General features: G+C 33.2%; 1 protein-coding gene across 1 annotated transcript; it reads left to right on the top strand.

Moving 5' to 3' along the window:
• Nucleotides 1-47,182: 47,182 nt before the first annotated feature.
• Nucleotides 47,183-72,046, top strand: LOC134250369 (uncharacterized; the record flags this gene model as incomplete). Its single annotated transcript, XM_062732723.1, has 5 exons — nucleotides 47,183-47,256; nucleotides 48,081-48,119; nucleotides 48,578-48,652; nucleotides 48,742-48,829; nucleotides 71,810-72,046. Coding segments are annotated over exons 1-5 (490 nt in total), but the record flags the coding sequence as incomplete, so codon positions are not given.
• Between the last annotated feature and the right edge of the window lie 43 nt (nucleotides 72,047-72,089).

Here is a 72,089-nt window from a genome sequence, read left to right as displayed (position 1 = left end):
CATTCTTTGACGTGCATATTCAAGATGATGTTGAGGACAGATACATTTTTCTTTTAATTTCATGAACCTTAGTTGCCGTTTTCGTGCAAGGGTAGAGTTGTGGTAAATCCGTAGTAAAAAATTATTGGATCTGTGAAATTCTTTTCTGCTTTTGGGCTTACCAGAGGCAAACTGAGTAAAGGTTCAACAAACAAGGGTATTTTATCAGATCTTTGAACCTCTGTTGGGCTTAATTGAACCATTTTGGTACAGGGTCCTGTACCCTTTTAATTGAGAATTTTTCAGTGAATAGTAGAAAAACTTATGTGGTCATGATAATGTAACTTATAATTGTATGAGAATCAGTTACCACAAAAACATATATATATATATACGGGATTGCTATTCCATAATTGATAACAACATTGACGGAACATGCTGTATGCAGTAGAAACAGACAGAAATATTTATGGAGGATTGTTGGAAATATTAATAAGGTGATATAAAGTAATTTCTTATATTTTTAACTTATTTTTTCATTTGAGAGCCAAGGAACCATGTTTTGTTTGATTAATAGATTCTATTGCAGTCTTACATGTATATGTTCTGTTCTCTACTATCCACGGTTGAGCTTTGTTTTTCAAAAGTGTTTTGTTCGTTCGATTTTCATGCAAAAAACGCTTGGGATCAAATGTTGATCATTTAAAAACTTGATCCAAAAACACTATAATACTGTCTTCCATCCATTCTTGCAGAAACTGTTACTCAGATAAGCCATGGGCTAAAGTTTGTTTTTATTATCAAAGATTGTCAGGGAATAAATTTTCTTTGGTTGTCTGGTTTAATTAAGTTTAAAGGTACTTGGACACAGATTTGAAGTTAATATTTTCTCATTTTTTCTGTATAATATCACGAATTATATATTTTAAAAGCATTTCACACAAAAATTAATTAAAATTCTTATTTCGTTTAAAAGTTATTAAAACTTTAAATTTTTTGGCGGGTTTGATTGACACATCCTTGCACTTTCACAAATTTTAACTGTATTCTTAATCCTTAGGAAAAGTGGCAATTTTGATGTGTTTTAATGAGAAATATTAAAACTTTTATCATAAAAATAATTTTATTCAGAGCAGAAATGTTAGAAAGCAAAACACCTTCACAAGTATCGTCACTCCGAACTAAGAGATGCGTGCAGAGTTTAGCAAATCGAGCACACTCGTATTATGTACACAGTTTTTGTAAACAGGGCTCGAGTTCTGTTATTGTTTGTATTTAGAATTTACCGGGTGCGTTCAATCGTCACAGTCTGCTTACCACAACTGCACGGACTGACAATATATTGTGTGTATGTTTTGCTTTCCAACGTGTATACTCTGAATTTTTTGGATTATAGCATTAATATTTTTCATTTATACAAAACGAGATTGCCACTTTTCCTAAGGATTAAGAATAAAATTAAATTTGTGAGAGTGCAACGATATGTCAATCAAACCCGCCGAAAAATTTGAAATTTCAATATCTTTTAAACGAAATAAGATTTTTAATTAATTTTTGTGTGAAATGCTATTAAAATATATAAGTCGTAATATTATAGAAAAAATAATAACTTCAAATCTGTGTCCAAGTACCTTTAAGAGAAGAGAACAGCCGGTAGTTATTGCAATACAAAAATCCGTAAAATGTATGCTAATCAAAATTCCTTTTCACTTTTCTTGAAACAGGTGAAACAAATGCAGGAAAGACCACTCTTATAAACAGAATAATTGGAAGAAATTTACTCGTATCAGATCATTTATCTAATACTGGGCGAGTATGTCGTGTACGCAACTCTGAGAAGAAAGGCATTCGTCTTTACACAAGAAATAACCATTTGATAAAAGAAATGGAAATTGAAAAGTCTAAGGATCTTAAAGATACCCTAAAGAAATTCTCCGAGAAGAGAGAAACTGATGTCTCTGCAGATATACACTATGTTGATGTTCTGTATCCAGTGGAAGTTCTTAAGGCAAGTTAAACAGCAAATAGTCAACCATTTATTTCATTTTCACACAGATTTGAAAATGCAAAAAGTTGTAGCCTATAAAAGATGGGACGACATACCGATATTTCTTGCCGAGATATTGTTACGATACATACCTTGATATATCGGCACGAAAACGATTTATCAAAAAGAATTAAATGAAAGTAGTTTTTTCAACGAATCGTAGAAATGATATTGAAACCACAGATACTGATGTCTCTGCAGGACAGGAACACCCCCCCCCCCCCCCAATAACAGTCTACGCGAAAGTTTAAAATTTTTACAGGACAAAATGTCTGGTAAAAATAAAATTTTTACCAGACCAAACAAATTTTTACCAGACCAACTTTTTTTTCCTATAAATCCATACATCATTATGATATTGAGAATGAGAGGGTGGGTGGGATGGGGTTAATTCTCACTGTGAAATTTAACCATAAACAAATTCAGAGTGAAATAGGCAAGTTAAGTATTTATATTTTTCCTTTGTAAAAGGTATCTATTTATACAATTGCATGCATTTTTTCTTCATATTTGATTTATACAACATACACAATATCTAAGACTTTCTTAAATTTAATATTCAATTTCAATGCATATTTATTGTTCCTTAAACAATTCATTATGGTTACTCAAGTTCAATGATCATTTAAAAATAATTTCCCAATCGAATCTACGTATGAGCTATCTAAATATTTTCCAAACCAAATCTACGTATGAGCTATCTAAAGATCTCTAATCTTTGACAGAGGAAATTCGAACTAGAATTAAAACGATCATGACAGGGTTGTAATACATAAAAATTAATCAGGTACTACTGCTAAATTGGTCAAATAAAGGATATTTGTGGGGAATTTGACCATGTATTTCTCTTAATTTAGATTTATTTGGCCTTATTTTTCATCGGACATTTGGTCCTGTAAACTGAATTTTTTTTACCGACCCGACCTAAATTTTACCGGTAAAAACTGACGGTCCGGTGACTTTCGCATAGACTGCAATAATCAACCCCGGGGCTTTTTTTACATTTGTTTCACAAATTATATTTATTACACTTATTCATCATGATACAGTAGAAAAAAATCATAAAAATCTCGAAATAAAACCTCCACAAAAAATATCCTACTATACATTATAAGAGAGAAATGTTGCCACTCCGGTTTGTTTACGTTGTACCCCCTTCAGTCTTTCTGTGTTTAGAAACGTATTTATTTTATTATACCCCGCGCTTGAAAAGTGGGAGGGTATATAGTAATCAGGATTTCCGTCCGTCGGTCTGTTACGCTTCATCTCTTATCCGCAACTCCTCTTTTACTTCTGAATGAAATTTAATGAAACTTTCACAGAATCTTTATTACATATTGCCATTGTGCACCTCCTATTTTACTTTTTTATTCGACACGTATTTTAGGTTTCCCATAGCAAAACATGGACATTGCAATTATATGTTTACCTATGACGTCACATATAGAAGCTTCTGGATAACATTTGATAGGACGAGTTATTCCTCTTATCACATTACCGTAAAACAATATATAGCAACACATGGACATTATGGGAGACAGGGGGTATCATTTAGTGAGTCATTGCTCACAGTACCTCTATTTTCAACCTAAAATCTCGATTCACACTGTCTCTACTGTACATATGTATCTGTCTTTGTCCATGCTATTGGATTGACTCTGCATCTCGTAAGAATCCCACAATTTCTCAATGTACATTGATACTCTGATAAGAGAGATTACTCTTATTGACACAAATGTCTATTATTCCTTTATAAATTTGTCACGTTTGCGTGCCCTTTTTTGTCAAATTTTGCCCCGCAAGCCATGCTATAATTGTTTGTTTTTTAATCAGCATATACATTTCCTTTGGAAAATCATAAAAGTTAAAGAAAAATTTCATATGAGTGAGCAGAGGGTTTATGAACCTTAAATAGCATTCCAGTCAGAACGTTGAAATTTCCGAAGGTAATCGCAACGGAACTGCATAGAGAATGTATTACCTATTATGATTACACCCGAGAAAGATTATTATGTCAGGCATAAACTCTCTCGGACGGTATCCTAATAAGTGAAACATTTTCTATGCACTTCAGTTTGTATATATATATATATATTTATGCATATTGTGCAATAATCGGAAAATTTAAACTATATTTAATAAAGATAATGTATTATAATTAATTTAAATAATAATTTTAAATAATTTAATTCTGGTTGAAACCCTGTATTTGATTGGGATAAAAAATTTACTTTATCGTATAAAATGGGTCGCCTACGTCAGAATGACTTTTGTCAAAAACGTATCAATCCGCCTGACGTTACATTCAAATTTTGAACAAATTGAAGTCATATTGTTAGAACAATCATCTGTTTTTCTTGCATCAAATGAATGAAAATTAAATTATAAGCAATGCAATTCATTCCTTGAAAATAAGTTGCAAGCTTCAAACCTACGCGCTTGGGACCGTCTAATATCTAACATTACGCACAGTTTTCAACTTAAAATGTAACCATTACAGAATACCAAGAGGGCAAATCTGAACTACGAGGGAGTAGATTCTTTAATTTTGCTTGTAAGACTTTATCCATCCTCACAATTTTAATGGTTCACAGTTTAAAACTGCATTTATATTTATTAAATATAGTTTAAATTTTCAAATTATTGCACAATATGTATAAGTCGCCGTATTATTAAAGATAGGAGACATAAAAAAATTGTACATTATTTTTAAACAGTATTTAAAAACTTGTAGAAACTGGTTCAATCGAATAATTCTGATGCTGAAAGCTCCGAAATGCTTGCTACTTATAAGATATATTACATTAGAAGTTCAATAAAGAAAATGCCAAAATGAAGATAAAGGAGGATGAATTATTGCCCTTGTGAACATTTTTTAAAGATTGAATAATTGATAATATAAAGAAAATACACATTTTAAAAATTCTTTTGAACAATATTTATCGTTTCACCTATTGAAAATCATTCGTTCAAAAGATATTGTTCTATTGGGTTTACATTTAAATTGATGGGTTTTTAGCTCACCTGAGCCGAAGGCTCAAGTGAGCTTTTCTGATCACATTTTGTCCGTCGTCCGTCTGTCTGTCTGTCTGTCTGTCCGTCCGTCTGAAAACTTTACACATTTTCGACTTCTTCTCAAGAACCACTGGGCCAATTTTGACCAAACTTGGTACAAAGCATTCTTGGGTGAAGGGAAATTTAAATTGTTAAAATGAAGGGCCAAGTCCCCTCACAAGGGGAGATAATCAAGAAAATACAAAAATAGGGTGGGGTCATTAAAAAATCTTCTTCTCAAGAACCACTGGGCCAGAAAGGCTGAAAGTTATGTGGAAGCATCCTGGGGTAGTGTATATTCTAAATTGTTAAAATCATGACCCCCGGGGATAGGGCGGGGCCACAATGGGGAATCAAAGTTTTACATAGAAATATATTGGAAAAATCTTTAAAAATCTTCTCAAGAACCACTGGGCCAGAAAAGCTGAAAGTTATGTGGAAGCATCCTGGGGTAGTGTAGATTCTAATTTGTTAAAATCAAGACCCCCGGGGGTTGGGCGGGGCCACAGTGGGGAATCGAAGTTTTACATAGAAAGATGTAGGAAAAATCTTAAAATATCTTCTACTCAAGAACCACTAGGCCAGAAAAGCTGAAACTTATGTGAAAGCATCCTGGGGTAGTGTAGATTCTAAATTGTTAAAATCATGACCCCCGGGGGTCGGGCGGGGCCACAATGGGGAATAAAAGTTTTACATAGAAATATATGGGAAAAATCTTTGAAAATCTTCTATTCAAGAACCACTGAGCCAGAAAAGCTGAAACCTATGTGGAAACATCCTGGAGTAGTGTATATTCTAAATTATTCAAATCATGACCCCCGGGGGTTGGGCGGGGTCACAATGGAGAATGAAAGTTTTACACAGTAATAAAAATTGAAAAAATCTTTGAAAGTCTTCTTCTCAAGAACCACTGGGCCAGAAAAGCTGAAAGTTATGTGAAAGCATCCTGGGGTAGTGTAGATTCTAAATTGTTAAAATCATGACCCCCAGGGATAGGGCGGGACCACAATGGGGAATCAAAGTCTTACATAGAAATATATATGAAAAATCTTTAAAAATCTTCTTCTCAAGAACCACTGGGCCAGAAAAGCTGAAAGTTATGTGGAAGCATCCTGGGGTAGTGTAGATTCTAAATTGTTCTAGTCATGACCCCTGGGGTAGGGCGGGGTCACAATGGGGAATCAAAGTTTTACAATGTTGAATCAAAGCATCCTATGGTAATGTAGATTTCAAATTGTTTAAATTATGATCATTTGGGTAGGATGGGGTCACAATATGTATTAGGGGAAATCTGGTAAAGAACGGAATGATCAAAGCTTCTCAGGTGAGCGATGTGGCCAATGGGCCTCTTGTTTTTAAAAAAAAAAAACCACGACATCACATGAGGATGGGATACCTTAATATTCTTAACGAATAACCCTGATACAGTGTAGATTTGGTTTATTCCAACACATTTATAATACGTAATTGATTTTGATGAATGTTTAGTACACAATATTGATAAAGTTCAAGCATTAATTTCATAACCAATTTGATTTGATATAAAATATTTATGTGAAACAAATACGAGGGTTGTCCCATAAAATCGTGGACAAAGCGTTTTTCTCTAAAAGTAATGGGCGCACTAAGCTGAAATTTTCAGTAAATGTTTATTCATCTTATTTAAGTGAATCATAATGTTTTTGATAATATATATTCAAAAATAAAGATTTTATTCTGCTTGAATGTGCACAAGGTACGGTCCTACGGCGCACGGTAAAAATAGCAAGGTTATATTAGAGAAGACATAAGAATTAATTCGTAAGAAAAGTTTTCAATACATAAGATTAGGATAAAAATTATCCTAATTCCATTCCTTAATCAATTCTGTCGTCTTTTTAAAAATTTCAAGGCATTTGGTTAATTTTTGGCAGTTTCCCGAGCATTTAAAATGGGAAAGTAATAAACACAATACACGAAAAATGGCGACTTTTTATGACGTTACGGCGCACCGGAAAGCAGTTCAGATAGATTAGGATGTTTTAATGACGCCTTAAGAGACTTTAAATGAATACAGAAGAAAGAAAATATGAAAAATATCACCAGATCTTTAGTATATAAATGAAATGAAAGTTTTCTTAGTGAAGTCTTCGTGATCGAGTCCCCAGATAGTACAAAACATATGGACAGACTGCCATTTGTTATAGCAAAGGACACTGTCACTGTCGACCGTCGATGTGAGATTCTCTTTTAGTTGAATGATGGTGAGAATACTGTCTGTAACTTGCTAATAAATATTCAGAAGATCGCATGAGCGTGCTTTATTGGTTTCTTAACTGGTTATAGATACTCACATATGTAAATCAATAAAATTTCTAAATTTAAGTGGGGCTTATCCAACTTTAAGTTTAGCAAAGATGAAACGTGACGCTGTTTTAGACACTTTGACGTTATCATCCGTGCGCCGTAGGGCGATACAGTACATAACATAAAATATCACAATCTGTTAACCTATGCATATATCTATTTGAAATTTGCTATGTATATTCATAATTTATCTACTAAAAAATGGTGAAAATTTCAGAACGCAGTGATGATTATTTTTCAAACTAGACAACTTGTCCACGATTTTACGGGACAACCCTCGTACAAATCTCATTTTTCTATTATTATCATATTAAATTGCATAAATATCGAGATACGTATCGTATCGCAAGGTCAAAGTATGGTCCCATACCTATTATTGTTTTTTTTTTTTTCATTCAAATCCTTGAAATTAATACCTTCTACTTTGAGGCCTAAAGATTGAACCTATAATTGTGTTTCCTTCTCAATATTAACTAGGATATAAAAAAGTTTAAAATATATATGTTTATACTTGTATAGTTAATGGTTAAAAGCATTCCAATGTAAACATACATCGTAGGGAGACGTTATGATTGTGGACACACCAGGCATGAACGAAGAAGAAAAAATCAAATCTATGTTGGAAGAATATCTACCAAATGCTCTATCTTTCATATTTGTACTGAATGTTGCAAATGATGGCGGAGTTCAGTGTGATCGGGTAAGGAGTAATACATGCTTCATGATCATACCTTTATTGAAAGACACAAAATTAATTGGCTTGTTAGAAGGCTTTAAAACTTAAAAGTGACTTTGAAAAATAATTCTCGAAGCAGTAAGGACCAAGGGATAATTGCAAGCGGGATATGATGATTCAGCAATGATAAATATTGATTGCTAGATAATGACTTGTTTATAAAAATGCCTTTGAAATTAAAGTTAACAGTAATAAAATTATGCTTTAAAAGCAATGCTTCATAAAATGTGCATTGCTGTGGAATTATCATTGCTTATGAGGTACCAATGTTCGACGTAGAAGAACGTAAATTGATACAAATTATAAAATTGACTAGAAAAAATATTAAGCATTGCAAAGTAATTTCACAAAAAGGAGTAAAATTTAAAATTCAAAGAAGGAAAATATATATGAAACATTTTAATTGAATACTTTCCTAAGTTTCTTGTGCATTTTTCATCTATACTTTAATTTTCAATGATTAGATGTCTAAAACTATCCAAAATAAATAATTAATGATTATTGAAATTGTATTGAGATAAAGGATTGAAAAATATGATCTTCAAATTATTTAAGTCAATTAAGCATGCAAAAAATATTTAAAATCATTATTGCATTACGGAATAGATGGTTAATGTTGGTTGTTTTAAAATATAAGTATCCCTAATCGTTCGACGTGTAATTTCTTTAAAAAAATAATTGCATGTATACCAAACGGACTAACTTGTTTTCTTGACGCCATCTTTGTTTATTAATCCAAAATTAGCGACGGTGTCATATGATGTATCAATTTAGATAGAAGAATAACTTTCCTGGCCGGAAATATAATTATTATCTGACAACTTCATAATGCAGTTTTGTTATGCCATTAAATGCCATTAGACATGCAGACATGCTTTGATCAAAACAGCGCGTTTTACTTGGATAAACAAGGTGTGTTTGTGAAACACTGATGTCCCCGTATGGCAACATAGTGAAGATTTAACTTTTTTTATATGCATATTTAATATTTTGGTTTGCAAATCAGAGTATTCTCACTGGAAATACAATTGTGAAAAATATGACAGTAGGTCAAGATTAAAGTTTTTTCATTGGTGCGGAAATCTCCAAGGTCAAGGTAATTGGAATCCAATGAAAGGTCTGGCCACAAAGAATTTATATATTACGTATGGAAGCCGTAGCTCTATTCTTTCAAAAGTTATGGCCAAGGCTACCCATTTTTAAAAGTAAGTGTAATTCCAAGGTCAAAGTTTTTGATATCCAATGAAGGGTCTTCTCAAATATACATATTTAAAGTATGACAGCACTAGCCCTTAGCGTTCAAAAGTTATGGCCAAGATTAAAGTTATTTCCTAAGTAAGGAAATCTTAAAGGTCAATGTCAAAAGATCAAGGTTAAAGGTATCTTATGAAAGGTTTTGCGATGAAGAATACATACATGAAACATAAAAGCCCTAGCTTTACATATAATCCTTCAAAAGTTATGGTAAAGGTTACCAATTTTGAAAAGCACGTAAAACTCCAAGGTCCAATTTGGTGGTACCAAAAGAAAGGTTCTGTCAGAAGGATTAAATGTGTAAAGTATGAATGCACTAGCCCTAACCATTTTTAAGTTGTGGTCAAGGTTTGATTTTTAAAAGTAGGTCAAACTCCAAGGTCAAGGTCAAAGTCCTTAGTATATAATGAAAGGTTTTTTCACAAGGATTACATATTTGAAGTATGAAAGCACTAGTCCTTACTGGTCAAAAGTTATGGTCACGGTTAGAGTTTTTTCATAAGTATGGAAATCTTCAAGGTCAAGGTAAAGGTCAAAGTTGTTGGTATCCAATGAAAGGTCTTTACACGAAGAATATATATATGAAGTATAGAACTCCTGTTATCTACTGTTCAAAAAAATATGGCCAAAATAAAAGTTTGGAATTTTTGTGTAAAAGTGGGTCAAACTCCTAAGTCAAGGTCTAAAGGTCAAATTTGGTGGTACCCAAAGAAAGTTCTTTTCACAAGGAATACATATGTGAAATTTTATGGTTATAGCTCCGTTAAATCAAAAGTTATAGGAAAAGTTTAAGTTTTGCGGAAAAACAGACATACAGAGAGACAGACAGACGGACGGACGGACACAACAAAAACTATATGCTATATATAAACTATGTACTATATATAAATTGTACAATCTATCACTTCTATTAGAAGCCTTTAACTCTATTAGTATCATAAGAACCAAAATGCATCAACTGACAAAGTTTGATAATATTTAGCCACTTAAGACTGAAGATCTTATAATATAATTATAAAATACCATAAGTAGGTCACAGTGACCTACCTTTTGATTGAAATTTTCTGAGGACTCAAGATACATTAATTGACAAAGACTGATGATTCTAATAAAATAAGTACCTGAGATATTCAAAAGTAGGTCACCATGACCTACTTTTTGGTCGACATTCTACGAAAACGCAGGATGCATCATCTTACAAAGTTTGACGATTCTAAGCCAATAAGTACCATGCAGAGATAATTAAATGGTTTCAGCATTGAAAGGCCGATATTAGCCCTCAATTATTTTATATGATTTCTTTTTTTCAAACGAAATGAAAAAAAAAATGTTTATATCAAAATAAGGTTTTTTTTTTCGAGTTAAAAGTTTGCTGTGAATGAATGCATTATATGAATATCCAATAAAATATGTAAAAAAAAAAAAAAAAAAAAAAAAAAGGCTGGTTAATCTTTTTAATTTCTTTATAAAAATTATTTATGAGAATAAAACACATTATTTGTAAATATTTTTTAAACCTGTGGTTAAAACACCATAGAACTAGTCACAACTGAGGACAATATGTTTGTCAATCATTTTTTAAAAAGAAATTGAAAAGAAATTGAGAAATTTTAGAGATATTATTTTTTTTAATATTTGGACCTAACCCGATCAAAATTCAATTGATCCCGATCAAAATTAAAACAAAATGAATAAAATGCTAATTTATGATCTCTTCATGTATTTACAATGACGAAATCTATTTTATTGTCAAGTTCAATAATGTTTTAACCTTTATTACGCCTAATCAGACTAGTGTTCTTGGGGAAATGTTATTTATTTCCAATAATTGTACAATTACGGTTGGGATCGGTTTAATTTTGATCGGGATTGGTAAAAATTTTTTAAAAAAAATAATTTTTGTAAAATTTCTTTCATAAATATGATTAACGAACGTGTTCTCCCAAGTTGTGACTGGTTTTAAGAAGATTTTAACCACAAATTTAAAAAATATTTACAAATTATGTTTTATTTTCATAAATATTTTTGGCTCTACTGGTCAGAGACCAGAAGAGCTTATGCGATAGTAAGGTGTCCGTCGTCCGTCCGTGTGTCTGTGAACAATTTTTCAAAACGCTTCTCCTCCTACAGTTTTGGTCTGATTTTAATATAACTTGGCACACAAGTAGACTATACTAAGATACAAAAAATAGAGCATCGGTTTTTGATTTCGATGAAAACTGTTGCCATGGTTACTAAATAGAATTTTTTGAGAAATTCCTTTAAAACGCTACTCCTTTTACGGTTTTGGTCTGATTTTAATATAACTTGGCACACAAGTAGAATACACTAAGATACATAAAATAGTGCATCGGTTTTTGATTTCGATGAACGCTGTTGATATGGTAACTAAAAATAGAATTTTCTATGAAATATCTTTAACATGCTACTCCTTCTACAGTTTTAATCTGATTTCAATATAATTTGGCACACAGGTAGAATACGCTATGATACATAAAATAGTGCATCGGTTTTTGATTTCGATGAACGGTGTTGCCATGGTTACTAAAAATAGAATTTTCTGTGAAATTCCTTTTAAACGCTACTCCTTTTACGGTTTTGGTCTGATTTCAATATTACTTGGCACACAAGTAGACTACGCTAAGATACATAAAAGAGTGCATTGGATTTTGATTTAGATGAACGCTGTTGCCATGGTTACTAAAAATAGAATTTTCTGTGAAATTCCTCTAAAACGCTACTCCTTCTACAGTTTTAGTCTGATTTCAATATAATTTGGAACACAGGTGAACTACACTACGATACATGAAATAGTGCATCGGTTTTTTATTTTAATACAAAAAAAAATCATATAAAATAATTAAGAGTGAATGTCGGCCTTTCAATGCTGAAACCATTGTTTAAAAAGGTTCACTCAGAGATCTACAAAATAAAAAGTTGGCGTGGCATTCCTCCTTAATATAACATGACTTTCTCGCTTGAAAAATTAATTTTCAGTGCACCCGATCCTTATTCCAATATTAAATTAAAAAAAATTAAAATTGTCAAAATTCCTTTCAAAATTTTTTAAAAGGAACGAAATTCAACCTTAATTTATTACTCATCAACGTATAAGTATTTCACATACTTAAAATCAGCTCAATATCTTCAAGGGTTAAGGAAAATGGGCGGAAAACCAAAATGGGGCACACTGATAGATAAAAGGAGGTACAAATGGACAAATTAACGGACGGTCTCAGAGGAAACCTATAGTCCCCTCTCTTTTTACCAGTAGGGAACAAATAAATTCATTTTTAAATGACGCAAATTATAGCGTGAATATCTTTTAACATCATCTATAATAAATAGACAATCTGTTTCGGTGAGAAAAATTATAAATTTTTTTTTATCTTTGCTATTACGTTCAAGAACCATAAAGCCGATTGTTTTTGTCCCCCGCTTTCGCGAAAGCGAGGGGACATTAAATCTCATTCGTCTGTCTGTCTGTCCGTCAGTCGGTCAGTCTGTCAGTCTGTCCGTCACAAAAACTTTAACCTTGCCCATAACTTTTGATTTAATGGAGCTATGACTTTCATATTTCACATGTGTATTTGACAAGACCTTTCTTTGGGTACCACCAAATTTGACCTTTTGACCTTGACCTTGGAGTTTGACCCACTTTTACACAAAAATTCCAACATTTTACTTTGGCCATAACTTTTGAATAGTAGGTACTAAGACTTTCATACTTCACACATGTATTATTTGTAGCAAGACCTTTCATTGGATAACAACAACCTTGACCTTTTGACCTTGACCTTGGGGATTTACGTACTTATGAAAAAACTTTAACCTTGACCATATCTTTTGAACGGTGATGACTAAGGCATTCATACTTCACATATGTAATCCTTGTGAGAAGACCTTTCATTGGATACCAATAACTTTTTCCCTTTGACCTTGACCTTGGAGTTTTAAGAACTTTCAAAAAACTTTAACCTTGGTCACAACTTTTAAACAGTAGATACTAGGACTTTTATATTTCACATATGTATTCCTTGTTGCAAGACATTTCATGGGATACAAACAACCTTGACCTTTTGACCTTGACCTTGGAGATTTACGTACTTATGAAAAAACTTAACCCTTGACCATATTTTTTGAACGGTGAGGTCTAGGGCTTTCGTACTTCACATATGTAATCCTTTTGAGAAGACCTTTCATTCGATACCAACAACTTTTACCCTTTGACCTTGACATTGAATTTTTAACTACTATTAAAAAAAACTTTAACTTTGGTCACAACTTTTGATAGGTAGAAACTAGGACTTTTATATTTCACATATGTATTCTTTGTGGCAAGTCCTTTCATTGGATATCAACAATTTTGACCTTTTGACCTTGACCTTAAAGATTTGCGTACTTATGAAAAAAACTTTAACCTTGACCATAACTTTTGAACAGTAAGGGCTAGGGCTTTCATACTTCACATATGTAATCTTTGTGAGAAAACCTTTCATTGGATATCAACAACTTTGACCCTTTGATCTTGAACTTGGAGTTGACCTACTTTTAAAAAACATTTTACTTTGGCCATAACTTTTTAACGGTCAGGAATAGGGTTTTTATCCTTCAAAAAAAAAATCAACTTCAGTGTTACTTTCTAAATGAATGATTTATGATAGTATGTTCATATTACACACCATATGTCATAAAAAATAACATCTCACCCACAAAGACACCGAAAGCGGGGGACCACAATTCTTTGAATTTGCTTGTTTATTTGAAATTTCAACAGATTCCAAAACTCCTTGAACTTATTCAACAACACAAACAGGACATGCCTTGCTTTGATGAGCAGGAGGTGTTATTTGTGACTAACAAATGGGATACTGTAGCTATCCCCGAAATTCTGACAGATTCAGACGATGATCAGGATGAAGAGGAAATGGAAAGGATCAATGAAGCACACAGAAAGGAAGAAATGGAACGAATTTGGAAAACTGTTCTTCAGAGAATAAAAGATGTATGGCCTTTGCATGATGAGAAAAACGCATTTCAGATGTCTCTCAAAGAAAAGGTACAATACCAAGTTTTTCCAAGGAATTTACTGCATTACATTTAAACTTAGGTTTATCGATTATTTTTTCCCTGATAGGCTTTTTAAGTATTTTCACATGTTAGAAAGTGATTAATCATTTTAAGGCCGGTATACACGATGAGATTTGTAGTATAATACAAGTATTATAATACTTTTGTATTATAATACTTTCTTGTACACACGCTAATACATATCTTATAAGATTGTAAATAAACTATTATTCCCACGTGTTTTCTCATGCCATATTTCTCTGTCTGTCAAAATAATAAAAATGATAATAATAAGCTCTGCTTCTAGCATCTTTTTTGTGGTAGCTACAGCTTGATATATTCCATAAGTCCTCTTCCCCTTTCCATAATACCACGAAATATTCAATATCTTCACTCGAAAAGTCGGTCATTATTATTATTTACCATGTGCTTTATTTAGTAATGATACAGTAAAATTTGTCTAATCTGGACTCTCAGTACTCCGGATTTTTGTCCATTCCGGCTATAAATTTTAGTCCCTTGCACTTCTTTAACAAATTCATTAGAAAAAATTCTGCGTAGTCCGGATACTGTCTATTCTGTATTCCAAACGGCCATACTGGTCCCAACTGCTCATAATTAACGGTAATTATTTCCTCTAATCCGGCCACACCTGCGTTACTTCAAAGCAATTAACACCTTTTGTGGTGGATTTGATCATCTGTTTACATTAGCAGTGCCATGAGACGAACTCAGTGAAATGCGGCGGTGACACAGTCCGGTTGAAAAAAAAAAATATTACCAGCATATGATTGAATTACAATTAAAAAAAATTAATTTCGTTTTAACTCCTTTTACCACATTTTAACATAAATACAAAAAATAATTATGTACGCGATTTACAAATCAATATTTAAATCGGGATCGAAAATCGAACGCAAATTCAAAATGGCGCCATAACACTGTGGGGGAAGACGTAATTTTTTTTACATAAAAATTAAAAGATCAATCTGATACTTAGCACATCGTGAATAATTGTGTATTTCTGTTTTTACATTGAATGAGCTCTTTGACAAGCGAAACCTGGTCCGCTTGATATATAGTAGGCCTATATTATGCGTGCCTGTAGATTTTGATTTAGGAAACATTTCACCCGACTTTCAAACTTCGCTAACAAACGAGACAATACACAATACAGTAAGTCATAAGAGACTATAATTTTATAATTTCTAGACTCCGAAAGTCAAACATTGATTGATTTCATCATTTAATTATATTTTATATCATGTATAATGATGAACTTGTAAATAAACAGCGAAATTTTCAAAATTAATATTTTCCTGCATTTTTCCTGCACTCCGGATTCTGTCTAAACCGGCCAAATTTTATGGAACCGGCGGTAGCCGGTTTGGACAAATTATACTGTATAAATAGGATGACCGACAATGTGAGTAGATTTGATTGGTTGAAAGTGAAAGGTGAGTTAAGACTTGTATTAGGAAATAGAGCATTGCTCTATTCTTAACACAGTTTTATAAGATTCGAAAAATCTTATGGTACACTGTATTAAGAGTGTATACACAGTAAGATTTTGTATTATAATACAAATCTTATAATACAAATCTTACCGTGTATACCGGCCTTAAGACTTGTATTAAGAAATAGAGCATTGCCCTATTCTTAATACAGTTTTAAGGCCGGTATACACGGTAAGATTTGTACTATAAGATTTGTTTCATAATACACAGTCTTACTGTGTATACACTCTTAATACAGTGTATCATACGATTTTTCGAATCTTGTAAAACTGTATTATGAATTGAGCAATGCTCTTAACTTACCTATCACTTTCAACCAATGAAATGTAATGACACTAGGGGTTATCCTATTTTTATCATTACTAATTAAAGCACATAGTAAATAATAATGGTCGACTTTACAAGTAAAGACACCGAAAAACTCGTGGCTGAATGAAAAGGGGAAAAGGACTGATAGGGAATATATCAAGCTGTGCATAGTACTATGATAGACATTGCTACCAGAGCCTCATCCTCCATTTTTAATACTTTGACAGAGCGAGAAATATGGCGGGGGAAAAACACTGGAATACGTAAATTATTTACAATCTTATAAGATATGTATTAGCGTGAGTACAGGAAAGTATTATAATACTTGCATTATACTACAAATTTCATCGTGTATACCGGCCTTAACACTCATAAAAAATTAAAATGACACATTAATATATATTATTGCATTAAAATTTGAAAATACAAGTGCATTTATACAATATTTCTACACAAAAAATGAACGTATTTATTTCACAACTAGATTAATTTTGACTGTTATACCAAAGCGTTCGGTAATAATCACACGTGTTTTTTTTTTAAAAATTTTTTAACAAGAATCGAGTTATTAAAAAGTTGTATTAAACATTATACAGTCAACGGCGTGGCGCAGTGGTTGGAGCGTCTGCTCTAAAGTCGCGAAGTATGGATTAGATCCTTACGTTGCAGGTTCGAATCTCTTTTGGGATGTGGAGACCGGTCCTTCGGATAAAACCGTATAAACATTATAAAAACTCGTATGTGAAGAAAATATTGCAAAGAACTTAATTAAAATAATACTTTTTATTTAAATTCCATGTATCGTCCTTCTTATAACGACTTTATCAGATATATTTAATTATTCGTTTTTAGCACATGCCATGAGAATGAATAGAATGCAACTTTCAGTGCAAGAAAAAGATCAGAGGCATTCCGAATAAATCGTTCATCTTGCGTTCACCGTTCACTTTACGCTCCGTTCGCCTTCTGCGTTCGCTCACCGTCAAATTGCGTTCAACCGTCACACACTGTGTATTCACCATTCCCTCTGCGTTCTTTCACCGTTTTTTCAACTTACAATGTACCTTTCAAGTGAGATAGTAGAATGTTTCAGTGTCTGTATGAGTATTGTATCTTTTTTTTCCCATAGAAACAAAACGAAGAGTATATGCGATTCCTACAAAAACTTGGTGAAATGGTAGAGAGGAACGAGAACAAAAGAATGAAGGAACACTTAGGGTAAATAAATAAAATGCATTTTTATGTCGCCTGCAGAGCAGAGTGACACTTAGAGATCACTTTGTTTGTTGTCTGCCCGTCTACAAAATGGGACTCTGGACTGTCTGAATATAAGACAAGTTAAAAGGAGTCAATAGTACAGCAAACCAGGCTGAACTTTGTGAAGAGAACTGGTACAGTTTTATCTTAATTGTGCCTTAATTTTTTTTTCACGAAGTTTTAAAACTGGCTAAAATATAAGTTAAGTTAATGACTGTGATAGATCAGTTAAGAATATGGCATAAGGAGTCCAGGAATACTCATTGATTTGATGCATTTCTCTATTTTAAACAAACATGCCTCAAAATGACCTATTTCAAGGGTAATTTCTTTCAGAAAAAAATATCCACATTCGTCGCTTACTTTAATATTTGGATACAGAGTATGTTGTGCAACATTCAATAACATATCTGAAAATCTTTGTGGACAATGCCCATGGATAATATCTAAAGGAAAGTTAGTGTTCTCTACAACTTATTAAGAAAATAAGAAAATGCACGTATTAATGTCATAATTAGCTTTTAGAAATGCATGTGAGAAAAATAATTTTGTATGACTTTTCTGCAAGGAATTTCAATGATTCAGAAAGTATGAGTTTTCATTTTATACTTCAGTTTCATATTTAAGAAAATCACAAGGCAATGATTGTATTGAAACCATACCTTGTTCTTTTCCATTTGCAAAAGTTATTTCACTTTTACATGAACAGACAAATGTTCTGTTTGCCAGCATTATTGTGTTTTTTTGTAAAATGCACATTTTTTTTCTTATCCCGCTTCAGATAAATTTGTAGATTGCTGATTGGATAAAGGCTGATCACATGACGCCCTGAAATTTTCCGTGTTACGTTGCCGTCAAGGAGTAATATGAAAATCGCTTACGCGATTACGTTCGAAGCGTTGCTTTTGGAAATAAAAATGGCGGCTCAGAAACGGTTTACATGTACGTAGGAAGTTAAATAAAATTTCTTGTTACCGTAACGATTTTTTATGTTGATTGTTATTAATTTAAACTTAATATTTTCATACTATGCACAAATATTTTTTTATATTGAAAAAGATCTTCAGCGGGATAAATTCGTAACACAGTCAGTTAGTGACCTAATACGGATTCATACAAGGTGTGAAATGGAAATCCGTATTGGGACTCGGCTTCGCCTCGCCAAATACGGATTTCCATTTCACACCTGGTATGAATCCGTATTAGGTCACTAACTTACTGTGTAACTAATAATATTGTCAAGAAAATATGCAAATAATTTTCTTAACTTTCAAAAGGAAACTATTTAAACGTCTTTTGACAATTTCTAACCATATTTTTTTCGGAAAAGTATAGGGCAACAACGAAAACATAAAAACACACAAATAAATTTTATTTATACTTCCACGTAAAGTTGGTTATTGTAAACAACACCTTATACTGGGTGACATTATGATCTTGTATAGACCCTTATAAACGTAAACGTCTTTAATTATAAAAACTTTTTGTTTTGAAAACTATAAGTGACAACCCACTAAAATCAATGTACCCTTTTAGAATGGTTAGTATTAAAACGACCAAATGTAACAAATGGCGATTCCCCCCACAGGCCTTAAGATCGCTTAGAAAAAAAATTGAGGTGTTGAAAAAAAAAAATAAAGGTATGGAACTCTTTTCGCCTCTTTTCATAAGGTACCAACTTTCGCCAATAAAATTCTTTTAAATCAAATGCTTACAATTTTACTTCTTATCCATATCTATTCATATATAAACAAATTTCATTACTACCAAATTCCATTCCGTAATTCCTTATACTTCTCAAGATATTCTGAAATCAATTCCAAAATTGACCTTAATTTTCTTACTCAACATGAGCTTGGGCCTTCGGAGGGCTACACTAATTTTTAAGCGAGAACGACGGGACAAATTTTCCCCGGAGTTTATTCTAAGCTCAATGAATATTTTCTCATTCGCATTCGAGCTTTACATGGATGTTCTCTAATTTGATCATATGATCTTACTTAGTCACAAACAACGGTCTAATTGTTTTGAAAATGGAACGGTATATAATGCATTCCGGGAATAAATCGTTCGACCATAGCTTCTTTTACATTCATAATCAACATGGCGGTGTTGTTGATGCAGACGTTTTCAAGTTAATTTTTCGCGAAAGGAATTAATACGGACTTTAACCTTACAATTCGGAGTAAGAAATCAACTTTAAAATGTTGAAAGGTCTTGCAAATACTATGCAACTCTTCGCTGCACTTCAAACACCGTCTGTTTACATGTGAATGGCTAGGGGCCCAAGCTAATGTCGAGTAAAAGAAAGTAGGTCATTTTGAGATTGATTTCAGAATATCTCGAGAAATATAAGGAATTTCGGAATGAGCTTTGGTAGAAATGAAGAATGTTTATCTATGAATACATTTAAATAGAAAGTAGAATTTTAGAGCATGTGAATAAAAAATATTTTATAAGCGCAATTTGCTACCCGGTGTAAGAGTTCAGTACCTTTATTTTTTTTTTTTACAATTTTGTTTTTCAAGCGATCCAAAAGCCTGTGATTCCCCCATAAATAAGTAATATTGGAATCCAAGCAGTATGCACATCTCTGATTTGCATTTGTCATTATATAATGTGGATATTTATGTTCCCCAAACGAAGTTGGGGAACATATTGTTTTTACTCTGTTTCTTACTATTATTATTATTTTTCTTCTTGGGAAAATTTTGTCCGCGAATGATCTTGTAAAGTACACATCCGATTAAGGGGAAACATTTTTAGGATAAGTAGGCATGTTATGTAGATTTGCGGAACGAAGGTTATTTTGCGCGCACGTGCTTGCAAGAGCGCGCACGTGCACCACGTGAAATGACCAATGTACATAAAATTGCTGTAACTTTTACAAGTTTTGATGTAATGCTTTAATATTTAGAATATATAGACATATTATAAATGTTATTAAGATGTCATTGTCAACATGCCATTTTGCGCGTGAAATGACCAATATATTGGATATAGCCGTAACTTTACTATTTTTTGATGAAATCTTTTGAAATTTATTATGTAAGGATATATTAGTAGTGTAGACAAGATGACATAGTCAAAATAGCAAGTTCTCATGTGCATGCACGTGCGCTTCGCTCTGATTGGCTGAAACTAAAGTCTCTATATCTTTCTTGTTTTTCAACGAAATCCTATAAAAGTTTAAACATAGCCATACATTAAAATATCCTGTACATGATGTATAGCAATTATCATGAAAACACGTGCATGCACGTGTGCTGCAATCCAATTGGCTTAAACTTTAAATAGCTATAACTCCCTTCGTTTTCAACCAAACAGGATGGAATTTGGAACATAGATAGATATGATGAACTTCTACAAGAAGGTATGGTCACCATGCACATGGATACACGTTCGTGTACGTGCGCTGTAATCTGATTGGTTGAAACTTTTAACAGCTATATTTCCCTTGGTTTTCAACCAAACGGGGTGGGATTCAGAACATAGATAGATAGATGTAAAGGACTTCTACAAGAAGATATGGTCACCATGCTCTTGTATGCACGTGCGTGCACATGAAATGAGATAAATCAAAAATACACTTGAATGAGCGCATTTTTTAATACTTTTGCATTAAATACTTTAATATTTAGTATATAAAAAATATATAGATTTTGTAGACAAGATGATATGGTCATTACGCATAGCATTCACATACGCACGCATGCAATGCTAAAATTTGAATGAAATTGGCGTTGTTAAAGTCTCAAATGCATAGATTTTGTCCTATTTAATGAAGCTTACAGGGAATATGGCACCAAAAGGGAGTTTGGGAGCGTTTGGGGAACATCTGTAACGGTCCCCGTTACAATTAGCACTAGTTCACTAGGTTATGTACTTTCAACGTAGTGTTTATAACTCTTCATGTGTAACGCATTTTTGCTATTTTTTTGAATAACAATTACATGTATCATTCCAATAACAGCGTGTCACTTTGCTTGATCAAGCGTGGTAGTTTCTTATGTTGATATCATATTACTCATCGATTGGATGTTTGATTTCAATGAAAGCAATACTACTTAGCATATGAAAAACAGACCCCGGCCGGAATTAAAAATATCTTTGTTTCCTCTAAGCCGAACCTGAATTCTCAAGTTGGTCGGTAGGTAGGTAAACAATTTTTTCTGACAGCAGCTTTGAAAATACATTCTAAAATTTAATGGAAAATTATCTATATAATAAGAAAAGGAAAAAAAAAGCAATTTGTGAACAAGATGCTTATTATCATACATACGCCGTTTAATAACAAAATTCATGATGTATTCACAACTGTTATTCAGTTGAAACTTAAAATTACTAAATATCTCACGCCAGAGTACATTTATATAAATCAAATAAAAAAGGACAAGATTTACAAATAAGTAAAGACCGGACATCCTAGTATATTTTTTCAAACCTTCCATCAGCCTCCAGTGCTATATAAATGCTATATACAATGTCATAGTCACAGAGTTTGACCTATATTTAAAGGCATGAAGAAAAAAAAAATTTGGGCGCCATTTTGTTTCCAACAAATGGTTTAAAATCAAGTCGGCCGTTCTGATAAAAACTGATTTTGATGAAAGTGTATTTCATAAGAATTGGTTAACAATAAAAAAAAGTTAAATCATCTTATTCAAAAAACCTTTTCAGTCGGCGCGATTTAATTGGTTCGGTCGCGTCAGGGGAAACAAAGTTTTTTTTTTTTTTTTATTTTGGCCCCAGTAATATCAATAATACAGACCAATCGTATTTAATGACTGTTAACGAGAATGCTGTTAACAATAATCACATGTGGACAGGCAAAGCAAGTTTTTATCTTTATACGCATAATGATGGAATTGATCACTATATACAATATAATGTAAATGTAATATTTTCTAAGTATAGTCTTACTTATTTCATGCTTTAGATATTCTCATACGTATCAAAATTAACCCAATTCGGTCAAATCACCGAATGTATTTGGGGAACGAAAATAGGCTTTGACTGACCATGTGTTGTCGGTGACTACAAATGCCGCGCTAGAAAAAAAATTCAATACGATTCGTCAGTGTTATCGGGTGTTGTCGGATTCTGTGTTTCATATGCAAAGTAGTATTGATTTCATTGAAATCAAACATCCAATCGACGAATGATATGGTAATCATTTTGTGCAACCTTTATCACGGTTGGAATGATAGTATTTTTGTGTGATGTAAAATAAACATTTCTCGTATATTTTAGGCCCCGCCCCCTTTATGCAGCCTAAACAATCCCGCGGACTAGTGTACTCTCCACGAATTCCTATACTTGCACTGCGTGCATAAATTTTTTAACTACTAGGCAATGAGAACATAGATAATCAGAGATCACAGAGCTTACCTCAACGAATGCTTTCTTTGTAAGTAACGACAAAGTCCAACATTTAACTTATAATTTACATGTAGCAGTGTGCATCCCTAGATACAGCATATACCGGTATGTATTTTGGTCAGATAGGGCTTACAGTTACTTGAAAAATGAATTATCTAAAGACGTAAAAACTTCAAACTAACTCAGATAAGTAAGTCAAATCAAGCATATAGAGTAACTTTGAAAGTATTCATCCCCTGATGTATTATCCGCATGTTTTGTTCAGATGTTTCAGACAGGCTTTATAGTTTTTCTGGTAATGGACCTGCTCTAAAAACATTGAACTGGTTTATTCATTTGGAAAATGTAGGTCATATCCAACACTTGAAGCAACTTTAGCAGTGTGCATCCCTTGATGACTCATCCATGCAAAATTGGTTTAGATAGGAATTAAAGAATCTTGATTACAGACCTGCTCCCAAAACTTGAATCTTTAGGTCAAATGCTGCATCAAAAGCAACCCTGGTATTGCGCATCAATAAATGTATCGTTAGTGCAACGATCATATTTACCACAGGGCATAAAATTACGCAAAGGAAAACTTGCCGAAAGAACGTTAACGTGGATGCTTATCAAGAATATGTAGGTCAAAATCAACCATTTGCAAACCTGTGAAAGTGCATCTTTAGATGTATCATCCCTTCAACTTTGGTCAATATCTTACGAAAATGAGATCTGTTCTAAATACTTTTACCTAGCGACTAATCTAAAAATGATGATCAGATCCAGCATATACGAAGAAGGTGAAGTAGTTCGCATCCTTAGATAAACCGTACAATACAGTTACAATTACTTGCAAATGATACCTAATCGACAAACCTTATCCCGGTCATCCATCTGGAGAATGTAGGTCAGATCCTGCATTCAAAGTAAACCTGAAAGTACATTCAAAGACTATCATCCATGCAGATATGTTAACAGATTAAAAACCTTTAACCAAGTCACGCATTCTGAAAAGCAAGTTTAGTAATGTGCTTCATTATATTATCACTCATGCAAGTTTTATCAAAGTAGGGTTTACATTTATATTATTTGGAAATGAGACATGCTTCAAAAACTGTATCCTGCTTCGAAAATATTCACCCCGAACTGCATGAGTTGTAACCTTCACTTGTACATATGCATCTTCCATATATTTGTAAAAATATAAGGCAAAGATGCACTTTAAAAGAAAACCTGCTCCAAGTCTTGAACCCTGGGGCACCGACACAGAGTGTATTACATGTACCTAAGCACCCCTTTCCAAATTCGTTGAGGTGAGCTAGAAAAGAAGATTACCGCGGGTTATTTTTATTTTAATCTTTAATTAAATAATAAAATACTTTCTTTTGGAGTACATGAATTAATGTCGCACCTATTCGGGTTATGTATTTTTTTCTGCAATTGCTGCGACATCAATTCCCAAACTAACTAACAAAGAAAGCATTTTATTGTTTTATTTACATCTGTATCAAAAATCATTCAAAGAAATGAAATTTGTTCAATATTGTTTTTATGATGAATATGTCATTGTATGTAAAACTGATGGAACAGCCATTGTTCAAAGAAAACTACACACGTGGCTTGCTCAGTGTTGTGTATGCACTGATTAATGGCAATGGTCTTCATAAGAAATACAGGAAAAAATATTCAGTGGATGTTAATATGATACTATAACAGGCACTTCAATTGCCCCGTGGGGATCCGGGTTAGAATAGGTCCTCAGTACCCCCTTGCTTGTCGTAAAAGGCGACTAAATGTGGTGGTTCTTTGGATGAGACCGTATAAACCGAGGCCCCGTGTCATAGCAGGTGTGGCACGATAAAGATCCCTCCCTGCTCAAAGGCCATAAGTGCCGAGCGTAGGCCTAAATTTGCAGCCCTTCACCGGCAATGGTGACGTCTCCATATCAGTGAAATATTCTGGAGAGGGACGTTAAACAGTGTACAATCAATCAATCAATTTTCCAATTAAAAAGAATCTCTGTAAATGCTTAACTAATCTTTTTTATAAAAACCATCGGGTAAATTGGATGAAGAAATAACTATCTCCATAAATTAAACATTTCAGTTTCCTGATTGAATTTACACATAATGCAGAAAGAGGAATAAAGGCCAGACTGAGAATCTTTGACCTTTCTGATGAGGAATACCAAGAAAAAATATCCCTGATGGAACAAAAAATATCGGGAATGGAACGAGAATGTAAACAGGTTAGATATTTACTTGTTAATCATCATACTATCATCAAATTAAAAATAGCGAAAAGCCCATATCTTCCAGATAAGGAAAAAATAATTGAGGGCGTTGGATATTAATTTGGGTGTGTATTTTCAAAAGTTATCCCAGTACCTCTTCAGAGTTTGCCATGAAGCTATTTATTTGAAGAAAAATTATTGATATTGTAAGATCAAGTTCAGGAATTCATACAATACATACAATGAATCGAAATGATAAGCTTAGATCTCTTCGAGCTTTTACAAAAAAGACGAAGATGAAATCTCTTGACACCTTTTAAATTCAAGGTCATTCTTCTTTTTGCAGTTAACCGTAACAGTTGCACAGATAATTGAGCTGTCGCTCGGCACTCTAAACTGAAAGTTCTGGTTTCCGAATGAGACCATAAAAATCGAGACTTTGTCATGATACTGTAGGTGTTGGTATGATCAAGATACATGTACCTCACTGATAAATCGCCCTGAATGCCGAGTACATGTATAAGTAGTCCTTCAAATTCTGGAATGGGACGCTAAGCAAATTTAGTGACTTGATCTTTCTTCCCTTGCCATGTTTGTCTTAACCCATTTTTTTGAGTTCTTGCAATAAAATTTAAAGACTGTGAAAAGTGTAACTACCCTACATCACCTTGCACGAATCACACAGTCATCTTCTCTTACAGTTTACACGAAAGTTGCACTGCTTACACAAAATCCTACACGGTTTATACCAACCGCTTTGCACGAAAGACTACGGTTTACACGAAACACATTGTACACAATTCTCACAGGCCAAGGTTTCCATATGGTATTTTAATTCGGAATTCCTGACATTATTGGGAATCGCAATCTTTCACAACATGTATAGGTTTAAACTCGCTATACCAGTACTCACTCAAGTATATTAATGAGCACCAATCAATGTCCTTTCAATATTCATAGAGCTGCTAAAAGATTTAGTAATACGATATGGAAGAAGAAAATTAACATCTACAGAATTGTTTCAAATATATTACATTTTTTCCATAAACTGAAGACTCGGAAATAACAGTTTAAAAATATGAAATTGACAATTTCATACTTTTAAACTGTTATTTCCGAGTATTGTAAATGTTCAAATTTGTTACTGTCCTCATTAATTGATTTTAAAAATTCATCACCTATTTTTCTTCATTAAAATTGGTTAGAGCCTCTGCTGTAGAGTCGCGAAGTAAAGAGACAATCATTACGACGCGGGTTCGAATCCCACTGCGGAACATGGAGACCGGTCCGTCGGATGAGTCCGTATAAACTGAGGTCCCGTGTCGCAGTAGTGCTGGCACGAAAAAGATCCCTCCTTGCTCAATGGCCCCCAGTGCCGTGTATAGGACAAAATTAGCAGCTCTCTGCCGGCAAGTGGTGGCGTCTTCATATGAGTGAAAAATTCTCGAGAGGGACGTTGAATAATATATAATAAATCAATCTTCATTAAAATTGATTCTAAGAGACTCAATATGCATTAGAATATTTAAAATTATAATGTATTAATGTAAACCGTGTAAATTACACCACAATATATATGCAAATCAAATTTTTAACTATTTTTATCAGTGTCTTCATTTCGGAAGAAAAATATAAATGTCCGTTACAGTTATGTAAAATGAATTTGGGCGCTATTGATGTTATGAGAAATAAGTTCATCACTAGGTTTAATAAGTTATGCCACTATAGTTGATGCATTTTATGTATCATTGTTGCCTGTTTCTCTCTCTATGTTTCTTATGAACAATGGTTTATGAATATGCATTGCTAAAGTTTATCTAAAATAGGTTAAATCCTTAATGTCCGTTACCGTTATTTTGTATTCAATAATAGTCTTTTATGAGAAATGTGTTAAATGTCCATGAAAATAAAAATAAACCAGTAATTATTGCTAATACCAAAAGAAAAATTACCTATTTCATTCTTACATTTACACAAAAAGATTAATGGTAAAAATGTTCGTTATTCATATGTTCGTAATACATCCAAACAACAAAGGCTTAAAAAATCTAAATGAAGTCGGGTTTGATATTCTATTTATGCTGTTCTCCAAAGTGTATGAGGTGCCATTTTTTAAAGTCCGTACCGACAACAAACCATCGGGGCTTGACACAGACCATAGGCCTTTCAACTGCCGCTAGGGGTCGGTGTTATGAACGATAACTCACTGCTGAAACTTGTGTAGAGCAGGCTAGGGGTATCTAACTGTTTACACGCAAGGCAGTTTTAGCATTTCCCGTGTTTCTTTGCTCTCAGTAGAATCCAGTGGTTTTATAATTTAGCACCAATGTTAAACTTATTTACTGTATATTTGCGGACACCGGTTTACTGCATAGAATTAAAATTTTTAATTAAAATAAAAAGTTAAATCTACCCTCCTTCTCAGTTCTAACCTATTAAAAAATTTTATACTCGGTCGTTCCCCTTCGTGCTTAGTAGCACAAATAAGATGATCAATTGTTGCATTTACTTGTAAAAATATATATATTTACACAGGAAGCGAAAAAGCGCGAATACAAAAAAACAAGACATTAAATTTTCTTCTTCATAATAATCGTCAAAGAGAGTTAAAACTATTGAATATAGTCTGTTCCCCATTCATTTGACCCTGTTATTTCAGGTAGAGTGAAGGCATTCTCTTTCTCATGGTCAAAACTTTTTGTGTACAAAACAATGTAAGGAACCCTTTTGTATATATAACAATACCAATGCTGAAGCAGCCTATATGTCATTCCTATAAACGATAACTCATAAATCGGCACTAAGTTGGTCATTTTTCACACCTGAGTTACCTGTCCTTAAACACAACATCGGAAAAGTCAATTATAAATGATTAAACTTTTTAATGATGTAATTAAAAGTATGCATAAGTTATTATCTTTTTTGATAATTTCATATACCTATAAATCTATCTATACAATGTTTTTTCCTATATGTGCAACTTGAAAAATTAGTTGAAAGGCCTACAGATCATCGGACTTTGGAGCCTTACATACTAGTATATGTACCAATTTCTTGATTGCCATTCTTCTTATACAATTAAATTGAATATAAAATCTCTCACATAGTGCCAGTGTACATGCCTTTTTGATTTCGATTGGATAAATTGAATATGATTCACAGAGCAAAGCAAGGACACTGCCGAATGTGGGGACACGTGAAGGTTCGCAATTCCTCTTTTACAGATTTGTTATTTAGTGTTATTGAACACCTCCTTTACCATTTTGACCACAAATATCGAGGGTTCTTAAAGCAAAACAAGGATACAAGGACTTTGCAATTTAACTTGGTAGAGGGGGTACCAATTACTTTTTTACTAAACACTAAGAAACCCTCAATGAATTACGACAGAAATACTGCCAATAAAATAAACTTTACCGGTATACTCATTTTGGTGTAAGGGGTATAATTTAGTAAGCTCTAGCTCTTTGATCTTAGGACCCCTGTTTTTCTTCGGCAATAGACATAATAACTCAAAATTTAATTTGTAAAATTCTGTATTTTTAGATCGAAGAGAACCTCAAACGAGATTTGAAAGGTAAACTATCCATGTTAAGTAAAGATCTTGCGGATGAAATGAAAACTGGTACTTGGAAGGAACAGGCTTTAAATCCGTCGGACAAGAAGCCTATAAAGGAAATCCGATTTAGAGATTTAGCGACGGAAATCCCCGACCGAATACAAGAAATGATTAAAAAATGGATCACAGATGGTGAGTGTCGAAAACAAATTGAGGACACTGAGACAAAAATGGTTAAAGAATTTACGGAGATGCAGAAAAGACTTATTAATATTGAAGAAGACCTAATGGGCGAGAACATAGACACAGAATCGGATTCAAACGTACCTTTGGTAGTCGGGATAGCCGCAACGTCCCCATTATGGGTTCCTCTCCTTATTGTAGCAGGAGTACTTTGTTTAGCAGTTGTTATTCTACTGTCGCCATTGATTATCGCAAAGGTTTATAAATACACAAGAGAGGAAAAGAAAGAGAAGATAATAGATATGATTTATTCAAGATGTATTCAAAACATTGATGAAAAGGCCATTAAAAACGCTCTGAAACCAATTGCAAAACCAGTCAAAGATCAGATTAAGAAATGTTTTGGAGAATATCTTCCTGATCATTTAAAGAGTATTCGTGAAACTATCGAATCTCTAAAAAGAGAAAGACGGTATCTCAAAGAAAGGAAAGATCTTTTCATGTATTTAAATGATACATTTACAGATGCTAGGAAGCAGATTTGGGCTTTAAGAAAAGACCTCGATATATAAGAGAGTATTTTTGTCAGATTGCAATCAGATCCCGCTTACACCACTTGTAGATAACTATATGTGACGCGCCAAGCAAAAACCTCCCTTAACGAAGAATTTTGACATTTTCAGTTTTTTATTGATTCTTATAGAGTTTTTCTTTCTCTTTCATTTGATGTATAACATGACATATATTTCTGTATATAAATATATAAAAGATCGCATGACAAAGACGGAATATTTACTTTGACGTACAGTGTAGGCGTGCGTAACTGCATGAATTTTCATAACGTAAAATCGTAAAATGACGTAAAGCTATATAATAATTTGATGATACTTATTATTAAACTTTTTATTTGATTTCCTTAAAAGTATCAACAATTAAGATTTTTTCATTGTAATAATAGAAAATAAACATTCTAAAGTATATCTTTGAGAAACAAAAGACGGGGAAGGGGGGGGGGGGGCGGCGGGGGTGATGGACCGAAATGATCGTCAAGGGAAAAAAAAAACTCAAAACAAAATCAAAAATCTTCTCTTCCTCTGGGAGATCTTCCAATTTATGGCTTTTTAATGCAGTAAAATGGCAGAAATCTACATCACTGCAATAGTAAAAGAAAATAAGCAACATTTGGATTTAAAAAATCCTATTGTGGTAGTACAGACGACACACGTACGGCTTCCTACTAGTTTAGGCTAGTGGGATAACCTTAAGCTTATTCGGTAAAGCACAGAGGCATCGGGTTCGTTCCCAATTAAGCAGAGGCACGTAATTTTCTCTGTTACACTATTAAAGTATTGTCTTAAAAAAAGTTCGAGACAGCCCTTAACCCCCCCCCCTACCTACCCACCCCCACCCGGGCATTAAAAGTCTATACAATACAGAATAGATAGAAAGTATTGTCATAGTACCTGAAATTTTAAAGAGTGCGACAGGTTGTTTTTCTATCTAAAGGAAAAATAACATTTCTTTTACCACAAGTTAACTATTTACATGTTTTAGTTTCGAATGTTTTAATACTGAAGACTTTTTGGCTTATTGAAAAGATATTCTGCACCCAAGAATAAATTGTATTTGTCTCTTGTAGTAGAGTTTGGTCCTTTTCTTCTTCGGGTGTCGTTATGATGAAATCAGTCTTTCATTCACAAGAAGAACTTAATTGTCAAACTTGTTTCCAATGCGTTTGTATAATTCAATAAATGCATATTTAAATCAAATCAATAAAGATAAGTTGCATCAAAGTTTAAAGTGCCCAATCATTATTACTTAGTAATTTTTTAACATTTGATTCATTTTCCTGGCCTTCCATTTCCTATTTTATATTTATGTTTAAATTATTGAAAATAAATATATTTAGAATTATTTTCGCAACTAAATGCATCTGCATACTTTTCAGTGAATCAGAATGTAACACCAATCCCCACCTAATAAAATATATGTATTTTTAAATCTTGTTAAATAAAAAAAATCTGCAATTTATATGTATGAAGTTAATCATGAATTAATTTTGAACCGATCATTGTATATAAGCCGAATAACAAACCACAATACCAGAATATATATGAATCCCACAAGTGACACGTACACTCCACAACTTCATTTCTAGGAAGAGAATGTAAGGCTTATACTAAGCTTCACTGTTACCTTCCTGAGAAAGTACATGCACACATTATGATTTATTTTAATCATATTAAATGCTAGTTGCATTTTAGTATTGGTTAAAACATGCATGTTAAAAATAGCAACAGAAAGTAAGAGAACGGGTAAAACATTCTTATCGATCATCGTAAACTGGAGGGGGCATGTCTCAGCTATGGACATTCACGCTTAGTTGATTACCTAAACTAAACAAGAACAAGGCACACGTGTACAATCTTAAGCTGTAACTTTTGTTATTTTTTTTTAAATAATGAATTGTTGTAATTTATACATTTTTTTTTATACACGAGAAGCTGTACATGTATGAATGGGTTAGTTGAACAAGCACGCAATATTCAAGCCGACCAACATGTACATGTATCTTTTTATGTTCGATAAATCCTTTATCTTAGAATATATAGCGATTTGATCATTGACTCAAGTAAAATATACATTGTATTCAGATATTTATATCCCCCAACTTCCATGTATCTTGAACAAATATAGGCATATTACCACGGATTAATATATTTTGCATAGGCGTCGGAACCGGGAGAGGGGGGCTAGGAGGGGCTTCCCCCCTCACTTTTTTTTCCCAGAGATAGACTTAGTATAGACATTTTGGACATTGCTGCGTAGGCTTAGCCCCCTCCCCCACACACACTTTCCATAGACATGTTGCAGTATAGGTTTAAAATGGGGAAAGTGGTGGCGTTTGGAAAAAATTTTGGTACTGGAATTCGAACCTAACCCCCCTCCTCCCGTAATAGGATTTTCGTGTGTAACCAATGCACATTTCCTTTTTTTCTTGCTTGTCAGGTCTTTTTGAAGGTATAAAAATTTCTTATACCTAGCCTCCCCCCCCCCACTTTCAATTTGCTTCGGACGCCAATGTTTTGTGCAGATTTGTACCGTACTAATTTTGAATTAAACTGCCCATACATGTACATGTTCAATGCAACTTTTGCAGGAAAAATTTATTGACATTGTTAAAGTTTGTTACATGTATACATTTCATAAATTACGTGTTATTGGTAGCAAATTTTCATAATTTGAAACGCATATACATATTCATTTATTTGCGATTCAACAGAAGGAAACAAGATTATTATTTTCCAAGGTAGATGTTAAATCATGAAATGTTGGTAGTAAAGTCTTTGTTGGGGAAATAATTACTACAGGTTAAATAATCCTTAATACTAAAGGTTAAAATAAAATCATGAAAAAGAAAGTCTTTAACCTCTAAAACGTTTAATGTATACTTTCATACTGCATTGATGTTTTAAGTTAAGAAGGCTGAATGAGCACTGGAGACGTTACTACATGTACATGCAACAGCCTGATTCAGCGATTTTATAAATGACCGAAATTATGTTGTTTTCAGGAATCCAGAACACCAGAATCTTCGTTAGTACATGTAGATAAACCATGCACAAAATAATAATAGGTGGGAATGTTTTGAAAGTGTTCAAACAAATTGTATGAATTTGTAACAATTTGTATGAATTATAACATTTTAGCGATGTATCATGTTTGCCATTTTTACATTCGGTGTATTGAGTATAACCTCATCAAACAGATTATGAAAAGGTCGATAAACATATGTTCAATCTGTTTAATTCTCAATCATGAAATATTTTAGATAGTGGGACTGTAACTTACAATGTATGCGAGCATCCGTAAATTCAAGACGAAATTTGCACGAAGTATCGAAAGAAATAGAGCAGACACGCGACACAGGAGAAAGGGGGGGGGCGAATTTTTTCTACATTTTTTGTACAACATGAGAAGGTGTTCAACAATAAAATAAATTGAGAAGCTCAAAAGGTCTTTCTTCAAAATATTCATTTTAAATGGACAGCTAAAACTAATTTCGGAAGAAGCGTCCAAATAAAATACTCTTTGTCGTATGTATCTATAGAGAATACTTTTTTTGAAAAGTAAACGTAACTATTTATCAATAACAGTTCACGTTTTATTTATGTAAACGGTAGGGTTAACTGTCCCAACCCAGTTTATACCGTATAAATTGGGTAGCTGTTAAATTCATTCCACAAATAAAAGAGAAGTAATTCAATTTTCATTGCATCGCTATTTAAATAAAAATACCCTAGTTTAATGCTCCTGTTAAATTGCATGTGCATCATGATGAAACAGCTGGACATTAAATTAAAAAAACTATCTTTAAAAACTTGTTTGTTTGACCTTTTAAAATGAACCGACTAAAATCTTTTTAAAACTTCCAAATTATTAATTCCGGAATTTTCTCATCCTATCAACAACTTTTTTTTTATTTCAGAAAGTATGCCTTCAATCTTTTTCAACACTGAAAATTTCCGACAAAAAAAATCGACCTACCTACCGATGTAATTTTTTTTAACCCGAATAGGGGGAGGGCAAACAGACTTCATTTTTAAAACGGCCTTACGGGAATTTTTCAGCCACCACTGGAAATCTTTAAAAAATACACACTTAATTGTGAAAAAGAAAGATCAAACAGACACTTGACGGAGACTAAGTTTTTAATGAATAAACTACATCAAATTACACCCAAGAATCTGTCTTAGCATATAAATAAAACAACATCCCCTTGCTCTACTGGGGAGAGTTTCTCTCAAGGAGACGTTTTTACGTCGCATTTACCTTGTTGACTTTAGACGCGTCTTTTGACGTTACGTCATAATAGACATAAGGGAGGTTTTTGCTTGGCGCGTCACATATAACAAAATTGGTATCCTGCGAAGCCATTTTATAGCATTGTGCATTTTGGCGATTCCAAAAGGATTATAAAATTGTCTATGTTGCGTTGTTTTTGCCAAGACATTGTAGTTTCAACTGCAGATATATGTGTTAACTTCTTGAATACTAGTATTGATCGTTTATGGGTGTTAAATATAAAACTACGCTTCAGAAGAAATCCCAGGGAGTTGATTTTTCTTTGATGACTTAACAATTTAATTAAAACGTCTGTACAGTACCGACCAAACCCAACCTGACTGCTGTGGAACTGCTCTGGGACTGCTGCCCCAGCTGCCCTGGGACTGCTTTGTTCATTCATGTGTGACTTAGGATCTGAGTGACATGATAGCTCCGCTCCCTTGTTTATTCTGCATCTATTAACAGTGAAAAGTTTCAATTGCTGGATACAATTTTTAATAAATATATATTGGAGGTTTTTTGTATTTCTGGTTTGATTTATTTTTACTGCAAGGGCTTCTATAACACAATATCACGGCAATCATTATGACCTATGCAAACAATTTGATAAGATCCCTACAATACTGCGAAAACGTATTACATATGCTCTCAGATTGCAGAATAGAAGTCCCTAACCTTGTTAGACATTCTGTAGCAAAAAAGACATGTGTTTAGCTTCTTTACTGTCTAGGTATCGTTTTAACATATACCTTAAATATTAAAATACAATTCATAGAATTGAAATGTTTTCAATAAATGTAATTGCATAGCCAAAATTTGGCATGAGCATTCGGCTTGTCTTATGCCCCCCCCCCCCCCCAACACACACACACATACGATTCTTTCCTTTCAAACTGTTCAGCTTCCGCAAGGAGAAACAGAAACTGATGCTGGACTTTAAGACCGTCCGAAAGACCGCAAAGCAGTATGCCTTCCCTTCTTCAAATGAGGCGTAAAATCTAAATTCGAGTTTTTAGCACAGAAAATTGGACATTTTAGGTGTTACTAAAATAAAGTTAGTGACAGCTCTTTCAGCAGAGATTTCAAGGATAAGAATCGTTGCTGTTGTTTTATTATTTTAAAAAAACAATAACTGTGTAAATAGGATCTATATTCTGACTTTGTTTTGATGAACTAATTAAAAGAGTAATGATATACAACATCTGCTCTTGAACACATCCTATATCGATAATTGTATTTTTTTTACAGAATAGTTAATTGAGACTAGGACATATGTTACCGTAGAATCCGCTTTCTGACTTTAATTTTATTTTGACATAAAATGTAAACAATTTTTAATACTTGTACCATGCCAGCAGCTGTGCGGGACTACTTGACTCAGCATTTATACGTTGGAGGCAATACAATGAATAATTGCATGATAAATTGAAATATATTGACACTAATGGACAGGGATATGAAATAGTTGTATGTTAAGACAGATAATAAACTTTCTTATAAATAATATGAAGGTAGGACCTTAAGTCATGTTTAAACAAGCGATGTTTGTAAATTAATTATGCCGCCTCCCCCAATTTTTGTAAGTCCAAGGGGCAGAACTCTGATCCATATTGCTCGATCGTACCCAAATCTACTTGACCTAGATATTCATTTGATAAATCTGTATACCAAGTTTCATATCAGTATGTGCAACCACTGTGAAGAAAATGAACGGAAACTGCAAATAATAGGATTTTTTCAAAGGAGCGCATACTGCTCGATCTTATCCCCCCAAAAATTTGACCTAGATGTTTCTATGATAATTCTGTATACCAAATTTCATTTAAATATGTGAAACGGTTGTGAAGATAATGAAAGGAAACTTTGTGGACAGACAGACCGACAGACAGCCGCAAAGCTATATGCCCTCTCTTTTTTAAAGCGAGGGGGGCAGAAATAAAATGAATTATTGACCAATAACCTTTTACACAATTGTAGTTGTATGGAAAGTCTGGACTGTCTTATAATGGCAAAGTAAGAATACTGTGAAATCGCGAGGGTTTAATTTTCTTGGTTATAATTTTATAAATATAACTTTTCACAGACGTAACTACTCAATTCTTTATTCATTCAATCATTCATTAAATTCTTAATAAAATCCCTGTTAACCCTTTATTTTTTTTCTCAAACCAAGAAAATCTGACCCCTCGAAAATACTAGTATGTGATTTCACAGTAATCTAACTGTGGTTTGGAACAAGCACTCGGTTAAATTACGTCCAATATACATGATCGGAGCAGATTCCTTCCGAAACGATTTTTAAGAGTATAAAAGGATTTGCTCCGAAAATAATTGCCAAAAGTATCATAATAATATGCCTTTTATATATAAACAAAAGACAAGATTTATTTGTGAAACACTATGCGCTCGGCGGCAATAATGTTCGCAAAAGCTATTTTAAGCATTTAAGTATTTAATTTTTGAACTTCTGAGTTAACATATATGTAGGAAATCTTGAAATAGCCTCTCTGAAAAAAAATGACTAGGGAAAAAGATTATTCATAAATTAGTCGCCCTCATGACGCATGGGTTAGAGCGATCAGAGCTAATCCTTACGTTGCATTTTCGAACCCACTGTTGAACGAGGAAACCACTCCGTCGGATAAAAACATGTAAATCGAGGTCCCGCGTCGCTGTAAATGCTGGCACAAAAAGATGCCTCGCTATTTAATAGGCCAACTCATTATCAGAGCTTCTAATGCAAGGGTGGGTCATCTTTTAATTTGTTAGCTAAGATTTAATAGTGAAAAAAATATTTAATAGACAAGCTTACCATTATTTTTTTTTATCCCGGACTCCGATTCGTTGATCATTAATATTTGGAACATCTGCTGAAAAATCATTTAGATGGCGTTATATAAATCCTGTTCTGGGTTGAATCCAACAGACCGGTACACGATATATGAAGGTAAAGTTGTTAAAAGCATATTTTGACTTTGTAAAATGAATATGTTATGGATCTTGACATAGAAATATCAAGTACATGATTTTAAAATTCAAGTAATAAAATAACCCATCAATTGTAACAATGAAGAAAAAACATTTTTCGAAATTAAGTTTTCTTTTACTTGTAGTGTTCATAGCACGTAAAGTAGTTCACAACGATTTTTAATTTGGCATTTGTTTCACTCCTTTGCCTTCCGGTTGCAAGTACATTTGGACAAGGTTTGTTAATCTTTTTTTAACAATTGTTTTAACGGATTTTTTTTATCTACACATTTATAAACTTTTTTAAGGACAGATGATCAAAACATTGTTTTTATTCAAGGAAACTTAATATAATTCACAGGTTTAGAAAGGTGGATAATTTTCTATTCTAAGAATCGGAGAATGAAATGGAGTACATAATATGAGTTAATATAGGTTTGTTAGAAAAGTTCTTGGACACATTGATTTACGGATATTCTATTGTGTATTGTCAGTTATTGCATATGTCTGATTAAATTCCAAATCTTTTGTTTGTAAGTATGTAACAATTTGGGTCCATTTTCCAAAACATAGAAAAATTATTATGCGGTCATAGGATTCACGGAGCAATCACTTAACATTAAATAACCTGACAGCCGGTTTTCAAACCTGTTAAGCGTTTCATTAGTACTAAATGTCTTTCATTTCTTTGGACTTTTGTGGTCTCTTTTATGCCCACCCCTTCGAAGAAAGGAGGTCATATTGCTTTGCTGCTGTCTGTCGGTCCACTTAAATAGTTTATGTTCATTTTCTTCACAACCGGACACACATGCTGAAATGAAATGTTGTTTATATATATATATATATATATATATATATATATATATATATATATATATATATATATTAGATATCTAGGTCAAGTTCTGTTTGGGGTACGATCGCGCCATTTTTGACAGTTATGCCCCTTAAACTTACTATGCCATAAAAAAATACCAATTATTTGCAGTTTCCGTTCATTTTTTTCGCAGAGGTTGTACATACTGAAATGAAATTTAGTATACAGATATATCTAATGAATATATCTAGGTCAAGTTCTGCTTTGGGTATGAAGGCACCACTTTTGAAAGAATTATGCCCTTTTGGACTTTGAAAAATTCCAATGGGGGGAGGGAGGGGGACATAAGTGTTATACAAACTTCTCTTGTTCTACTTAAAGTTTAAATATCTATATAGAAACATGCTACCTTTCTCTTATAATGTTTTTGTGTTTTTTCGGATATAAGCGAGGTCTTAAAGTAGATGTCTAGTAGACACAAAAATTCAGATTCCTTTATTTTCCCTGAGAATTTCCGCACCAAAAACTTAAATTTTGGCCATACACTGTACTTTGGATACAGAGATGAATAGTTTGTCAGCGCAGCTTCTCTTAAATCGCTGCACAGAATTTCGTCAAACTTTGCAGATATTTAGGACACAATGTGTAGATGTGCACATTACCAGGAAGTTTCGATTTCTTTATTTTTTTTTCGGGATTTCCAGCACTTTGAGATTAGGGGGAGCGTGGGGTTTGTGAGCTCGCTCACTTTTTCTTTCATTTTAATTTATAGCAAATAATGAGTTTACTCAGTTGACCTAATACAATTTGTTTATGATCGTCGTCGTGCGTTAACGTTACAGTATTTTCAACATTTTCTCGTCAACTGCTCGACCGGTCACGGTAGCCTAGAGGTAGAGCGTTCGCTTCGTGATCGGGAGGCACGGGTTCGATTCTCGTTCGCGGCGCCGCGTCATACCTAAGACGTAAACAAAGGTAGTGACTGTTCCTTCGCCAAGCGCTCGACACTAGACGTGAAAGTCACGGGTCTTTCGGATATGACCTTAAAAACGTAGGTCCCGTGTCACGGTAGGCGCTGGCACGATAAAGAACCTCACTGCTCAATGGCCCTGAGTGCCGAGTATAGGTCTAAATTTGAAGCCCTTCACCGGCATTGGGTGACGTCTCCATATGAGTGAAAAATTCTCAAGAGGGACGTTAAACAATATACAATCAATCAATCAATCTTCAACTGCTCAAATTATTTAAACCCATTTTGGATTTATGCATGTATTAATACAAGGGGGGATCTAATATATTCCATGGTACATGCCCTCTAGAGTGTAATGGGAGGGACCAAAGCACTAAAATTAATGCAATCTGCAGACAGATCACATAATATTGAGTCCTTTAAAGAAATTGTGAAATTCATCTCCTCAGGATCGGGGGTTCCAGTGTTAGGGTGGGTTATAAAAATATTTAATATAGTAAAAATGCTTTATATTTTTGAAAATCTTCTCTGAATCTAGGTATTAAACAAAATAACTAGTTATGTTGAGAACATGTGTCTCATCCGAGAAAATTCACGGTCTCAGACAGAATCAGGGCTCCTTATATAAGGGCCTGGTTACATTTACAAAAATTTAAATAGTGAAAGGTCTGAGCTGAAATGCATTTTGTTGCCGAACTCTGCCTATGGGTATTAAGTAACCAAACTAAACATGCTAAGAGTATATGATAACCAACGGTGCTTCATTCAAAATTGTGAATGTTGTGGCAATTATCTGGTTTAAAACAAGAACCAAATTTTATTTTTGAAAAGTTGTTATACTCGTATAATGCTATAATTACCAATGAGGTCCATAAAGCTTTTGTTTTTTATAGCTATGTGTGGAACTCGGTCATACAACCCTACTTTCTATATCTGCTGCGATGGAGTATTCACAGTAATAAATAGGAAAGAATTGGGCTTGAGTTGCTGTGGAACTCGGCCATACAACCAAAATACCTATATCTGCTGCAGTGAAGTCATAAATTTGAAAGGATCAAACACGAGTTGCTGTGGGACTCGGTCATACAACCCAACTTTCTATATTTGTTGCAATGGAGTACTATATTGGAAAGGATCGAGCAGGAGTTGCTGTGGAACTCGGCCATACAACCCCACGTTCTATATTTGCTGCAATGGAGTACTAAATTGGAGAGGATCGAGTTGCTAGAGCTTTCAATCCTACTTTTGCTTTTTGTTGCTATTGAGTTTCATTTTTGAATAAACCACATTAGTAAAGTTAATTCCTCCTAGCTAATGTTACATTGCTTTTTCCGATGGTAATTTTAACAACTACAGTTTTCTTTTGTATTCAAGCTCAAATTTTGACTGTAAAAAAAAAACAGCATAAAATCTTTAAGCAAGAATCGTTTGGGAAAAAAACTGCTGCCCCCGCATCGCAGATTATGGTGAGGGTTGAAATCTCTCAATTACGTCATACTTCAAAGGTCAAGGTCAAAAGTGTTGGATCCCAAAAGAAGGTCTTGTTTCCAGGAATATACTCTTGAAATATGAAAGCTCTATGTGAAATATGAATGCCATAGTCCTACCAACTCAATAGTTATGGACTAGCTTCAAGTCGACTATCGACAGCCAAAAAGAACTCCAGACAAGCATGACAAAACACCGGGATCTTCGATCAAGGGTAATTAACAGTTTTTAAGCTTTTCTAAGAAACAGTTCCGTATTATTTCGAGCTAGCATCTCAAGTATAAAACAAAATATGCTGTCTATTTGCTTTTTAGAAACCTTTTAGTAAAGTAGATTAACGGTAACGAGGTCGGTAATCAGGATAGACTGTACTTACATGTACCTGCACGACCGCCATTTTGATTCTAGATCCGTGCTTGAAGTGGCGCGGCGGAAAAAAAGAGCAAGGTGTCAACTATGCTTGGCAACGCCATTTGGTTTTGTAGTGAAGCGAGAAAAGGGTTGATCAGTGGGTTTAATAGAGGGTTTTGGGGTGGCAGCTCCTAATACTTAAAAGAATATTTACAGAAACTTAACTAAGTGAATAAATCTGAACTGCTATTGAACTTGCTATTTCTTTGGTTTCAGTGGGAGTCTCCTCTTACAGGTGTATGCTCTTTTGATTTAGTCCAAGAATTTTATAAATTTGTCGTCAATATGTTGCAAGTATTTCTGCGCACACAATATTCAACCAGGTAATCGTTAAAAAATGTTTCCGAGTTCCATTTTTTGGCAATGATTTTTTAACCGCATTCAAAGTTGACTCTACTAAATCTGTACATGCACCAATTTCCTTGTTTTTGAAATCTAATGAATGAATCACTGTTAAATAGGAAATACGCTTTCCAGCAGTCAAAATGAATTGTGGTTCCAGGCTCAGCGTATTTCTGAATAATAAGAATACGTGTGGCTGCACGTCTGTCACTTACAACATCAAAGAAATATTTGTTGGATTCCCTCTCAATGCCATCGATTATTCAGACATCTTCCACAATGATACTTTCGATTCCGAATTTGCTCTTATCAATTTCAACAGGTTTACCTAGCCCTCTGTTGGGTGGGGGCAAATGTGCTACAAAACAGGATCGATCATTGTAGCATTTATAAGGACAGATAAGTAAAAAATCCTTTGGAAAACTTGCTAAACAGTCGGTGAACCAGCATAATAAATTTTTGAGAGAAGCCAATCCTAAGTTGTTACATTTTTAGCGATATTTTTTAAATAAGCAGCCTCTTCTCGTTAAATTTTCATTGAAAATCGTCACATTTTAAAGAAGATAAAATATTCTAAACTTTCCTTATTTGACAATCTACTATTTGGAGTTCAATATCTGGCAAAACATTGTGAGTTCGGCATTAACTTGTTGGAAACAGTCGATTGTCACTATTGTAAACAATGTCATGTGCCCCAGAAATTTATACCTTTCTCGACTCCCCCACAAAAGAGCGGTAGTAAGTTAGAAAACTGCGAAGTACTTCTTGGTAGTAGCGATATTACGTTTTATCTTCACAAGACGAAATGACCCTTCTTCACAAATGTCACACAAACAACGAAAGTTTCCTAAAAATCCTTAGTTTGAAACCAATCTATTAGGAATCTTCTGTTTTTGTTCACTTCTTGAATATCGTCACAGACAAAGAGCATAGTAAATCTCGTCAAATCATCTGTTTCATGTTTATATACAACTTCAAATGACGTAACTTACCTCTAAACCAATTGGTTAGCAGTCCGGGTCAGGTGACTAAATGAAGAAGCGTCATGTCTTTGGAATGCAGGGAAGAACCAGGAATTAAGAGGTTTGTTTATAAATCCCAAAAAATTGTAATTAATAAACTTCGTTAATTAAACGAAATCTATTAACATAAAAAATCCCGGTAATCATTACAATAAGCAAATGTCATACATGTAGTGCCCAGTAATATATGTGTCTAGTCCATATCTCTAACAGTTCTTGAGACAATGTATGACAGACGGACAGACAGACAGATGAATAACAGGTAAAGTGATCCTTTAGTGCCACCTTGCTCCCCACGCGACACAACAATAACTGTTGATTTCTCAGAAACAACTCAGTAAAAATTTTAGAAATTCTTGCACATAATTTATTGAGGCTTGTCATATGGTTGGATATAATTACTTAATATAAATCTGATGCCAACTTTCTATTTATCTGTGCATATGCGCGTACATGTAACTGAACTTGTGTATATTGACCACTCTCTACCGTTTGTTCATACATGTACATTCACCTCTGTCGTTGGCTCACGTAGGTCTATATCACAGTAATAAACTAACGAAACAGTGCGTTTGTTTTAATTCATTAGAATTAAATTAATTTGTTTATGTCTGACTTTTGCGATAATAGTTACTAAAATAATCCAGAACTAGTAATTAGGGCCCCGCAAGGATTTGCGGGTGTCCTATAGTAATCACTCTGTCTGTCTGCCCGTCTGTCATTCTTCCGTCCACAAATTTTCTGTTTTTTCCTAATAACTTTTTTATGGTAGACCCATTAAGTTCAAATTTGGTATGATAGTTCAGTAGGCAAAAAGACATATTTTGATGCTAAGTTTGTTTCGCCATGTCCTCTGGTTTTGAGCTGAGGTGGTGGGGTAGATTCCTTAACTTTATATAAGAATGAATTGGCAAAGAGAGATAACTTCTGAAAATGTTCCCATTGTAAACTAAATTCTGCAATGAATGAGTCCCTTAGGATTAATTAGCTTTCCTCCTGAAGAAAATCCAAAGCATTAACTTTATCTGTCACATTGAGATTAATAACCACCTCTGTCTGTCTGCAAATGAAGTTTGTTTTGAAGTTAAGTCCCTTTGGAGTGCTATGAACACCACATGAAATATGAATTGAAGTGTAAATGTTTTTACTTTATTTTTGTTGAAATACCCTACACAATGAGTTCTGATTTCATTGAATTCTGAAAACAAGAAATAGATTAAAGAAGATATACTTTTTTAATTTTTTTATTTATTTAATTTTTTTTTGCTTCATGAAAATTCAAGAATATTTTTAATTTTTAAGGTAGTCGGATAAAAACCTCATTCTATTATTACTGAAAAAGTTGTTATTATAAATTAAGAAGAAAATGATGAGAGAGAAGTACAATTAATCCCTTGGGATTAATTATCTAGTCTGCTGCAGAAAATTTAGAAGGCTTATCTTTATCTGCCACTTTAAGATTAATGAAAACCTTTGTCTGCAACTGCTGTTTGTTTTGAAGTTAAAGTTAAGCCTTCATGATATGTATTTGCATTCATTGAAGCCTGGCATTTTATATAACACAAGCTTCATTGTTATTTAGATATGCATTCAGTGTTGAGTTCTTCTTTACTAGCTGCCTTATGTAAATACAAGATTATTATTTAAAGGCTTTTGGATATTCAGGAATTATTATGAAATTTTAAGAATACAGTTGCTGTTTCTTATTCTTCATATTTTTTAATCATTCCATAAGATGCACCCTTATAATTTTACCTCATGGCGGGGCCCTTGCTGACTGGTCAGTTTTCTAGTTAAAGGATGACTGCACTTAAGGAAACTCGGAAATTGCGACAAATTTAATTTTAAAAATGGGCATATTTCTTTTTATGGTAGAAATGGCCAATGTCTTAACTGCAACTTTGTGTTATTACGTTAATTAAAAGTTCGTATTAACGAAGTTCGAAGTCGTTTTTATAGGGACGGGTCATCGCATATTTAGGAATCTCCATAGGATAATGAGTACGCCCACCTTTTTACAGGCTTAATACATAGTCAGCGCATGTTTGTCTATTGTTCTCCTTTTTATGGTAGTTGTATATTTATATATATTACCTCATATTAAAAGGAGATCAATAGACAAACATGCGCTCATGGTTAAAAAGAGAAAAAGCTGTTTCTTCGTGTGTTCACTTTCTCTATAGTAAACAGGCCATTTTGACCACGTTGTTGCCTGTTGAATATTATTATCAATCACGTGATTTATATACACAGGTAACTCTGTGAATACTCTGTGAATACTAAAATTCCATCACGTGACGTGTAAGGAAACACGCATTATGCTGGGCGATAGTGATTGTCCATATCTGTTTCAATCCATTCCCATCGAGCCACGGTCTATTCTTTTTTCTCTTGGATATCTATAAGATTATTCTTATATTTATCTCAAAAGCGTTTCATTTTGCTATATTTAATATATTTTCGAGTGTATTATATGTCTCTACATGTTCGTAGTCTACAAGAAAAAAGAGATTTATTTATTATGTTTTGAACCATCGCTTATCATGAACATCCAAAGTTAGATCCAGTAAATAAAAAATGAAATCATACCATCCCCAGCACGCTAATTTATGGGGAGAAGAAATTAAGAAAAACTTAAGTAATTGTGACGTTTTTTTTTTTTTTTTTTTTTTTTTTTTTTTTTTATAAAATGGGAAAAATAAAGCAAGTCTTAATGTTGTTAGCGGGTGTCGATCCCAGACCTCAATATTATTGATTCTGTGCATTACCGACTGAGCTAGTCGGCACTTATATTCGAACACGCGAATTGTTGACATCAGCCATTGCTGTTGATTATCAATGGCTACTTCTACCACCGGTCGATGTTATTTGTTACTAGTTATATACTTTTTTTGAAAACTTAAAAAATGATAGTGACAAACATATGCAGAGAGAGAGAGAGAATGCACCAAATATAAATACAGTAACTATTCTAATTTTAGACCACTCTTCACAATATTAGCTCCGCCTCTTATGCATATTTATAAATCCTATCTCCAATCAAGGGCAGATAAGTCCAATTTCCCGATATTTGCAGAGAGTTGGGGTAAGAAAACAACGAATTATTTTATTGCAACGCAGTCTATAACGTTTATGACATTGCCTTTCATTTGGAAATAGACCAAACTCTATAATAAATGACTTTAGGCAAAAATAAAAACAAAAATAAATGTGACAACAGAGATTGAAAAAGACCCAAAAACCGGCGTTAAGTGCAGTCATCCTTTGAAACAGTCTTGCAAATATCACGTTTTATACTTTATGTCAAAAGTATTGACGTCAGCCCATTGCAGAGGTGTCTAAGGAAGGCACGAACGACAACTCTGCTTGGGAGATTGTATATAAACTTGATAGTGTATATTTGTATCAGAACGGTGGTTTAACTATTGAGCCTTGGCTCACAAACTTCTTGTTTAATATGTTGAATGGGTCTTCATACCAGAATTTTGCAAGTGTGTAAATCAACATTTTACCATTGTTTTGATTTATACATCGTTCTCCCAAAAATGTGATGATGACCCACTTTTATAAAATATGAAGTTGTATCATTGAAGTTAGATAAGTTTTGTGGTAATTGAGTGTTTAATGCCCTTTTGTTGTGTTAATTAAAATTATTGTCGCTTTTACTATATTCATTTTTTTTATCTTCAAATTTGTATGTAAATGGCAGTAAGCATAACATAAATTCAACAAAAAATTAAACGTTTGAAAAATGAATCGATTTTTTAACGATCGTTTTGTAGGCACATAACTCAACCTGATCCCCCGATTTTTATCGTTTAAACCAAAAGACATTTATTGATCTTCTTTTTAAAAGAATAATTTACGTTGAAGTACCCTGAAGTGTCATTTGTTTCGTCATTATTTTTTAAAAATCCGGAACTATACAAGCCTGTTTTAAAATTATAAAATTATTTCGAAATAAAAAAAAAAAAGGAAAAGAAAACAAGAGCTGTATTTATGTGTTGTTGATTATTATTGTTGTGAAGAAATACTGAAAATGACTTAATTTTTTCCAAAATAATATTAATGTACTATTCTTCAATACGATTGCGGATTTAAATTCCATTTTAAAAAAATGGGACCTTGACTTTAAAGTGTAGAATTAACGTTAAAGCCCGAATGACCTATTTTACGTGTGCAATTCGTCGGGAAAAAAATGCGGACTGGGTAAATGGTAGTTTGCATTTCACTAAAACCTGTTTTACTTGAGATAATAATTGTCTTTACCTCGCCAGTCATACCTTTAAATACTGGTACGAGGATTTCATGATTTTAAATTATCTAGACCTGCCCCCCAGATGCCAGGCATCTAGCTGTAGACTGTTTTTGAAAACAAGTGTTGGTAAGTATACCTACATACATGTATAAAATCAATATCGAAATAATTTCAAATGTTTAGAAAAATCTTTTAATCGCAAGTTTAAATTAAAGAACAAAGGATAAACACTAAATGTCGGAAATATTTTTTACGGTTAAGGTCTTTATAATGCATTTTAAATACTTGTTATTTTGATTATGCATAGTGTAGTTATCTTAAGTCATATACTAGTATGATTTGTTTTAGAAACAAAATAATTAAGTTGGAGGAAGAGAAAGAACAAGGAAAATTAAGTCTTCGATTTGTTTTCAAATATATATATATATATATATATATATATTTCCTACTTCCCTCGCAAAAGGGTTTCCTGTACGCTGCTCTCCTCATAATCCCTTGGCATACGGTGTTTGATAGAAGTTGGTTTTTTCTCTCGAGCCTCTGATTGGGATTCGGTACACCCGGTCGACCAATCAGCAATTTTTTTTTTTTTTTTTTTTTTTTTTTTTGGTAAATGACGATATCTGCGTTTGGGATCCATCTTGAATCTTTAATCTCGGAAATGAAAAAACGCAAGTAAACAACGATCCGTAAGATAACGTGCAATTCTATGAATAGCAATGGGTCATCCAATATCTTCTAAATCTGTGATTAAGAATCTACATTGAAGATTCAGATTTGTACTATAAATAATAAATAAACATAACTAAATTATTACTTCTTCGTTATTCTTTAAAAAACATTTCTTTTAAACAGGCGTCTTTATTTTTGTCTAGGACGGAATCTGTACCGTACCTGGTAGATTCGAGATCACGTGACGAAAATAATCTCTTCTTTTGACTTCACCTCATGCTAAGGGTTCTTTGGAAGACTAGCGTATCATTAACCCTTGGCTAGCGAAGATGACATATTTCCGGTATGTTCTGATTTGCACAGTTTAAATCATTACAAGTTTAGACATCATTATGTTTTTCCTTCCTTGTTTCTCAATAAATCATTATACTTAAAACATTTTCCTCCAAAACATTTGTTAATACATGTACAAGTATCTACATGTTTCTGTTTACAGATAAAGATGAATACAGAGGGCATCACGATTGAAATGAATTCTGCCGACATCTCTCAGGTACGCAGAAACGGCATGCTTTTTATGGAATAAAATTAATTTGAATAAAAAAAAATAGCTAGCATTACATTGTACAATATTGACACTATTTGCGTGTTTCTATCTGTAAAATTGATAATGAATTGAATACCATTTTCATGAACACTCACGCATCAAAACGTGCGTTAATGTGACGTCACAATGTGGCTACATAGACGTTAGTAACAATGTAATGTAAGGGGATCGAGAAGTTCACACATTGAGTATGTTTTTGGTGCTTTGAAAATGTAAATATAAGGAATGTTTTACATATATGTTAAGTGTGAATTATTGGTGTGTAAGTCGCACAGACTTGCATGTAAGACTATTTTTTCATGAAGCGCGCTAGCCAACGTGACAAGTCCGTGAGACTTGCATACCAATAACTCACGCAAAAACTAAAAACATTCTTTTATTATAATGAACTTGAATTCAGATTACAAGCAAAAATGACAAGGTATGGTAACGACCAATTATGGCCCTTTAAATGATGTAAAATTCAGAACAGTTAAAAATGCGTTATTTTGCTGTTAAGAACTAAAAACAATGTGTGATAAAGACCAACAGGGTAAATGTCCATTTCACAAGGCATGCACGTATGTAATATGAGAGCCATCGCTTGAAATTATCTATTAATTTACTATTTCATGAACAGTTTTACAAAAAGCAATATCTGGTAAATAAAAAAAATTTCACCCTCGGCAAATATTTTATCGGCTGGATAAATGTATTGGGCCTAAATTTTGCAAGACTTGTACATTTGATTTATTTTGTACAACACTACTTTATACTTCACATCTTTATAGGGAATGCAGTCGGAAGATGCTAAAGAAGTTGCCGAAAAGGTATGGCTATAAAACTTACATTGTCTACATAAATATACTTTTAAGAAAAGAATAAAAAAAAAAACTGAGGACACAAACAATAGTATTGTCCTGACAAATTGGACGAGTTTACGTTACTGGTTACTCGCTTACCTTTCCGATCGAGTAACTCGTATTTGTATGGACCTCCTGGACTGTCTTATATGAGGATTAAACATTATGGGTATTCTTTTCTTTTAAATAAAATTATACTTAAACTGATATGATCAGAAGTTATGCAGTGAGCGTTTATAAATTTGTCTGATTTTAGGGTAACAAATTTTCGGCCTCACACATTGGCTTATGCATCAATCTTCTTCCTCAATTATTCATAATTCTGGAATATTAAAGGTACTTTTTTTAATTCGGCTTATTAATTTCTATAACGAAAAATATTGCACTGGAAAGAACCAAGGATCAACAATTTTTTTTTTCATCAGGAAACTGATATTGATGACAGTTCATCAGAATCATCGGATGAAAGTGACACTGACAGTGCAGAAAAGAATGCTGGGGTAAAAATCTGCTATTATTTAATCATTAAATATACTTGTTTTGTTGATTTATTAGAAAAATGTCATCATTGCATATTTGTGCTTTTTAGGATATCCAAGACCATTATTCAGTACACGACATTGTACAGAACTGTTGCACATTTGCTGGAATGGAAATCATTGATTACTTTGATAGAGGTAAGTTCCTTTAGATCCTTATTTAAATGTGAATATAAATTAAAAGGCTGTAATATTATCTCAGGCCATTAAAAAAGCTACTTAGGTAAGAATATTATAAAAAGAATTTTCATTTTATGATAGGGCTGGGCAATAATATCGATATTTCAATATATTGCAATACAGTGACAAAAATATTGTATCGCAATACAATTTTGTAATATCGATATATTGGCAATATGCTTAGATGTAGGAATTTTTTCATAATACACGTATATTAATATAAAACTGGACTTATGAATGTTTGTTATTAAGCCAAACAGTAAGTCAGAAGTTGTTTTGTGGGTATATTCTGAGTATAACTTAAACGAAATCAACAAAATTTTTTTCTGTGTTGGTTACCTATCATAGTTATGTACTTTTTGCATGTGAATTAAAGTAAGTATAGTAAGAAAATGTCATTTTTATTACATTGAAAATATTGCAATACATATCGCAATACAGTTAAAAATATCGCAATACGAAATCTCAGGCCAATACCCAGCCCTATTTTATGATATTGGTTGATTTTAAATATAAAAATAAAATCTTGAATGTTTAATTAAAAAACTTTTATGACGTCATCCATTGTTGTAAGTCCTCGAATATATTACCGATTCAACCAGCACTACATATGTATATTAGCTAGTTGGATAGTTAAAAGATCCAACTGACCATCAGGTGGATATTTTAAATATCCAACTGCCTATCAGTTGGATATTTAAATATTCAACTGATTTGCATAATACAAGATACAATGAACAAAAAAGATAAAAGCAATTTTAAAATGTATTTCCAATGCACATGAAAAATAATAAATACTCCAAATTTGTCACACTATTAGAATAATTTCCAGTGCACACGGAAGAAATACGCACGCTAGCTCTCGATTCCCGACTACATTTTAGAACCATTTAATTTAATATAGATAGCTATTTGGCCATAAAATCTTTGTGTAAAACAAAGAACAGTTCAATGGTAATTGATGAATTGTCTTAATACCAGCGCTAAACAGTATATTATCCATAATTCCAGCTCTTGAAAAAAGGGGGGTAGACGATATTTTCCATTGAAATCGGAATTTTCAAGCATCACCATATTTTAAAATAGTTTTGGGTGTGATTAAATGTACCTTATATCTTTTCTTATGTTTTAGGGAAATAAATGAAACATAAATATTAATATCAATAAAATATAATGTTTCAGTTCTTAATCGCTTTGAAATTGGGAAGAAAATTAGCATTTTTATCGTGTTTTTTTTTTGTCAATGAACACATTCCCCCCCCCCCCCCCCCCCTTGTGTCACACAAAAATCTTTGGTATAATTTTTTGAAATAACATTCAATATTTCCTGTAAAAAGGAATTGTTGTGATAAGGGGGGGGGGTGTTTTAAAAACATTTTCCGTTGATTTCTATAGCGAAAATCACAAGTTTTACCCAATTTTTAAAATTATCTCCTTTTTGTTTTCCCGATTAAGTAATGTTTTATGAAAATCCATATATTTATCTATAAAAAAAATATAACTGTAATTACATCGCATTTGTCACATTTATCGTGTTTCAAATGCACTTGCAATGCTCACAGAAATAACAATTCCTCCGAATTTTGCACTCTTTAAGCAATGTTTTCGATCTCGCACCACTTTTTGACACTTAGATACATTTTCACCTTGAATCTTAAACTACATCACTTCTTTAGTACTGCTGAATATTATTTTAGTATCCGTTATCAGTAGATCCCTTCAGATTATTTGAGATTCATCTCTGTTTCATACTTTTCTGGCCTACTTCCCCAAACAAGTGAATTAATTGACAGCCAATACATTTTTCGACGCCGTATTTATTGCAGAACTTGACATTGAATGTTTTTAAGCAGGTTTCGCATAACATCCCCAATCTCTTTCTGTTTAAGCACTACTACAAGTATTGTTTGAATGGAACTCCATAAGAATCCAACACTTTTCCTCAACAAACAATTATCTTATAATTTATAATGACAGATTCTCATCCTTGTATCAACATTCTGTAGTTTTCAACAGCTCTCAGAATACTATCTAAACCCCTCTAATTATGTTCCCCAAACGGAGTTTGGGAACATATTGTTTTTACTCTGTTTCTTATTATTATTATTTTTTTTCTTATTTGTTCTCCGGTACTTTTTTGTCCGCGAGTGTTCTCAGAAACTGTTCACCCAACTGAGCTAAAACCTTTTTAGGGTTAATAGGTGTGTAGTGTAGGTGTGCGGAACGAAGGTCATTTTGCGCGCATACGCCTGCACGTGCGTGCGCGTGAAATGAGTGAATTGACTGATATACTTTATATAGCTATAACTTTTACATTTTTTGATGAAATGCTTTGAAACTCATTACATAAGGATATATCAAAAGTGTTAATAATATGACACTGTCAAATTAGCATGAACTCACGCGCATGCACGTGCGCTTCGCTCTGATTGGCTGAAACAAAAATCTCAATATCTCTTTTGTTTTCCGACGAAATGCTTTGAAATTTTTAACATTGTCATGAATTATGTTATCCTACAATATAATATGGAAAAAATTTCATGAAATCACGCGCATGCACGTGCGATGCAATCTGATTGGCTGAAACTTTAAATGACTATATCTCCTTTATTTTTTGACGAAATGCTTTGAAATTTAAAACATAGTCATGCATTAGGATATCCTGCAATATGATATACAAAAAATTTCAAGAAATCACGCGCATGCACGTGTGCTGCAATCTGATTGGTTGAAACTTTAAATGGCCATATCTCCTTTGATTTTTGACGAAATGCTTTGAAATTTAAAACATAGTTATGCATTAGGATATTCTACAATATGATTTAGAAAAAGATTCTTGAAATCACGTGGATGCACGTGTGCTGCAATCTGATTGGCCGAAACTTGAAATGGCTATAATTCCCTTGGTTTTCAACTAAACGGATGGGATTTATAACATAGATAGATATAAGGGCCTCCTACAAGAAGGTTTGGTCATCATGCACGTGCACGCACGTGTGTGCATTTGGAACGAGTGAAATTGAAAATACACTTGAATAAATGATTTTTAATACTTTTGGACTAAATGCTTTCATATAAAGTATATTTTGATATATAGAAAGTGTAGACAAAATTATATGACCATTATGCACGTGCACTCACATGGGCACGCGTGCAATGTTAAAATTTGAATATAATTGGTATCCTTTTGGAAAAACGTTGTTAAAGTCAAAAATGCACAGATGTTGTCTTATTTAATAAGGCTTACAGGGAATATGGCACCAAAAGGGAATTGGGGAGCGTTTGGGGAACATCTGTAACGGTTCCCGTTACAATTAGCACTAGTTTACTTTGGATTTTAAAATATTCTTCGTCTGATTTCATGACTGTTCAATACAATGAAAAAGGTTGAAATGAAATCAGCACCATGTAGTTCCATGCTCACTAGTCCATGAATAAAAGGGGTGTTCGATTAGGCTATTGTTTTGTGTCACAGTTGGATATTTGAATGGGCTACATCTTATTGTATTACAGCAAAGTTGGATAATTTATTTGAATGGGTGAATGTTTCCTTCACTGGATGAAAAGTCTAGTTTCCGCAAAACTGAAACTATGCGGAAACCTTGCTGAAACTTGGCGTTGAAGTTTCCTGTATGGTTTCCGCAATGCGGAAACTATATAATAGTTTCAGCAAGTTTCAGTAGGGTTTCCGTATACTGAAACCATTAGGTTTGTTTCCTAATAGTTTCCGCAAAACGGAAACCAATGTAAAATTTAATGAAACGTCAATTTAACGATACGTTTTAGTTTCAGTAGGTTTCAGTTTCCGGAAACTATTAATTTCGATTCCATATGGTTTCCGCATGCTGAAACCGTACTGAAACTTTTTCATTTTTTTTTCAAAAGGGTAGAAAAATCAACTCGTATGCATATGATCTTTTTACTATTGATTTCGATTCCATATGGTTTCCGCATGCTGAAACCGAACTGAAACTTTTTCTCTTTAATTTTCTTTTCAAAAGGGTAGAAAAATCAACTCATATCATCCTTATATTTATTTACACATTTAAATAAAAATGGTTTTATTTTTAAATATCTAATATTTCATATTCAGATTTTGAGATGTGCCTGCTCTGTGTAAACTTACACATACCGATATTGATATCAATGATAAGCATATTATACAAGATCCTTGCTTCATATTAAATGTATAAAAATTGTTTATTTCATATTGTGTCGGAATTCAAAAATATTTTTTTTAAACAAAATCGATTCCTCTCACAAGGACTTTCTACATTACCCAACTCAATACTCCCCCTCGGGAATTGATTATTTTGAAAACATACATCATTTTCACAAAACTACGATTACGTTTCATGTAAAGTTGTTTAAAAAGAAAATTAGTGTGTCTTCATGGTGCATGAAATACAGATAATTACGAGAGTGAACATAATCTGAGATAGAATGGTTTGCATTTATATTCTTTATACATGTTTCTATATATATTTTCCTTAATGAATATCATTTCAATAATTTCAATTTGTTAACAATACTTATTGACTAGGTAGCCTATTTTTACTATTCATATATATATAGTTCAATAGTTACATGTACTAGTTATTTTTATAATAACATTGATTTAATAACTACATATATTATTTTCATTTCCGTTTTCGTGAAAACATTTTATTCGTAAGCCGCGGTTTTACAGCATTAAAAATATTACAAGAAAACATGTCCTGAAAATTTGATGTCATGGTTCCCAGGATTTGCAGTATTTTATGTCAATCTGATTAAAACTAGAGGTACTGTGAGCGATGAGCTCACTAAATGATACCCCCCCCCCCCGCCTCCCATATGGTTATAACTGGTGAAAAAGTCCATGTTTTCCTGTGGCCGGGAAAACCAAAATATGTGTCGGATCAAAAAGTAAAATAGGAGGTCACAATGGCAATACGATTCTGTGAAAGTTTCATCAAATTTCATTCAGTGGTATGAGAGGAGTTGCGGATAAGAGATGGGTACCCCAAAGCGTAACAGACGGACGGACGGACGGACGGACGGAATTAACGATTACTATATACCCTCCCACTTTTCAAGCGGGGGGTATAATTAAATCTTCCATTTGTTCCCCAAATGTTTATTTACACGAGGAACTCTTATATGTAAAAAGTCTGCTTTTGTGAAACAATACCCTGGGAGCGAATGGAAAATCTCAAAATTTTAATTAGATTGTATATTATGTGTAGGCTTTTTTTTTTTTTTTTTTTTAAATTTGTTTTATTTCATATATCTTGCTTTCATGATGTTAATTAATGCAATATCACTGAAAACGCGGTATAGTTTTTAGTAATATGTTCAATTATATTCGTATTGAGATGTATAATGTGCTAAATATGTGATATAGAACTCAGTTTTTCTTTTTAAATAAAATTAAAGTAGTCTGTAAGTTGATCAAATTTTCAATTCTTTACGTTGAACCCCACTCGCGGGCACCTGTCCTCACGTGCCAAAGGTGGGGAGACACGTGTCGCGAAGACACCTGCTACCGTGTTGGTGTATTTTTTGTATATTCTATGTGGATTGAGAGGTTTTTCTACCTTAGAGGAACAATGGACTGTGACCAGGCGTAATATATACTCGCAGTACATGGTATACACAACTAGCCTTTTCTAATGACACCAAGGTTTCTGAACATTCAAAATTAAAAAAAAAAAATCACACTTTATAAAACTTCACCTAAAATCAAACATGTCATATGTATAATGTGTTATGTAAAATATTTCATACAATGTTTCATATTTAGCATAAGAAGTTTTTATTTTATGTGTTGGTGATTACAAGAAAATAGACAAACCTCTTAAATATTTATCTATCAATCTAATATAATAAAATTAATATATTAAATTGGTAAGGAGAATATTTGCTATAGCTAGTTCAATAGACTATTTTTCAAAAATTTCAATATTATTTTACAATTTCTCCACAAAAAAAATCGGCTATCACAAAAAGAAATCGACAATTAATGGTATTCTTTGTTTGCCACCATTGTAAACTTCAAATATTGAACATATTTAGAGGTCAATGAAATTTGCCTGCAAAATTAAGTTTCCGTATCTTCTGTATTGAGTGACCAATATTTTTTTGGTTCACCATCTAAAGCTGAGAAGTATGGAGATTTACTATTAATAAACTGAGATTTTTTTTTGGGGGGGGGGGCATGTTTGACGATCATATATTTTTTTCTTTTACATGACAATGTTTTAAAAACAAAATGAATGTTACATCTACATAATCGATCTTCAGGAGAAATATTGGTAAATCTCCCCACTTCAATTTGTAAGCTGTGTTCCTAGATAACAAATAGACTTGTACATTCATGTTCATATTTTCTGAGTAGAAAATTTTCAACAATTGATGAATAATTCTTATAACCCCAATTTTACTTTTGAGTTGCACATATGTGGTTAATATGCCATCAGCATAACTTTGTTGACTTGTATATACCATTTTCTTTTTTCTTTTCTTTTCTTCTTTTTTTTTTACATCGAAGAACATGTGTAAATGTGACTTTAAATCATTCTATTTGAAAACATTAGGACATTCGGAGTCCTTTTCAACAATTACCATAATCATGTAATAAAGGTCTAAAATTCGCTTTTTATCCCCTTCGATTCCATGATCAATTTTATTTTATCAATCAGAACTGTTCATTCTGTTGCCATATATATGCAAGGGCATGTGCAATTAAAACGTAAAAAAAAAATATTGCCAAAAGAGAAATGCAAAAACTAAGTTGAATTTCCGAATTTTCCGTATAGACTGACATTCAATCACTAGGTGGCGTATCGCGACAGAATGCTTCTCTCTCATTGGTTAGATTTTCAGAGAAGAAAGAAGGACAAAATGGCGAAGAAAACACCAAGAGTTTGCTCAAGAAAAACAACAGAGATGAGAAGATCTTTTGAATCTACACTGAAGAAAGGCACCCCCCAAACGGCAGATTAGATACAGGTAGTTATTTGTTACAGTTCAGAGCATCTTTATTTTTGTTTTTATCGTCTGAAATCGTAAGAATAATGTTGACCTAAAATGGCGCGTTCCCAAAATTCAAAATGACCATTGTACAGTTGTAATTATTGTGAAAAAGCGCCTTGTAAATCATTCTCAGCTTAGGTTGTTATACATATAATTAACTGCTGTTTAAACGCATGCATGTATTTTGCACCATTGTATTTAACTTTCATGTTTTTCGTATTCTGCATCGTCCCGATCATGTAAAATTTACATAATTTAAAACGTGTTGTAGTATTCCGGAATTTTAAATGTAGGTAGGTTTTAGAGGATAATATCGTTATGTACTTGTATCCGGTGTTAACTTTTTCATTTGGAAAATCGAAAGATTTGACCGCACGCTTATGTTTTTTCAGAAAAGGTGAGCTTTATTGTTCATTATAGCTGCTGGATGTGTTCAATGTTATTCTCAGAAGTAGTTTCTTGAATCGTACATTTAATTATTTTTTGCTGAATTGTTTTTATTATTGATGGAAGACTGTGCTGCACAGCTGAGGAAGGGGTTCAATATATTTTTAACATACACGCAATCTAGAATCGTAAATATTAGACATGTAAGAGGGCATCATGATGGGAGAATGCCATCGTGTAGTATTGTATCACTGTGAAATGCCAATTTGTACATGTTGTAGTCATGAAAGTAAAATTCCTGAGAACTTGCAGATTTTTGGGCTATGAAAGTGACTTGATAATTTTCATAATGCCGCACATTATTCAAGTTGAAGTATTTTATTTTCATACCATACATAAGGATTTTAAAGCAAATGTCGAAAGTGAATAAACTATTTATATACAAAGATACATAAGCATCTTTTCTTACAAGGCATAATTATGATGGATTAAACTTAAAATGATATTTATTTTAGATTAAATTTTAATTTCATGTTGACACATATGCATGTTTTGATCTATATGAAATAAATAAGGCTATTTAAGCAACCGAAAACTTGATTTAGCGTGCATGGTTTAATTCTTCATTAGAAATACTTATGTTATTTTTGTACCCTGAGCATCAAATATTAAATGTGGGGCTCCACCGTGCAGTTTCTAAATATCAGAAATCACTTTTAAATCATATTAACCATAAACATGATTCTCTTGATATCAACAGAACAGCTATTGTTTACCTGTATATAAATTCTGCATTATGATTGACTGGAGCTTGATAAAATGAGCAATTGGCCATTATCAATTTCTTAAGTTGCATGCATTGATATTATATAGTCATATACTAGTATTTGTTTGTTGCTTGTAGAAATTATGATATCCGTTTAGAGAACTTTTTATTCATGTTGATACATCACCAACACAGTCTCTGCTCTCATTCGAGGGAGCGGTCTCTATGTACTACATTGGATTCAGACCCGTGATGTTAGAATCAGCACCTACTTCCCAACTTGAGGCGTGTCGCTCTAACCACTGGGCCACACTGTGTGACCCATTATGAAAATTTGACATAATACTTTTAAGTCTATATGACTTCTAAAGTTTATTGACTTGATAAAATGACTGATACACAAATAAGATTTTTGTAATCTCTCTGTTTATAGCTGTTTACCATTTGCCATATTTCTATCACTAATTAAATCAATTTTCAACAATGGCCACTAAAGAGTCATAGTTCTGTCTTATTATATAAATAGTTATCTGCCCTTGATGCAAAATGGAATAAATAAAATAAAGTATTAAATGGATTATAATTTTGAATCAAAGAAGGCCTACATATCTTAAACAAACATCATTTAGATGTAGTCTTGCTTTTATGAAAAATTGTAACTTATTTAGTTTTTTCTCACTCTCAGATATAATTGCTTTTCAAGAACTTTTAAATTGTGGTTGTGATAGGACTGCCACTTAAAATTAGACCAGAGTGTGTCCATTTTAAAATGATACAATTTTCCATCATTTTTTTCTTTGTCATATGTCTATTAGAATTTTAACTGAATGTCAGGTGCAAGGAAATGGACATGCAAGTGGTTTTTGGGACTTTTCCTAGCTCATGCTAAAAACAAAAACAGTTATTAATGTACGGTACTGTACTAATTTGATCTATTTTAATTTCAGATATCCACTGAACAAATCATCTGAAAACTAAGGCTAATCAGAGAGGATGAAGAATACTTCTGTTAAAAAGTATGTATGTTTTAACAGTGAGTAAGAACTTAATATAATTTATGTAGCTCTATTTTAGGAAATTAAGGATTAAAGTATAAAGTTTATGTTTTTATTTTCTATTGTTTTGTTAATCTCACTGTGTCATGTTAAGCTCTCTATTTAGTATTTATCATCATGATCATAGCCAGTGTGTTGTGGGGTTGGGGGGGGGGGGGTGGAGGGGGTTAACATGTAAGCTGCTTTCCTCTACTTTTTAAGTTTTATATAATATATTTATGTTTCCATGAAATAAACAGATGTTAAAACTTTCTTAGAAAGTCTCATTTTGCGAGCTACCTACTAGAATTGTATGATTTATTTAAGATAACTATTATCATGATTTTCAGCTTCTCTGCAACCGCTCAACCAATTTCAACAAATTTTGGTGAAGGGGAACAAAATTTATAAATTTTATCCCCCCTCCCCCCGCGGGCCTGAGGGGTGGGGCCAAAACCACTAAAATTCATGCAATCTTTGAAAATCCCCTTCTTCTTTTCCCCTCCTGAACATCAAGCAGTCAAACTGTTGGTATGATTGTAATTGGCATTGAGTCCTCTACCATAATTATGAAATTCATGACCCCAGGGTCAGGGATTCTAGTATTAGGGTGGGTCTTATAGCTCTTTGGACTTAATCCAACTAGTGATGAAACGATTGTCGCCGACGATTGATTGTCGATCGATTTTGGGTGTTCGATTCCGATTATCGATTACGTTTTTCATAATCGATTGTCACCCAAATAAACTCGCCCAAATAAACTTATATGATTTGAACGAAACTAATACCATGAATACATACAAATTAACAATACATGTAAAACGAAAGAAGGTCAACAAAAGGACAAACACCACCAAATGTTTTCCCATAGACTTCCATACAAACTTTAGCACCTCTCGCTGATACATATATTGAATTTCGGGAAAATGGTCTTTTTGTCGTGAAAGTTCGAGATATTGGAAAACAAAAAATGCCAGAAAAAATATACCGTGCCGTTGCACTTTTACTTTCAATTTCCATTTGTTTACAACTAGGTGCGTTTGACATCAAATGAAAATCTCTAACCAAAGTGCATCCCTCCCTTCAAATTTTTACCTGTAACTCCTATATACCTCAAAGAAACCCAAGTCTTGATATCAGATTTTTATCAACTTTATTTCACTTGTCAAATACATAACAAGTCTTTTCTCTTATTGACCAATCACGCGCCAGCTAGCATTTTCTCCTCCGCACAACCTTGGTGTCCAAAATGTCTGCGCCCATGTATTTGTTTATGTAGGGGTTTTTCCAAAAATGGCGTCCGAAGGCGAAGTTCAATAATCAAGTAGAAATTTACCCATATCCAGGGAATGCATATATAGAACATTCTATTGTTAAAATGATTTATCTCCTACGGACCTGATTTAACGATAGAATTCATTCCGTGTATTCGTAATGTAGCAAAAGAAACACGGGAAATAAGTCATACTTTGACTACGAACAATCTAGAGAGTTCCGAAAGTAAACATGGCAGGTAAATTTGAAGCGAGAGAAAAACGTTGAGAACATTAATTGGATTTTCGTCTTTATATGGATTATTTTTTGGGATAAAATGCATAAGCAATTACCAAAAGGATTGTTTTGATTTATTTGGAAGTTATTTCCTGTGCAAATCCTTTTATATTCTTCAAAATAGTGTCGGAGCGTATCCGCTACATTTACTATATTGCTAGTATATGGGACGTATTCTAACTTTGGTGAGGGCTTGTACGAGACACAGTTAGATTATTCTAACTAGAGAATGCAAAATCTGATGAGAAACATTTTTAGTTTTCTGAGCAAATATGTAAAAAAAAAATTGTTTCTTTGTTACTTATACAACAAAAAAGTTGTCATTAGAAAAAACTTGATAAAATTTTACTTTTAGTTTGTTCCATAAATGATAAATGCTGTAAAGAAATGGAATTTTGTATTTGAAATTTGAGTTACCAATTAAGTCGATGATTGATCGATTAAGCTTCTCCGATTTTGACCGATTATCGATTATGAAATTTTCCCGATTATTCAACACTAAATCAAACCATTTAAGATGAAATAAAACCTATGAAAACATTTAGTAAATTTTGAAATGTGTGGCCCCAGGGTTAGTGGTTCCTGTGGGGTGGGGTACACAACTGGTGGTTATAAAATGGAATTGCATTGTGTCTTTATTACTCTGATCTACCTTTGGGTATTTAGTAACCAAAGTAAGCATGTTAACTAAGTGTATAATTATGATAAACAAAGGTGCGTCTTTCAAAATTGTGAATTTCATGGCTTTTTGTTTAAATTACGAACAAAATTCAATTGAGTGGAAGTTGTTAGGCCTAGAAAAAAAAATTATATTTGTTTCCCCTTTCAAGCTGAAAAAATATAGGTAGATAGGTAGGTAATTATTTTTTTTTGAAACATTTTTTTTTGGCTTCTTGAATCAAAAAGTGTATAGAAGTAACATTAATGACAAAAGAAATGGTGTTTTCAAGCATTTCTGTGACTTAAAAGAAAGGTAACTCAAACTTCTTTCTGTCTTGAACATGTTGAAAAGCTTGCAAAGTTGGAGACTATAATTCCCTGGGTGAAATCCCCCCTGAGCCCCTAGTTTGAGGACTCAGCCCCTTTTTCCTGATATCAAATGAAAGGTCTAGAGATTTTAAAGACTTTTTGTTCACTACCTGCTCAGAGATTTCTTTTCGTTGTGGAGATATGCTGAATGGAACTATTTAGGGGCCATCCCGACAAGTCCTTAACGGGGCCATTTAACAAAGATTCAAAGCATGCATATTGTTTAAAACATTATTCTGACTATATTTATTTTGTTCAATATTGCTTATCAGAATATTCCCCCTTTTCGAGATATGAAGCGTCAAATATTTATCGTTCTCGCCCCCTTTTCGCCCCTTCTGATCCCTAACTAGACGTCTCCATATGAGTGAAAAATTCTCGAGAGGGACGTTTAACAACATAAATCAATCACTGATTCCTAACTACGTAACATATGTAACAGTAATGATAAGAAAATAGATGTAGTAACAGAGTTTAACTATTTGGGGGTTATATTATGAAAATCTGGCTCATTTATAACACCAAAAAAAAAAAAAAATAGCTGAAAAGGCAACAAATATGTAAAAAAAAATTGTTTCTTTGTACTTATACAACAAAAAAGTTGTCATTAGAAAAAACTTGATAAAATTTTACTTTTAGTTTGTTCCATAAATGATAAATGCTGTAAAGAAATGGAATTTTGTATTTGAAATAAAAGAAAGGTAACTCAAACTTCTTTCTGTCTTGAACATGTTGAAAAGCTTGCAAAGTTGGAGACTATAATTCCCTGGGTGAAATCTTGCACTTCATGGGACAAAAGCATTAAAAAAAAATTTAGGGTCGGCACTATATATTAGGGTCGGTCGGGAACAAACATATTTTTTTTCTAGGCTTTACATGATACTCAGGTGACCTATAAGGTCTGTGGGCCTCTAGTTGTTATTCAAATATCATGAATCATGGTCTAAGGGTCTAGGTTAGCGGTACAAAAAATATTTTGATGAACAAGTAAAATGAAGAAAAAAATCCTTAATTTACTCTGAAAATCTTATCAGAAACAAATCCATACATACATATTCAGTACATTTAAATACATTCAAGTTTGTTTATTTCATTATTCCTTGTCAAGTGTGTAAAAGAGGCAACTTTTATAAACTAATGAGATTTTACACTTGATAAATTTTTAGATTTTATTTTAAATCATTCTGATCAAAAATGCTGAAAATCTGAAATTAATCAAACAAAGGCTTGTGCTAGAACAGTTTTAGGAACTTTCAGTTTGTCAATCTTATTAAAATTAAATGTTAGATCTGCGCACATATTGGCTAAAATCTAATTGCATCCTGTAGAGTGTCACGTCAGACGTTAAATTCTATTAACCAATCAAATACTCGAATGCAAAAATTATTGTATTTAATTTATTGGAATGAATAAGTCTAGAGTCTGAGTTGTTCCGTATTTGACATTTGACATGACCTTCTATGGATGCTGTTAGATGTTGTGTAGCGAGTATGCAAGAGGATCTAACATATTGTTTTATTTAGATTGGGATTATGTTAAACTATATTTTTATATATTTTCAATAGGTTGAAGTAACTGACGAGCAGGTCAATCCAACTTGAACTTGAAGTGCAAGTGGGTCTTCAAAAATGTGGACCACTCAAGGACTTTTCTGTTGGTTGATGATGGACTACAAACTGAATATTTAACAAAGAAGTCCACTTTGGTGCTTATTGGCTACTAATGATGTGAACTTGTGCATTTATTATACCAAGTACTTTTACATTTCCTTGATGAAACTAGACTTGCGTATACCGAATTCAGGTTTAGTTGATTGATTGCAGTTCTAAGTTCCTCTCGCAACATTATATCTCTCATGTATGAGACATCATTAAATGCAGACATTTTCTCTGTCCTCCTGTTGTGACATGAGAGCTCGGACTTAGTTGTAAAAATATTTATGATGCAAGAGAAAATAAATGGCCAAGCCAATGTATGTAAATGTTGATAATAATATTAACTAGAAACTCTTGTTGCTATAGCAACAAAGAAGGTCTTCCGTTCTCCTTTATTAATCTGTATGCAGGATGTTTTTTTCTACTTTAAAAAAGACAGACATATAATAAACTAGTAGACTAATTGTTCAGTGAACAATTATCGGCCTTTCCACCTTTTTAAGTATTTCAATATCATTTGGGCTGAAAAAAGTAGAAAAAAAGCAAGAAAATAAATTAAACAGCAAAATTCTCATTTCTCTATTAGGATTTTAGATCGGGCTCGCAGTTGGTATAAATAAACTCTAAACAGACTTCCTGGATTATATGAGTCGACTCGGGGATAACCACGATTTCATTGATCAGGCAAAGAGAGCACGGTCAAAACATTGTAACACGCTCCTAGGTGTCTCTATGAGCTTGAATGAGATTGTTTTCGAGTTAAGATGTAAGGGGTAGGGTCTGATTAAAATTACGATATACCTAATGATATGAATAACATGCATTTGATCTGCGCATCAAGACGGAAGCGTAAGTGAAAACGTTGTGAAATGTCCCCATGTGTACCTGCATCATATGTGAATTATACATGTATTAAAGAGATGTTTGAAAATATCCGATTTGAGTTGTTTAATGTTTGAAATGGATGGCGATAAATGATTTTAGAGCATGTGAGAAACGTTTATTTCTTTTTAAAATGCTGAAAGTCGCTATTTCTTGGGATTGTGTTATTCTAGAAAAAAAAACAAATTTCAAATGAAATCAAGATTCATTCTATTAATATTAAATCCAAATAAAATTGAAATAAATTCCATACACTAAACAAAGCAAGAGTACTTGGTATTAAAATGTCGCAATAGAGCAGGAGAATCGAATGATATTAACAGAATTTGCAGAAATAGCCAATACGGGCTTTAATTAATTTTTATGCTCAGCAATACAAAATTTCAGACAGAAAAAAAATGCAGATTTTTCCGATTTTCACTAGAGTTTCATTTTATTTTAGAGACTGACCTTAAAACTCTCAGGACACTTTCTTTAAGGTCTTTTCTTGCTTTTACTCCAAATCTTATGTCGATATATCGTGTCGTTTGACTTGAAGACATTTTCTCTATACTGCTGTTGATTTTTTTTTAAGAAAGGAGGGGGGGGATATAATCATTTGTTAGAGTAAGAGTTGCAAATCCCTCAACGACATTAAACTTAATTGTGACCTTTGGATCAATAGGGGGTCATTTATCAAGGTCAAGGTCATCCAAAAAAGAGAGAGGTAAACTTAAGATTAAAACTTAAAGCTGAATCTAGATAAAAGAAATGAATATTTCTTTATTACTTTTTGAGTAAGGGGTCAAGGTCAAATGTCAAGGTCAAACATCAAACTCAAAGGTCAAGGTCATGTGGCATATATAAGCAATTTAAATATTTTTCCATGACCTTGACTTTTTGACCTTTGGTGTTGTTTTATTTCTTATAATTGGAAGTTTTCTTTGTTTTTATTTTTTAATTTATTTTTGGTGGAGCTGACATATTTCAAAAGTACTAATTAGATGCAATAAAGTAATGAAAAAAAAATGGAAAGAAAAAAAATTGGAATTTTCGATTTTTCAAATCACATCCTGTTACGACCGGAAGTGACAGCGGAGACATTTATCCCTATATCTGTTGTTCACTCTTCAAGGTTTATTATTCATATAAGTTTCGTGTCTTGATGTGTTATCATAACCAAGATCTGGCTTTGTTAACTACTCAGTTTGAGGACAGGAAATCATGATACCGAAAGTCAATTTTTAACAGATATTTGTAGTTACTCTAGACATTTGCAGTCTAAATAACATGTTCTAAAATCATATCAAATACTCTTTCTATAAAAGATATATATGGGATAGTATGATACGCAATTTATGTAGTTTTTATCTCATAACCGGAAGTTGCCGTTTTTTGTTTCTGGTGGGACGGACATATATCAGAACAACCAATAAGATGCAATAATATGATACTGAGAAGTACTCGATAAAGAAAAGTTGAAATTTCTTATTTCTTTGATCACTTCCTGTGACGACCGGAAATGACGGCAAGCGATCTTAACCCTTAGGAGTTTCCTTACTTATCAAGATCTATTACTCATTCAAGTTTGGCGTCTCCATCTCTTACCGTTTCCGAGATCTCTTTGTGATAACTTCTCATATTGAGGACAGAAAATCACGTGACCGGAAGTGAATTTTACAAAGATATTTCAGGTTAATGTAGACATAAGCTGTCTATATAACACATCTAAAAGTCACTGCAAATACTTTATGTATAAAAAATATTTATGGGAAATAAAAATGCACAAATTATATAGTTTTTCTCTTATAACCGGAAGTTGTCGTTTTAGTTTCCGGTAAGACTAATGTATTTCAAAAATACAAATAAGATGTTATATTGTGATGCATAAAAAGGTTTCATGCAAGAAAAGTTAAAAATTTTGATTTCTGGATCACTTCCTGTGACGACCGGAAGTGACGGCGGATGATCTTATCCCAACTGAATTTGCCTACTTATCAAGATCTACCACTTATATAAGTTTGGTGCCTTAATCTCTTATCGTTTACGAGATCTAGCTATGATTACTTCTCATTTTGAGGACAGAAAACCACGCGACCGGAAGTGAATTTTACAAAGATATTTGACGTTGTTGTAGACATCTGCAGTCTAAATAACATATTCAAAAATCATTTCAAATACATTACGTATAAAAAATATTTATGGGAGAGAAAAATACTGAAAATATGCAGTTTTTCTCTTATAACCGGAAGTTGTCGTTTTTGTTTCCGGTGGGACTGATATATTTCGAAACTACAAACAAGATGCTATAATGTGATGCAAAAAAGTTTCAAAAAAAAAAAAAAAATGAAATTTTCGATTTTTTTGACCACTTCCTGTGACGACCGGAAGTAACGGAGGACGGACTTAAACATATTGCACAAATCTACTAGTCATGATCTATTATTCCTAAAAGTTTTATGTCTTAATCTGTTACCGTTCCTGAGAAATCTTCCGGACATGATCTCTTTTATAAAAACGGAAATCGGACATATTTGACGAACGGAAGTGAATTTTGAAACATTGAAAAGTACATTTGGAAGATATTTTTACTCTCTATCATCCCTGAAAATTTCATGAGAATCCATCCAGTCATCTCTGAGAAATCGTCAAAAAAAGAAAAGGGAAAATAAAATAATAATAATAATAATAACTAGAAACTCTTGTTGCTACAGCAACAAAGAAGGTCTTCCGTTCTTCTCTATTTATCTGTAAGAAGGATATTTTTCTATTTAAAAAAAAGAGAAATAAAAAAAATAGACAAAATGCAAAAAAAAAAAAAATTCTTCCACCTGAGCTCGATCCCAGAACCATTAGTATGAAAGTCGGACACGCTTTTTTTTTTCTCTTTTATTGATATATTCATCTTCATTTGCATACACTTATAACAATTAAATTACAGCAATATTAAAATGGAAAAAAAAACCCACTGTGTCATCGAGTTCCACAACATTAAAGGTATTTTGTGAACTTATTATTTTAAGGTTGAAGGAAATAGTTTCGTAGTAAAAGAAATAGTTTCGTAGTAAAGTCCCGGTCAAATTTCTTAAAAAACTGAGATATTCCCTGTTTGATGTGATATTTGATGTAGAAAAATGATAAGAATATTTATGAGACACATTTGCAGTGAATCAGAGTGCTTGCTGAAAAAAAATGATGTGCAACATGTAGGTATTACTATGACACTTAGCATATACAGAGCTGTAAATGCGAAACTAATACACGTGGTCAGTTGCAGAGGAAATTAAGCTGAAAAGGCGTAAGCCTTAGAAGAAGGTGAATGACCCCACATCAATTGGTGAATTTTCTTTAGGGCATAGATTGAGTTACAGAATACTGGGAGTTTTACCCTGCTCGGAAAAACAAACCAAAATCTGGGTAGTCCCGGGGTGCATTTTTGGTACATGTGCACTCTACTAGGCAGATTACATGTAATTTGTTGTCATAATTTGTGAGTCACGGGCATTTTCTCAACACTGCAACATACTAAGCGAGATAACTGCAATCTATCTAACCTATCTGAATTGCGTAGGAATTCATTTGATAGGAAAAATTGTTATTTCCGAGATTCCTTCAATCAAAATTAAATGTAAATAAAATTGAAACAAATTCTACATATAAAAGAAATCAAGAAAACTTGGTATCAAAATTTGGTATTAGAGCAGGAGAATCGAATGCTGTTGACAAAAACTGAAGAAATAGCCAATGCAAGTTTTAATTAATTTTTATGCTCATCAGCACCTAGATTTCAGACAGAAAAAAAATGTAGTTTTTTCCGATACTCATTAGACTTTCATTATATACTTCAGAGACTCACCGTTACACTCTCAGGACACTTATTTTGAAGTGTCTTCTACTGCAATCCTTAAATTTCATGTCGATATGCCATGTCGTTTGAGTTATATAAAATTTGTCTATGTTGGTATTGGTTTTTTTTAAGAGAAAAAAGGGGGAGGGGGTGTATATAAGTATTTGTTAAAGTGAGAGATGTAAATATGTCCACGAACTCAAGCTTGATTGTGACCTTTGGGTGAATGGGGTTAAAGGTCAAGGTCATTTATCGAGGTCAAAGGTCAACGGCATAAAAAACATTATAAACTTGAGTTTAACACTTGAAGCTGAATCAAGCTAAATATAATAAAGATTTTTTTACTAACTATTGAGCAAGGGTCAAGGTCAAAGGTCAAAGTCAGGTATCAAAGTCTAAGGTCATTAAGGGAAAGACATATATAAGCAATTTTAATACTTTTCCAATGACCTTGACCTTTTGATCTTGACGTAAATTTATTTCTTATAATCGGAAGTTGTTTTTTGTTTTGTTTTTGGTGGGGTTGACATATTTCAAAACTACTAATTAGATGCAATAATGCAATGCCAAAAAAAAAAATGGAAAAAAAGTTGAAATTTTCGATTTTTTAAATCACTTCTTGTGACGACCGGAAGTGACGTCGGAGGCATTTATCCCTATATCTGTTGCCACTGTTCAAGGTTTATTATTCATATAAGTTTATTGTCTTGATCTGTTACCATTGCCAAGATCTGGCTATGCTTACTACTCAGTTTGAGGACCGGAAATCACGTGACCGGAAGTCAATTTTTAAAAAGATATTTGTAATCACTCGAGACATTTGCAATCTGCATAACGTCTCTAAAATCATTTCAAATACTCATTCTATAAAATATATTAATGGCATAGTATGATACTCAATTTATAAAGTTTTTCTCTCATAACCGAAAGTTGCTGTGTTTGTTTCTTTCGGGACGGACATATATCGGAACAACAATTAGGATGCAATAGTGTGGTGTCAAAAAGTATTCCAAAAAGAAAAGTTGAAATTTATGATTTCTTTAATCACTTCCTGTGACGACCGGAAGTGACGGCGGACGATCTAATCCTAACTGTTTTTGCGTACTCATCAAGATTAACCACTTCATTAACTTTGGTGTCTTAATCTTTCACTGTTAACGAGATCTAGCTATGAAAACTTCTCATTTTGAGGACAGGAAATCACGCGACCGGAAGTGAGTTTTGCAAAAATTCTAGATGTTAATGTAGACAGTTGCAGTCTGAATAACATATCCAAAAAATCATTACAAATACTTTATAAATAAATGATATTTATTGGAAAGAAAAATACTGAAATTCTGTAGTTTCCCTCTTATAACCGGAAGTTGTCTTTTTTGTTTCCGGTGGAACTGAAATATTTCAAAACTACAAATAAGATGCTATAATGTGATGCTAAAACAGTTTCATGAAAGAAAAGTTGAAAATTTTGATTTTTTTATCACTTCCTGTGACGACCGGAAGTGACGGCGGACAATCTTATCACAGCCGAATTTGCCTACTCATCAAGACCTATCAATCTAGATAAGTTTGGTGTCTTAATCTTTTACCGTTTACGAGATCTAGCTACATGTATGATAACTTCTCATTTTGAGGACCGGAAGTCACGCGACCGGAAGTGAATTTTACAAAGATATTTGAAGTTACTGTAGACAGTTGCAGTTTGAATAACATATCTAAAAATCATTACAAATACTTTATCTATAAAAAATATTTATGGGAAAGAAAAATACTGAAAATATGCAGTTTTTCTCTTAAAACCGGAAGTTGTCATTTTTGTTTCCGGTGGGACTGACATATTTCGAAACTACAAATAAGATGCAATAATGTGATGCCAAAAAGTTTCAAAAAAGAAAAAGTTGAAATTTTCGATTTCTTTGATCACTTCCTGTGACGACCGGAAGTGACGGCGGACGATCTTAACCCAAACGGACATGCCTACTTCTCAAGATCTATTACTCATATAAGTTTGGTATCTTAATCTTTTACCGTTTCTGAGATATGATTCAGACAAAATTATTTTGAAAAAAGCGGAAATCGGACATATCTGACGACCGGAAGTGAATTTTGAAAAAGTGAAAACTGCATCTGAAAGATATTTTTACTCTCTATCATTCCTGAAATTTTCATGAGAGTCCGTCCTCTCATCTCTGAGAAATCGTATTTTTAAAAAGGGAACAAAAATAATAATAGGAAAAAGAAAAAGAAAAAGAAACAGTAGAATCACTATAAGGTCTTCCGTCTGAAACGGAAGACCTTAATAATAACTAGAAAGTCTGTTATTGCAAGCAATAGCATATGTCGCCCCGTACTGGACAAAACTTTCATATTTATCATCACTAAAACAAGGGTCCATTAGCTAAGCTTGGACAACCATAGAGTCGTATAAGTCCTTTTTGTTGGAAATGGAAGACCTTAATTGGGTACATCCCACTAATTATTTTTAGAATCGGTAGGAGAAGAAAGTAGTACAGGAAAAAATTACAAGTTCCTAAATTTGCAGACTTGCATAAAAGAAATTGGGCAGATGTACTTAAATGAGCCTTGTACTTGTTAATTGGCAGTATCTTTCCTACCAAAAAAACTTGGCAAATGTAATTTATTAAGAAGATCAGCCGAATTATTTTGTGTATTATAGCGCCAGTGAGAACTCTGAAATTTCCTTCCTTTCACTTTCATTTTTAGAGGTTCTGCCGGAAAACGAATCTGACATGACACCTTCAATTCCAGCATTTCTGCATTGCACAGGGCTGATGTTTCTTATGAGATGATAAATCATGTGTAAACTTTCTCAGTTTAGCGGAATCATGAAAATTTTCGGCGATATGAATGTTTTGTTTACAGTAGTGATCAAGGCTTTGCGCACCTGTAGGCGTGGATCCAAGGATTTATGAATGAATAAAAGTATAGAAATAACGTACCAATTTTTCTATTTTATACTTGCACTATCTAATGAAATTAGTAATATACAAGTAATAGATATGCATGTACAAAAAAAAAAAACGCGAAATGCTAATAAATGCAGCTGACAATCGTTATTTTTTATATAGATAAAATAAACTAATTATAAAATCTAGAGACAAGACAGAAGAAGAATGGATGTTGGCAAACTATCAAATCACTTCAGGAGAACTGAATTTTATGAATGAAACTTTTAAAACGTTACTTGTAAGGTGTATATGTTATATCTGTATATTCTAGCTGGCAGTGCGCTTCAAAAGGGGGGGGGTCGTCTTGAACATAGTACCTAATGTTTGAACGGTAAGGGCTAGGGCTTTCGTATTTCAAATATGCAATCCTTGTGAAATGAACTTTTATTGGACACGAAGAACTTTGACCCTTTGACCTAGACCTTGGAGAACACATGTGTACATCTTAACCTTTTTTTCTATTTCGTTTCTATGACAACTGTGAGCGACTCATTTCAATTATTTTAAAAGTAGAAATCACTTTGACACATTGCAAGGAATTCACATTGAAAGTTTCAAAACGATTGCTTGAGTAGTTATTGAGAAAATCGAAATTAAAGAATTTTAACATTCCCCTGGTTTCCATGGCAATAATCGATTATTTGAAAATTTTAAATGCAAAGCGCACAACTACAGATACTAATCATTAAAATAAAAAGAGTTTCATGACGAACGTTTAAGGGACCAGAGAGAACACTCGCGGACAAAATTCGTCGCTTTTTACAGGTTTCCATGGCAACGGTAGACATATTGGAACTGAACGACCTCACTGCACAACTACAACCAGTGATCGTCCTTTGGGGAAAATTTCAGGAAGATTGTCCCAGCCATCTCCGAGAAACAGCCTGGATAAAAAAAACATGCGTACAATATCAATATGTCGTCCCCGACTTCGTTCGGGGCGACATAATAATAAAAAGAAACAGTAGAGTCACTATAAGGTCTTCCGTCTGAAACGGAAGACCTTAAATATTCTTTGATAACTAGTGTGAGTGTGTTTTGTTTTTTCCAATATGAAAATTCAGGGGGAAAATGAGTTTTGGTTGAAAAGCTGGGCTAAATTGAATAATTTATAGTACAGTTTCTGTTGCGGAAACCTATGGTACACCATATGTATTTCAACCATATACGCATACTGAAACCTTGTGTAAACCTCAAGTTTCAGCAAGTTTCAGTTGCGGAAACCTATGGTACACCATATGTATTCCAACCGTATACGCATACTGAAACCTTGCGTAAACCTCAAGTTTCAGCTAGTTTCAGTTGCGGAAACCTATGGTAAACCATATGTATTTCAACCATATACGCATACTGAAACCTTGCGTATACCTCAAGTTTCAGCAAGTTTCAGTTGCGGAAACTATTTGGATTCGTGGACACCTTTGGTTTCCGCACTGCGGAAACTTGATGAAACTTGAAGTTTCCGCACTGAAACTTTGCGGAAACTATTAGTAACCTTAAGTTTCCGCAGAGTTTCAGTAGAGTTTCAGCCATGCGGAAACTGTATTTTTCATCCAGTGCTTGGGTCCAGATTAGGGAATTGTTTTAAGTATGATAAATAACTCAATGATGTTGAATAGTTTAGAGAAAACATCCCCTCTTCGGGCCTTCGGTCCTCGGAGAGAATGTGTTCTCTACATTATTCAATACCATCTCGTTATTTATCCCTTACATAAAATTTTCAGTTTGGCTATTATTGTTCTGTCGTCCGCGAAATGACAAAAGAATTCATTTTATCATAGCCTGACAAAAATGTATATCTTTGATTTTTTCTTACATTTTGAAGAAAAGACAAAAGTAGGATTACGTGTAGTTCGTGGAGTTGATTGGGATAAAGGAAATGAGGACGGAGGGGAAGGAAATATTGGAACTGTCGTGGAAGTCCTGGATGACTCTCAGCAGGTGCGCGTTCAGTGGGACTCTCAAGAAACGATCAACGCTCACGAGAACCCGGACAAGTTTATTTATAGAACAGGGAAGGACAGGAAATACGAACTGCGCCTTTTTGATAACGCGCAGACAGGTAGAGTATTGAATTTATGCAAACTTTAAACTTTACCTAATGA

Source organism: Saccostrea cucullata, unplaced genomic scaffold, assembly GCF_032062105.1.
Source record: "Saccostrea cucullata isolate Sc308-1 unplaced genomic scaffold, CSIRO_AGI_Scuc_v1 ctg1697, whole genome shotgun sequence".
Lineage (NCBI taxonomy): Eukaryota > Metazoa > Mollusca > Bivalvia > Ostreida > Ostreidae > Saccostrea > Saccostrea cuccullata.
The sequence above is the reverse complement of the archived record's forward strand: the minus strand, read 5'-3'. Positions and strand labels throughout refer to the sequence as shown.